Source organism: Phaseolus vulgaris, chromosome 11 (assembly GCF_051622355.1).
Source record: "Phaseolus vulgaris cultivar YP4 chromosome 11, ASM5162235v1, whole genome shotgun sequence".
In the NCBI taxonomy this organism is placed as follows: Eukaryota; Viridiplantae; Streptophyta; class Magnoliopsida; order Fabales; family Fabaceae; genus Phaseolus; species Phaseolus vulgaris.
The window spans coordinates 54137011-54209099 of record NC_143508.1 but is presented as its reverse complement, the minus strand read 5'-3'; the positions used below and the strand labels follow the sequence as shown (position 1 = coordinate 54209099).

General features: G+C 39.4%; 1 protein-coding gene and 1 long non-coding RNA gene across 2 annotated transcripts; one reads left to right on the top strand and one right to left on the bottom strand.

Annotated features, from left to right (window-relative positions):
- The first annotated feature begins 48424 nt into the window (after window positions 1–48424).
- Window positions 48425–57772, top strand: LOC150023408 (uncharacterized). The gene is made up of 15 exons (XM_090297636.1): window positions 48425–48583; window positions 48891–48931; window positions 49042–49123; window positions 50957–51001; window positions 51373–51429; window positions 53124–53183; window positions 53272–53399; window positions 53828–54095; window positions 54187–54253; window positions 54921–54991; window positions 55062–55151; window positions 55780–55888; window positions 56286–56377; window positions 56934–57039; window positions 57502–57772. Exons 4-15 carry the CDS (start codon window positions 50957–50959, stop codon window positions 57612–57614), a joined length of 1206 nt encoding a protein of 401 aa, XP_090153762.1. The 5' UTR covers window positions 48425–48583; window positions 48891–48931; window positions 49042–49123; the 3' UTR covers window positions 57615–57772.
- A 4410-nt stretch (window positions 57773–62182) lies between these two features.
- LOC137817552 (uncharacterized) lies at window positions 62183–66782 on the bottom strand. Its single transcript, XR_016517528.1, has 5 exons — window positions 66573–66782; window positions 66225–66265; window positions 66033–66103; window positions 62614–62658; window positions 62183–62242 (listed from the first exon to the last, which is right to left on the bottom strand). It is a non-coding gene; the product is annotated as an uncharacterized LOC137817552 (long non-coding RNA).
- Between the last annotated feature and the right edge of the window lie 5307 nt (window positions 66783–72089).

Here is a 72089-nt window from a genome sequence, read left to right as displayed (position 1 = left end):
CAGTTTTCCAAAACCATGATTTACGTTTTTCACCAAAATCACCACCAAGCCACAAAATCAAGCCAAAACACCAAAATCATGAACTTTGCTATGCACCAACCATGTCAAGATCAATTTCTTTTGATCCCAAACTTCTCCCACATCACTTTGAAGGCATTTGTGAGGATTGAGTCCAGCCAGTTTTCCAAAACCAACATTTTCGTTTTTCACCAAAATCACCACCAAGTCACAAAATCATGAACTTGGCTATGCACCAACCATGTCAAGATCAATTCCTTTTGATCCCAAACTTCTCCCACATCACTTTGGAGGAATTTGTGAGGATTGAGTCCAGCCAGTTTTCCAAAACCAACATTTTCGTTTTTCACCAAAATCACCACCAAGTCACAAAATCATGAACTTGGCTATGCACCAACCATGTCAAGATCAATTCCTTTTGATCCCAAACTTCTCCCACATCACTTTGAAGGCATTTGTGAGGATTGAGTCCAGCCACTTTTCCAAAACCATGATTTTCGTTTTTCACCAAAATCACCACCAAGCCACAAAATCAAGCCAAAAATCCAAAATCATGAACTTGGCTATGCACCAACCATGTCAAGATCAATTCCTTTTGATCCCAAACTTCTCCCACATCACTTTGGAGGCATTTGTGAGGATTGAGTCCAGCCACTTTTCCAAAACCATGATTTTCGTTTTTCACCAAAATCACCACCAAGCCACAAAATCAAGCCAAAAATCCAAAATCATGGAACTTGGCTATGCACCAACCATGCCAAGATCAATTCCTTTTGATCCCAAACTTCTCCCACATCACTTTGAAGGCATTTGTGAGGATTGAGTCCAGCCACTTTTCCAAAACCATGATTTTCGTTTTTCACCAAAATCACCACCAAGCCACAAAATCAAGCCAAAAATCCAAAATCATGAACTTGGCTATGCACCAACCATGTCAAGATCAATTCCTTTTGATCCCAAACTTCTCCCACATCACTTTGAAGGCATTTGTGAGGATTGAGTCCAGCCACTTTTCCAAAACCATGATTTTCGTTTTTCACCAAAATCACCACCAAGTCACAAAATCAAGCCAAAAATCCAAAATCATGGCACTTGGCTATGCACCAACCATGTCAAGATCAATTCCTTTTGCTCCCAAACTTCTCCCACATCACTTTGAAGGCATTTGTGAGGATTGAGTCCAGCCACTTTTCCAAAACCATGATTTTCGTTTTTCACCAAAATCACCACCAAGCCACAAAATCAAGCCAAAACACCAAAATCATGAACTTGGCTATGCACCAACCATGTCAAGATCAATTCCTTTTGATCCCAAACTTCTCCCACATCACTTTGAAGGCATTTGTGAGGATTGAGTCCAGCCAGTTTTCCAAAACCAACATTTTCGTTTTTCACCAAAATCACCACCAAGTCACAAAATCATGAACTTGGCTATGCACCAACCATGTCAAGATCAATTCCTTTTGATCCCAAACTTCTCCCACATCACTTTGGAGGCATTTGTGAGGATTGAGTCCAGCCAGTTTTCCAAAACCAACATTTTCGTTTTTCACCAAAATCACCACCAAGCCACAAAATCATGAACTTGGCTATGCACCAACCATGTCAAAATCAATTCCTTTTGATCCCAAACTTCTCCCACATCACTTTGAAGGCATTTGTGAGGATTTAGTCCAGCCAGTTTTCCAAAATAGACATTTTCGTTTTTCACCAAAATCACCACCAAGTCACAAAATCATGAACTTGGCTATGCACCAACCATGTCAAGATCAATTCCTTTTGATCCCAAACTTCTCCCACATCACTTTGAAGGCATTTCTGAGGATTTAGTCCAGCCAGTTTTCCAAAACCAACATTTTCGTTTTTCACTAAAATCACCACCAAGTCACAAAATCATGAACTTGGCTATGCACCAACCATGTCAAAATCAATTCCTTTTGATCCCAAACTTCTCCCACATCACTTTGAAGGCATTTGTGAGGATTTAGTCCAGCCAGTTTTCCAAAACCATGATTTTCGTTTTTCACCAAAATCACCACCAAGCCACAAAATCAAGCCAAAACACCAAAATCATGAACTTGGCTATTCACCAACCATGTCAAGATCAATTCCTTTTGCTCCCAAACTTCTCCCACATCACTTTGGAGGAATTTGTGAGGATTGAGTCCAGCCACTTTTCCAAAACCATGATTTTCGTTTTTCACCAAAATCACCACCAAGTCACAAAATCAAGCCAAAAATCCAAAATCATGGAATTTGGCTATGCACCAACCATGTCAAAATCAATTCCTTTTGATCCCAAACTTCTCCCACATCACTTTGAAGGCATTTGTGAGGATTGAGTCCAGCCAGTTTTCCAAAACCATGATTTTCGTTTTTCACCAAAATCACCACCAAGCCACAAAATCAAGCCAAAACACCAAAATCATGAACATGGCTATGCACCAACCATGTCAAGATCAATTCCTTTTGATCCCAAACTTCTCCCACATCACTTTGAAGGCATTTGTGAGGATTGAGTCCAGCCAGTTTTCCAAAACCAACATTTTCGTTTTTCACCAAAATCACCACCAAGTCACAAAATCATGAACTTGGCTATGCACCAACCATGTCAAGATCAATTCCTTTTGATCCCAAACTTCTCCCACATCACTTTGAAGGCATTTTTGAGGATTGAGTCCAGCCACTTTTCCAAAACCATGATTTTCGTTTTTCACCAAAATCACCACCAAGCCACAAAATCAAGCCAAAAATCCAAAATCATGAACTTGGCTATGCACCAACCATGTCAAGATCAATTCCTTTTGATCCCAAACTTCTCCCACATCACTTTGAAGGCATTTGTGAGGATTGAGTCCAGCCAGTTTTCCAAAACCATGATTTTCGTTTTTCACCAAAATCACCACCAAGCCACAAAATCAAGCCAAAACACCAAAATCATGAACTTGGCTATGCACCAACCATGTCAAGATCAATTCCTTTTGATCCCAAACTTCTCCCACATCACTTTGAAGGCATTTGTGAGGATTGAGTCCAGCCAGTTTTCCAAAACCAACATTTTCGTTTTTCACCAAAATCACCACCAAGTCACAAAATCAAGCCAAAAATCCAAAATCATGGAACTTGGCTATGCACCAACCATGTCAAGATCAATTCCTTTTGATCCCAAACTTCTCCCACATCACTTTGGAGGCATTTGTGAGGATTGAGTCCAGCCAGTTTTCCAAAACCAACATTTTCGTTTTTCACCAAAATCACCACCAAGCCACAAAATCATGAACTTGGCTATGCACCAACCATGTCAAAATCAATTCCTTTTGATCCCAAACTTCTCCCACATCACTTTGAAGGCATTTGTGAGGATTGAGTCCAGCCAGTTTTCCAAAACCATGATTTTCGTTTTTCACCAAAATCACCACCAAGTCACAAAATCAAGCCAAAAATCCAAAATCATGGAACTTGGCTATGCACCAACCATGTCAAAATCAATTCCTTTTGATCCCAAACTTCTCCCACATCACTTTGAAGGCATTTGTGAGGATTGAGTCCAGCCAGTTTTCCAAAACCATGATTTACGTTTTTCACCAAAATCACCACCAAGCCACAAAATCAAGCCAAAACACCAAAATCATGAACTTTGCTATGCACCAACCATGTCAAGATCAATTTCTTTTGATCCCAAACTTCTCCCACATCACTTTGAAGGCATTTGTGAGGATTGAGTCCAGCCAGTTTTCCAAAACCAACATTTTCGTTTTTCACCAAAATCACCACCAAGTCACAAAATCATGAACTTGGCTATGCACCAACCATGTCAAGATCAATTCCTTTTGATCCCAAACTTCTCCGACATCACTTTGGAGGAATTTGTGAGGATTGAGTCCAGCCAGTTTTCCAAAACCAACATTTTCGTTTTTCACCAAAATCACCACCAAGTCACAAAATCATGAACTTGGCTATGCACCAACCATGTCAAGATCAATTCCTTTTGATCCCAAACTTCTCCCACATCACTTTGAAGGCATTTGTGAGGATTGAGTCCAGCCACTTTTCCAAAACCATGATTTTCGTTTTTCACCAAAATCACCACCAAGCCACAAAATCAAGCCAAAAATCCAAAATCATGAACTTGGCTATGCACCAACCATGTCAAGATCAATTCCTTTTGATCCCAAACTTCTCCCACATCACTTTGGAGGCATTTGTGAGGATTGAGTCCAGCCACTTTTCCAAAACCATGATTTTCGTTTTTCACCAAAATCACCACCAAGCCACAAAATCAAGCCAAAAATCCAAAATCATGGAACTTGGCTATGCACCAACCATGCCAAGATCAATTCCTTTTGATCCCAAACTTCTCCCACATCACTTTGAAGGCATTTGTGAGGATTGAGTCCAGCCACTTTTCCAAAACCATGATTTTCGTTTTTCACCAAAATCACCACCAAGCCACAAAATCAAGCCAAAAATCCAAAATCATGAACTTGGCTATGCACCAACCATGTCAAGATCAATTCCTTTTGATCCCAAACTTCTCCCACATCACTTTGAAGGCATTTGTGAGGATTGAGTCCAGCCACTTTTCCAAAACCATGATTTTCGTTTTTCACCAAAATCACCACCAAGTCACAAAATCAAGCCAAAAATCCAAAATCATGGCACTTGGCTATGCACCAACCATGTCAAGATCAATTCCTTTTGCTCCCAAACTTCTCCCACATCACTTTGAAGGCATTTGTGAGGATTGAGTCCAGCCACTTTTCCAAAACCATGATTTTCGTTTTTCACCAAAATCACCACCAAGCCACAAAATCAAGCCAAAACACCAAAATCATGAACTTGGCTATGCACCAACCATGTCAAGATCAATTCCTTTTGATCCCAAACTTCTCCCACATCACTTTGAAGGCATTTGTGAGGATTGAGTCCAGCCAGTTTTCCAAAACCAACATTTTCGTTTTTCACCAAAATCACCACCAAGTCACAAAATCATGAACTTGGCTATGCACCAACCATGTCAAGATCAATTCCTTTTGATCCCAAACTTCTCCCACATCACTTTGGAGGCATTTGTGAAGATTGAGTCCAGCCAGTTTTCCAAAACCAACATTTTCGTTTTTCACCAAAATCACCACCAAGCCACAAAATCATGAACTTGGCTATGCACCAACCATGTCAAAATCAATTCCTTTTGATCCCAAACTTCTCCCACATCACTTTGAAGGCATTTGTGAGGATTTAGTCCAGCCAGTTTTCCAAAATAGACATTTTCGTTTTTCACCAAAATCACCACCAAGTCACAAAATCATGAACTTGGCTATGCACCAACCATGTCAAGATCAATTCCTTTTGATCCCAAACTTCTCCCACATCACTTTGAAGGCATTTCTGAGGATTTAGTCCAGCCAGTTTTCCAAAACCAACATTTTCGTTTTTCACTAAAATCACCACCAAGTCACAAAATCATGAACTTGGCTATGCACCAACCATGTCAAAATCAATTCCTTTTGATCCCAAACTTCTCCCACATCACTTTGAAGGCATTTGTGAGGATTTAGTCCAGCCAGTTTTCCAAAACCATGATTTTCGTTTTTCACCAAAATCACCACCAAGCCACAAAATCAAGCCAAAACACCAAAATCATGAACTTGGCTATTCACCAACCATGTCAAGATCAATTCCTTTTGCTCCCAAACTTCTCCCACATCACTTTGGAGGAATTTGTGAGGATTGAGTCCAGCCACTTTTCCAAAACCATGATTTTCGTTTTTCACCAAAATCACCACCAAGTCACAAAATCAAGCCAAAAATCCAAAATCATGGAATTTGGCTATGCACCAACCATGTCAAAATCAATTCCTTTTGATCCCAAACTTCTCCCACATCACTTTGAAGGCATTTGTGAGGATTGAGTCCAGCCAGTTTTCCAAAACCATGATTTTCGTTTTTCACCAAAATCACCACCAAGCCACAAAATCAAGCCAAAACACCAAAATCATGAACATGGCTATGCACCAACCATGTCAAGATCAATTCCTTTTGATCCCAAACTTCTCCCACATCACTTTGAAGGCATTTGTGAGGATTGAGTCCAGCCAGTTTTCCAAAACCAACATTTTCGTTTTTCACCAAAATCACCACCAAGTCACAAAATCATGAACTTGGCTATGCACCAACCATGTCAAGATCAATTCCTTTTGATCCCAAACTTCTCCCACATCACTTTGAAGGCATTTTTGAGGATTGAGTCCAGCCACTTTTCCAAAACCATGATTTTCGTTTTTCACCAAAATCACCACCAAGCCACAAAATCAAGCCAAAAATCCAAAATCATGAACTTGGCTATGCACCAACCATGTCAAGATCAATTCCTTTTGATCCCAAACTTCTCCCACATCACTTTGAAGGCATTTGTGAGGATTGAGTCCAGCCAGTTTTCCAAAACCAACATTTTCGTTTTTCACCAAAATCACCACCAAGTCACAAAATCAAGCCAAAAATCCAAAATCATGGAACTTGGCTATGCACCAACCATGTCAAGATCAATTCCTTTTGATCCCAAACTTCTCCCACATCACTTTGAAGGCATTTGTGAGGATTGAGTCCAGCCACTTTTCCAAAACCATGATTTTCGTTTTTCACCAAAATCACCACCAAGCCACAAAATCAAGCCAAAAATCCAAAATCATGAACTTGGCTATGCACCAACCATGTCAAGATCAATTCCTTTTGATCCCAAACTTCTCCCACATCACTTTGGAGGCATTTGTGAGGATTGAGTCCAGCCAGTTTTCCAAAACCAACATTTTCGTTTTTCACCAAAATCACCACCAAGTCACAAAATCAAGCCAAAAATCCAAAATCATGGAACTTGGCTATGCACCAACCATGTCAAAATCAATTCCTTTTGATCCCAAACTTCTCCCACATCACTTTGAAGGCATTTGTGAGGATTGAGTCCAGCCAGTTTTCCAAAACCATGATTTTCGTTTTTCACCAAAATCACCACCAAGCCACAAAATCAAGCCAAAACACCAAAATCATGAACTTTGCTATGCACCAACCATGTCAAGATCAATTCCTTTTGATCCCAAACTTCTCCCACATCACTTTGAAGGCATTTGTGAGGATTGAGTCCAGCCAGTTTTCCAAAACCAACATTTTCGTTTTTCACCAAAATCACCACCAAGTCACAAAATCATGAACTTGGCTATGCACCAACCATGTCAAGATCAATTCCTTTTGATCCCAAACTTCTCCCACATCACTTTGAAGGCATTTGTGAGGATTGAGTCCAGCCAGTTTTCCAAAACCAACATTTTCGTTTTTCACCAAAATCACCACCAAGTCACAAAATCATGAACTTGGCTATGCACCAACCATGTCAAGATCAATTCCTTTTGATCCCAAACTTCTCCCACATCACTTTGAAGGCATTTGTGAGGATTGAGTCCAGCCACTTTTCCCAAACCATGATTTTTGTTTTTCACCAAAATCACCACCAAGCCACAAAATCAAGCCAAAAATCCAAAATCATGAACTTGGCTATGCACCAACCATGTCAAGATCAATTCCTTTTGATCCCAAACTTCTCCCACATCACTTTGGAGGCATTTGTGAGGATTGAGTCCAGCCACTTTTCCAAAACCAACATTTTCGTTTTTCACCAAAATCACCACCAAGTCACAAAATCAAGCCAAAAATCCAAAATCATGGAACTTGGCTATGCACCAACCATGTCAAGATCAATTCCTTTTGATCCCAAACTTCTCCCACATCACTTTGAAGGCATTTGTGAGGATTGAGTCCAGCCACTTTTCCAAAACCATGATTTTCGTTTTTCACCAAAATCACCACCAAGCCACAAAATCAAGCCAAAAATCCAAAATCATGAACTTGGCTATGCACCAACCATGTCAAGATCAATTCCTTTTGATCCCAAACTTCTCCCACATCACTTTGGAGGCATTTGTGAGGATTGAGTCCAGCCACTTTTCCAAAACCATGATTTTCGTTTTTCACCAAAATCACCACCAAGTCACAAAATCAAGCCAAAAATCCAAAATCATGGAACTTGGCTATGCACCAACCATGTCAAAATCAATTCCTTTTGATCCCAAACTTCTCCCACATCACTTTGAAGGCATTTGTGAGGATTGAGTCCAGCCAGTTTTCCAAAACCATGATTTTCGTTTTTCACCAAAATCACCACCAAGCCACAAAATCAAGCCAAAACACCAAAATCATGAACTTTGCTATGCACCAACCATGTCAAGATCAATTCCTTTTGATCCCAAACTTCTCCCACATCACTTTGAAGGCATTTGTGAGGATTGAGTCCAGCCAGTGTTCCAAAACCAACATTTTCGTTTTTCACCAAAATCACCACCAAGTCACAAAATCATGAACTTGGCTATGCACCAATCATGTCAAGATCAATTCCTTTTGATCCCAACTCACCACACCCTCGCCTCTTCGCAAGACACCACACCACCGGACGGTCCACCCCCCGCTCGCCACAAAAACGAGTGAGCAAATGGAAACATCAAGTGACCCAGTGTCCGCATCGCTAGGTATGGAAAAGAACTTCCGCGTGTCCCGTGCGTGCAACAAACTTCTCTGCCCGTGCCCACCGAGTTCCAGCACGTTTCATCAGTGTTTCTAATCCCCGACACCGCCCGCGAGGACGGTGTTGATGGAGAAGCCACAGGGATGAACCGACGCCTTCGCTTTCCTTAGAAGTGATAGTCGCACGCACCCTCAGTGGTGGTCGTGGTGGTCCCGAGTGGTGGTCTTGGTGTATCCGTGTGTTTGTGGATTTGCGTGGCACAAATCTTCCCCGATCGCACCGGGCCACAGTTCCAACCCGTCTCGTCCGTGCTTCTTCTCCAGCACGACCACCGTGGCGGATCGCCAAGATGCTCGTGAGGGAGAAGCCACGCGGATGAGGCCGTGCCTTCCCTGTGGTGGCCGCACGCTACTGGACCGAGAGTAATAAAGCCCTCATATCAACCACATGACCCTGGGCGTAACCAGCACAAATGTGAGCCCAAGCGGACGCTGACTGATGACATTACTCCCCCCCGCCCGGCAGCAAGCCAGACATGATGGCCCCTTCCCCGCGAACGGTTGGAAGCCATACCCCCTTCGTGATGCTCACAAGTCTTCGAATAAGCCACCCAACGATTTGCGTGGCACAAATCTTCCCCGATCGCACCGGGCCACAGTTCCAACCCGTCTCATCCGTGCTTCTTCTCCAGCACGACCACCATGGCGGATCGCCAAGATGCTCGTGAGGGAGAAGCCACGCGGATGAGGCCGTGCCTTCCCTGTGGTGGCCGCGCGCTACTGGACCGAGAGTAATAAAGCCCTCAATATCAACCACATGACCCTGGGCGTAACCAGCACAAATGTGAGCCCAAGCGGACGCTGACTGATGACATTACCCCCCCGGCCGGCAGCAAGCCAGACATGATGGCCCCTTCCCCGCGAACGGTTGGAAGCCATACCCCCTTCGTGATGCTCACAAGTCTAGAAATGAGCCACACAACGAAAATCCCACCAGCGTGCCACAAAAATCCACATAACAGATTCACATTTTTTCCCACCGGGTCAGTCGGCCGGAACCGACGGCGGCCACCACCATGCCGCCGCCCACAACGGGTGACACCAACCCAAGTTGGTGGATCACCCATGTGTGGGCGTTTTGACTTGCCCCACCACAAAGCAAGCCAAAACAGGGGGGAATGAAGGGACCGCACCAGAATTTTCCATGGTGCAAGAGCTGGCTGCATTGAGGAACACCCCCCCCCCCCCTATAATAGCTAAATATGCAAAAGCCACTTTTGTACAAGTAGATACACTTTTTTTGAGTAGACATAAGTTCTGTTTTGGGACCTAGAGAACGAATTTTCACGAGATTTTTTGCAGGGATCCTCATAAAAATGGTACAACATTGCCTACAAAAAATTAGAATTTTTCGACATGGGGAAGTATTTTTTTTATTTTTCCAAAGACCCGAAATGTGGAAAATCGGGAAAAATGGAAAAACGTATCTAGACACCGTATTTTTGCGTGATTTTTTCCAGTCCATCCCATAATAATATCAAGAAGGTGCCCACCAAGTTTCGTTAGGATTGGCCAGGGTTTCGAATTTTCATGAATTTTTTTCAAAACCCTCTATTTTCCAACATTTCAAAAATTCAAAACCACATCAAGATGGCTTGGTTTTGATACCAAACTTTCTAGACCTCATTCTGCATGCATTTGTGACACTTTCCAACCAACAAAACTCAAAAACCACCACTTTGAAAATTTCATGATTCTTGGCACACCACCAAGTCACAAAATCAAGCCAAAACACCAAAATCTTGGAACTTGGCTATGCACCAACCATGCCAAGATCAATTCCTTTTGATCCCAAACTTCTCCCACATCACTTTGAAGGCATTTGTGAGGATTGAGTCCAGCCACTTTTCCAAAACCATGATTTTCGTTTTTCACCAAAATCACCACCAAGCCACAAAATCAAGCCAAAAATCCAAAATCATGAACTTGGCTATGCACCAACCATGCCAAGATCAATTCCTTTTGATCCCAAACTTCTCCCACATCAATTTGAAGGCATTTGTGAGAATTGAGTCCAGCCACTTTTCCAAAACCATGATTTTCGTTTTTCACCAAAATCACCACCAAGTCACAAAATCAAGCCAAAAATCCAAAATCATGGAACTTGGCTATGCACCAACCATGCCAAGATCAATTCCTTTTGATCCCAAACTTCTCCCACATCACTTTGAAGGCATTTGTGAGAATTGAGTCCAGCCACTTTTCCAAAACCATGATTTTCGTTTTTCACCAAAATCACCACCAATTCACAAAATCAAGCCAAAAATCCAAAATCATGGCACTTGGCTATGCACCAACCATGTCAAGATCAATTCCTTTTGCTCCCAAACTTCTCCCACATCACTTTGAAGGCATTTGTGAGGATTGAGTCCAGCCACTTTTCCAAAACCATGATTTTCGTTTTTCACCAAAATCACCACCAAGCCACAAAATCAAGCCAAAAATCCAAAATCATGAACTTGGCTATTCACCAACCATGCCAAGATCAATTCCTTTTGATCCCAAACTTCTCCCACATCACTTTGAAGGCATTTGTGAGAATTGAGTCCAGCCACTTTTCCAAAACCATGATTTTCGTTTTTCACCAAAATCACCACCAATTCACAAAATCAAGCCAAAAATCCAAAATCATGGCACTTGGCTATGCACCAACCATGTCAAGATCAATTCCTTTTGATCCCAAACTTCTCCCACATCACTTTGAAGGCATTTGTGAGAATTGAGTCCAGCCACTTTTCCAAAACCATGATTTTCGTTTTTCACCAAAATCACCACCAAGTCACAAAATCAAGCCAAAAATCCAAAATCATGGAACTTGGCTATGCACCAACCATGCCAAGATCAATTCCTTTTGATCCCAAACTTCTCCCACATCACTTTGAAGGCATTTGTGAGAATTGAGTCCAGCCACTTTTCCAAAACCATGATTTTCGTTTTTCACCAAAATCACCACCAAGTCACAAAATCAAGCCAAAACACCAAAATCATGAACTTGGCTATGCACCAACCATGCCAAGATCAATTCCTTTTGATCCCAAACTTCTCCCACATCACTTTGAAGGCATTTGTGAGAATTGAGTCCAGCCACTTTTCCAAAACCATGATTTTCGTTTTTCACCAAAATCACCACCAAGTCACAAAATCAAGCCAAAAATCCAAAATCATGAACTTGGCTATGCACCAACCATGTCAAGATCAATTCCTTTTGATCCCAAACTTCTCCCACATCACTTTGAAGGCATTTGTGAGGATTGAGTCCAGCCAGTTTTCCAAAACCATGATTTTCGTTTTTCACCAAAATCACCACCAAGTCACAAAATCAAGCCAAAACACCAAAATCATGAACTTGGCTATGCACCAACCATGCCAAGATCAATTCCTTTTGATCCCAAACTTCTCCCACATCACTTTGAAGGCATTTGTGAGAATTGAGTCCAGCCACTTTTCCAAAACCATGATTTTCGTTTTTCACCAAAATCACCACCAAGTCACAAAATCAAGCCAAAAATCCAAAATCATGGAACTTGGCTATGCACCAACCATGCCAAGATCAATTCCTTTTGATCCCAAACTTCTCCCACATCAATTTGAAGGCATTTGTGAGAATTGAGTCCAGCCACTTTTCCAAAACCATGATTTTCGTTTTTCACCAAAATCACCACCAAGTCACAAAATCAAGCCAAAAATCCAAAATCATGGAACTTGGCTATGCACCAACCATGCCAAGATCAATTCCTTTTGATCCCAAACTTCTCCCACATCACTTTGAAGGCATTTGTGAGGATTGAGTCCAGCCACTTTTCCAAAACCATGATTTTCGTTTTTCACCAAAATCAACACCAAGCCACAAAATCAAGCCAAAAATCCAAAATCATGGAACTTGGCTAAGCACCAACCATGCCAAGATCAATTCCTTTTGATCCCAAACTTCTCCCACATCACTTTGAAGGCATTTGTGAAGATTGAGTCCAGCCACTTTTCCAAAACCATGATTTTCGTTTTTCACCAAAATCACCACCAAGCCACAAAATCAAGCCAAAAATCCAAAATCATGGAACTTGGCTATGCACCAACCATGCCAAGATCAATTCCTTTTGATCCCAAACTTCTCCCACATCACTTTGAAGGCATTTGTGAGGATTGAGTCCAGCCACTTTTCCAAAACCATGATTTTGATTTTTCACCAAAATCACCACCAAGCCACAAAATCAAGCCAAAAATCCAAAATCATGAACTTGGCTATGCACCAACCATGTCAAGATGAATTCCTTTTGATCCCAAACTTCTCCCACATCACTTTGAAGGCATTTGTGAGGATTGAGTCCAGCCAGTTTTCCAAAACCATGATTTTCGTTTTTCACCAAAATCACCACCAAGTCACAAAATCAAGCCAAAACACCAAAATCATGAACTTGGCTATGCACCAACCATGCCAAGATCAATTCCTTTTGATCCCAAACTTCTCCCACATCACTTTGAAGGCATTTGTGAGAATTGAGTCCAGCCACTTTTCCAAAACCATGATTTTCGTTTTTCACCAAAATCACCACCAAGTCACAAAATCAAGCCAAAAATCCAAAATCATGGAACTTGGCTATGCACCAACCATGCCAAGATCAATTCCTTTTGATCCCAAACTTCTCCCACATCACTTTGAAGGCATTTGTGAGGATTGAGTCCAGCCACTTTTCCAAAACCATGATTTTCGTTTTTCACCAAAATCAACACCAAGCCACAAAATCAAGCCAAAAATCCAAAATCATGGAACTTGGCTAAGCACCAACCATGCCAAGATCAATTCCTTTTGATCCCAAACTTCTCCCACATCACTTTGAAGGCATTTGTGAAGATTGAGTCCAGCCACTTTTCCAAAACCATGATTTTCGTTTTTCACCAAAATCACCACCAAGCCACAAAATCAAGCCAAAAATCCAAAATCATGGAACTTGGCTATGCACCAACCATGCCAAGATCAATTCCTTTTGATCCCAAACTTCTCCCACATCACTTTGAAGGCATTTGTGAGGATTGAGTCCAGCCACTTTTCCAAAACCATGATTTTGATTTTTCACCAAAATCACCACCAAGCCACAAAATCAAGCCAAAAATCCAAAATCATGAACTTGGCTATGCACCAACCATGTCAAGATGAATTCCTTTTGATCCCAAACTTCTCCCACATCACTTTGAAGGCATTTGTGAGGATTGAGTCCAGCCAGTTTTCCAAAACCATGATTTTCGTTTTTCACCAAAATCACCACCAAGTCACAAAATCAAGCCAAAACACCAAAATCATGAACTTGGCTATGCACCAACCATGCCAAGATCAATTCCTTTTGATCCCAAACTTCTCCCACATCACTTTGAAGGCATTTGTGAGAATTGAGTCCAGCCACTTTTCCAAAACCATGATTTTCGTTTTTCACCAAAATCACCACCAAGTCACAAAATCAAGCCAAATATCCAAAATCATGGAACTTGGCTATGCACCAACCATGCCAAGATCAATTCCTTTTGATCCCAAACTTCTCCCACATCAATTTGAAGGCATTTGTGAGAATTGAGTCCAGCCACTTTTCCAAAACCATGATTTTCGTTTTTCACCAAAATCACCACCAAGTCACAAAATCAAGCCAAAAATCCAAAATCATGGAACTTGGCTATGCACCAACCATGCCAAGATCAATTCCTTTTGATCCCAAACTTCTCCCACATCACTTTGAAGGCATTTGTGAGGATTGAGTCCAGCCACTTTTCCAAAACCATGATTTTCGTTTTTCACCAAAATCAACACCAAGCCACAAAATCAAGCCAAAAATCCAAAATCATGGAACTTGGCTAAGCACCAACCATGCCAAGATCAATTCCTTTTGATCCCAAACTTCTCCCACATCACTTTGAAGGCATTTGTGAGGATTGAGTCCAGCCACTTTTCCAAAACCATGATTTTCGTTTTTCACCAAAATCACCACCAAGCCACAAAATCAAGCCAAAAATCCAAAATCATGGAACTTGGCTATGCACCAACCATGCCAAGATCAATTCCTTTTGATCCCAAACTTCTCCCACATCACTTTGAAGGAATTTGTGAGGATTGAGTCCAGCCACTTTTCCAAAACCATGATTTTGGTTTTTCACCAAAATCACCACCAAGCCACAAAATCAAGCCAAAAATCCAAAATCATGAACTTGGCTATGCACCAACCATGTCAAGATCAATTCCTTTTGATCCCAAACTTCTCCCACATCACTTTGAAGGCATTTGTGAGGATTGAGTCCAGCCAGTTTTCCAAAACCATGATTTTCGTTTTTCACCAAAATCACCACCAAGTCACAAAATCAAGCCAAAAATCCAAAATCATGGCACTTGGCTATGCACCAACCATGTCAAGATCAATTCCTTTTGCTCCCAAACTTCTCCCACATCACTTTGAAGGCATTTGTGAGGATTGAGTCCAGCCACTTTTCCAAAACCATGATTTTCGTTTTTCACCAAAATCACCACCAAGCCACAAAATCAAGCCAAAACACCAAAATCATGAACTTGGCTATGCACCAACCATGTCAAGATCAATTCCTTTTGATCCCAAACTTCTCCCACATCACTTTGAAGGCATTTGTGAGGATTGAGTCCAGCCAGTTTTCCAAAACCATGATTTTCGTTTTTCACCAAAATCACCACCAAGTCACAAAATCAAGCCAAAAATCCAAAATCATGGCACTTGGCTATGCACCAACCATGTCAAGATCAATTCCTTTTGCTCCCAAACTTCTCCCACATCACTTTGAAGGCATTTGTGAGGATTGAGTCCAGCCACTTTTCCAAAACCATGATTTTCGTTTTTCACCAAAATCACCACCAAGCCACAAAATCAAGCCATAACACCAAAATCATGAACTTGGCTATGCACCAACCATGTCAAGATCAATTCCTTTTGATCCCAAACTTCTCCCACATCACTTTGAAGGCATTTGTGAGGATTGAGTCCAGCCAGTTTTCCAAAACCAACATTTTCGTTTTTCACCAAAATCACCACCAAGTCACAAAATCATGAACTTGGCTATGCACCAACCATGTCAAGATCAATTCCTTTTGATCCCAAACTTCTCCCACATCACTTTGAAGGCATTTGTGAGGATTTAGTCCAGCCAGTTTTCCAAAACCAACATTTTCGTTTTTCACCAAAATCACCACCAAGTCACAAAATCATGAACTTGGCTATGCACCAACCATGTCAAGATCAATTCCTTTTGATCCCAAACTTCTCCCACATCACTTTGGAGGCATTTGTGAGGATTGAGTCCAGCCAGTTTTCCAAAACCAACATTTTCGTTTTTCACCAAAATCACCACCAAGCCACAAAATCATGAACTTGGCTATGCACCAACCATGTCAAAATCAATTCCTTTTGATCCCAAACTTCTCCCACATCACTTTGAAGGCATTTGTGAGGATTTAGTCCTGCCAGTTTTCCAAAACCATGATTTTCGTTTTTCACCAAAATCACCACCAAGCCACAAAATCAAGCCAAAACACCAAAATCATGAACTTGGCTATTCACCAACCATGTCAAGATCAATTCCTTTTGCTCCCAAACTTCTCCCACATCACTTTGGAGGAATTTGTGAGGATTGAGTCCAGCCACTTTTCCAAAACCATGATTTTCGTTTTTCACCAAAATCACCACCAAGTCACAAAATCAAGCCAAAAATCCAAAATCATGGAACTTGGCTATGCACCAACCATGTCAAAATCAATTCCTTTTGATCCCAAACTTCTCCCACATCACTTTGAAGGCATTTGTGAGGATTGAGTCCAGCCAGTTTTCCAAAACCATGATTTTCGTTTTTCACCAAAATCACCACCAAGCCACAAAATCAAGCCAAAACACCAAAATCATGAACATGGCTATGCACCAACCATGTCAAGATCAATTCCTTTTGATCCCAAACTTCTCCCACATCACTTTGAAGGCATTTGTGAGGATTGAGTCCAGCCAGTTTTCCAAAACCAACATTTTCGTTTTTCACCAAAATCACCAACAAGTCACAAAATCATGAACTTGGCTATGCACCAACCATGTCAAGATCAATTCCTTTTGATCCCAAACTTCTCCCACATCACTTTGAAGGCATTTTTGAGGATTGAGTCCAGCCACTTTTCCAAAACCATGATTTTCGTTTTTCACCAAAATCACCACCAAGCCACAAAATCAAGCCAAAAATCCAAAATCATGAACTTGGCTATGCACCAACCATGTCAAGATCAATTCCTTTTGATCCCAAACTTCTCCCACATCACTTTGGAGGCATTTGTGAGGATTGAGTCCAGCCAGTTTTCCAAAACCATGATTTTCGTTTTTCACCAAAATCACCACCAAGTCACAAAATAAAGCCAAAAATCCAAAATCATGGAACTTGGCTATGCACCAACCATGTCAAAATCAATTCCTTTTGATCCCAAACTTCTCCCACATCACTTTGAAGGCATTTGTGAGGATTGAGTCCAGCCAGTTTTCCAAAACCATGATTTTCGTTTTTCACCAAAATCACCACCAAGCCACAAAATCAAGCCAAAACACCAAAATCATGAACTTGGCTATTCACCAACCATGTCAAGATCAATTCCTTTTGCTCCCAAACTTCTCCCACATCACTTTGGAGGAATTTGTGAGGATTGAGTCCAGCCACTTTTCCAAAACCATGATTTTCGTTTTTCACCAAAATCACCACCAAGTCACAAAATCAAGCCAAAAATCCAAAATCATGGAACTTGGCTATGCACCAACCATGTCAAAATCAATTCCTTTTGATCCCAAACTTCTCCCACATCACTTTGAAGGCATTTGTGAGGATTGAGTCCAGCCAGTTTTCCAAAACCATGATTTTCGTTTTTCACCAAAATCACCACCAAGCCACAAAATCAAGCCAAAACACCAAAATCATGAACATGGCTATGCACCAACCATGTCAAGATCAATTCCTTTTGATCCCAAACTTCTCCCACATCACTTTGAAGGCATTTGTGAGGATTGAGTCCAGCCAGTTTTCCAAAACCAACATTTTCGTTTTTCACCAAAATCACCACCAAGTCACAAAATCATGAACTTGGCTATGCACCAACCATGTCAAGATCAATTCCTTTTGATCCCAAACTTCTCCCACATCACTTTGAAGGCATTTTTGAGGATTGAGTCCAGCCACTTTTCCAAAACCATGATTTTCGTTTTTCACCAAAATCACCACCAAGCCACAAAATCAAGCCAAAAATCCAAAATCATGAACTTGGCTATGCACCAACCATGTCAAGATCAATTCCTTTTGATCCCAAACTTCTCCCACATCACTTTGGAGGCATTTGTGAGGATTGAGTCCAGCCAGTTTTCCAAAACCATGATTTTCGTTTTTCACCAAAATCACCACCAAGTCACAAAATCAAGCCAAAAATCCAAAATCATGGAACTTGGCTATGCACCAACCATGTCAAAATCAATTCCTTTTGATCCCAAACTTCTCCCACATCACTTTGAAGGCATTTGTGAGGATTGAGTCCAGCCAGTTTTCCAAAACCATGATTTTCGTTTTTCACCAAAATCACCACCAAGCCACAAAATCAAGCCAAAACACCAAAATCATGAACTTGGCTATTCACCAACCATGTCAAGATCAATTCCTTTTGCTCCCAAACTTCTCCCACATCACTTTGGAGGAATTTGTGAGGATTGAGTCCAGCCACTTTTCCAAAACCATGATTTTCGTTTTTCACCAAAATCACCACCAAGTCACAAAATCAAGCCCAAAATCCAAAATCATGGAACTTGGCTATGCACCAACCATGTCAAAATCAATTCCTTTTGATCCCAAACTTCTCCCACATCACTTTGAAGGCATTTGTGAGGATTGAGTCCAGCCAGTTTTCCAAAACCATGATTTTCGTTTTTCACCAAAATCACCACCAAGCCACAAAATCAAGCCAAAACACCAAAATCATGAACATGGCTATGCACCAACCATGTCAAGATCAATTCCTTTTGATCCCAAACTTCTCCCACATCACTTTGAAGGCATTTGTGAGGATTGAGTCCAGCCAGTTTTCCAAAACCAACATTTTCGTTTTTCACCAAAATCACCACCAAGTCACAAAATCATGAACTTGGCTATGCACCAACCATGTCAAGATCAATTCCTTTTGATCCCAAACTTCTCCCACATCACTTTGAAGGCATTTTTGAGGATTGAGTCCAGCCAGTTTTCCAAAACCATGATTTTCGTTTTTCACCAAAATCACCACCAAGCCACAAAATCAAGCCAAAAATCCAAAATCATGAACTTGGCTATGCACCAACCATGTCAAGATCAATTCCTTTTGATCCCAAACTTCTCCCACATCACTTTGGAGGCATTTGTGAGGATTGAGTCCAGCCAGTTTTCCAAAACCATGATTTTCGTTTTTCACCAAAATCACCACCAAGTCACAAAATAAAGCCAAAAATCCAAAATCATGGAACTTGGCTATGCACCAACCATGTCAAAATCAATTCCTTTTGATCCCAAACTTCTCCCACATCACTTTGAAGGCATTTGTGAGGATTGAGTCCAGCCAGTTTTCCAAAACCATGATTTTCGTTTTTCACCAAAATCACCACCAAGCCACAAAATCAAGCCAAAACACCAAAATCATGAACTTGGCTATTCACCAACCATGTCAAGATCAATTCCTTTTGCTCCCAAACTTCTCCCACATCACTTTGGAGGAATTTGTGAGGATTGAGTCCAGCCACTTTTCCAAAACCATGATTTTCGTTTTTCACCAAAATCACCACCAAGTCACAAAATCAAGCCAAAAATCCAAAATCATGGCACTTGGCTATGCACCAACCATGTCAAGATCAATTCCTTTTGCTCCCAAACTTCTCCCACATCACTTTGAAGGCATTTGTGAGGATTGAGTCCAGCCACTTTTCCAAAACCATGATTTTCGTTTTTCACCAAAATCACCACCAAGCCACAAAATCAAGCCATAACACCAAAATCATGAACTTGGCTATGCACCAACCATGTCAAGATCAATTCCTTTTGATCCCAAACTTCTCCCACATCACTTTGAAGGCATTTGTGAGGATTGAGTCCAGCCAGTTTTCCAAAACCAACATTTTCGTTTTTCACCAAAATCACCACCAAGTCACAAAATCATGAACTTGGCTATGCACCAACCATGTCAAGATCAATTCCTTTTGATCCCAAACTTCTCCCACATCACTTTGAAGGCATTTGTGAGGATTTAGTCCAGCCAGTTTTCCAAAACCAACATTTTCGTTTTTCACCAAAATCACCACCAAGTCACAAAATCATGAACTTGGCTATGCACCAACCATGTCAAGATCAATTCCTTTTGATCCCAAACTTCTCCCACATCACTTTGGAGGCATTTGTGAGGATTGAGTCCAGCCAGTTTTCCAAAACCAACATTTTCGTTTTTCACCAAAATCACCACCAAGCCACAAAATCATGAACTTGGCTATGCACCAACCATGTCAAAATCAATTCCTTTTGATCCCAAACTTCTCCCACATCACTTTGAAGGCATTTGTGAGGATTTAGTCCTGCCAGTTTTCCAAAACCATGATTTTCGTTTTTCACCAAAATCACCACCAAGCCACAAAATCAAGCCAAAACACCAAAATCATGAACTTGGCTATTCACCAACCATGTCAAGATCAATTCCTTTTGCTCCCAAACTTCTCCCACATCACTTTGGAGGAATTTGTGAGGATTGAGTCCAGCCACTTTTCCAAAACCATGATTTTCGTTTTTCACCAAAATCACCACCAAGTCACAAAATCAAGCCAAAAATCCAAAATCATGGAACTTGGCTATGCACCAACCATGTCAAAATCAATTCCTTTTGATCCCAAACTTCTCCCACATCACTTTGAAGGCATTTGTGAGGATTGAGTCCAGCCAGTTTTCCAAAACCATGATTTTCGTTTTTCACCAAAATCACCACCAAGCCACAAAATCAAGCCAAAACACCAAAATCATGAACATGGCTATGCACCAACCATGTCAAGATCAATTCCTTTTGATCCCAAACTTCTCCCACATCACTTTGAAGGCATTTGTGAGGATTGAGTCCAGCCAGTTTTCCAAAACCAACATTTTCGTTTTTCACCAAAATCACCAACAAGTCACAAAATCATGAACTTGGCTATGCACCAACCATGTCAAGATCAATTCCTTTTGATCCCAAACTTCTCCCACATCACTTTGAAGGCATTTTTGAGGATTGAGTCCAGCCACTTTTCCAAAACCATGATTTTCGTTTTTCACCAAAATCACCACCAAGCCACAAAATCAAGCCAAAAATCCAAAATCATGAACTTGGCTATGCACCAACCATGTCAAGATCAATTCCTTTTGATCCCAAACTTCTCCCACATCACTTTGGAGGCATTTGTGAGGATTGAGTCCAGCCAGTTTTCCAAAACCATGATTTTCGTTTTTCACCAAAATCACCACCAAGTCACAAAATAAAGCCAAAAATCCAAAATCATGGAACTTGGCTATGCACCAACCATGTCAAAATCAATTCCTTTTGATCCCAAACTTCTCCCACATCACTTTGAAGGCATTTGTGAGGATTGAGTCCAGCCAGTTTTCCAAAACCATGATTTTCGTTTTTCACCAAAATCACCACCAAGCCACAAAATCAAGCCAAAACACCAAAATCATGAACTTGGCTATTCACCAACCATGTCAAGATCAATTCCTTTTGCTCCCAAACTTCTCCCACATCACTTTGGAGGAATTTGTGAGGATTGAGTCCAGCCACTTTTCCAAAACCATGATTTTCGTTTTTCACCAAAATCACCACCAAGTCACAAAATCAAGCCAAAAATCCAAAATCATGGAACTTGGCTATGCACCAACCATGTCAAAATCAATTCCTTTTGATCCCAAACTTCTCCCACATCACTTTGAAGGCATTTGTGAGGATTGAGTCCAGCCAGTTTTCCAAAACCATGATTTTCGTTTTTCACCAAAATCACCACCAAGCCACAAAATCAAGCCAAAACACCAAAATCATGAACATGGCTATGCACCAACCATGTCAAGATCAATTCCTTTTGATCCCAAACTTCTCCCACATCACTTTGAAGGCATTTGTGAGGATTGAGTCCAGCCAGTTTTCCAAAACCAACATTTTCGTTTTTCACCAAAATCACCACCAAGTCACAAAATCATGAACTTGGCTATGCACCAACCATGTCAAGATCAATTCCTTTTGATCCCAAACTTCTCCCACATCACTTTGAAGGCATTTTTGAGGATTGAGTCCAGCCACTTTTCCAAAACCATGATTTTCGTTTTTCACCAAAATCACCACCAAGCCACAAAATCAAGCCAAAAATCCAAAATCATGAACTTGGCTATGCACCAACCATGTCAAGATCAATTCCTTTTGATCCCAAACTTCTCCCACATCACTTTGGAGGCATTTGTGAGGATTGAGTCCAGCCAGTTTTCCAAAACCATGATTTTCGTTTTTCACCAAAATCACCACCAAGTCACAAAATCAAGCCAAAAATCCAAAATCATGGAACTTGGCTATGCACCAACCATGTCAAAATCAATTCCTTTTGATCCCAAACTTCTCCCACATCACTTTGAAGGCATTTGTGAGGATTGAGTCCAGCCAGTTTTCCAAAACCATGATTTTCGTTTTTCACCAAAATCACCACCAAGCCACAAAATCAAGCCAAAACACCAAAATCATGAACTTGGCTATTCACCAACCATGTCAAGATCAATTCCTTTTGCTCCCAAACTTCTCCCACATCACTTTGGAGGAATTTGTGAGGATTGAGTCCAGCCACTTTTCCAAAACCATGATTTTCGTTTTTCACCAAAATCACCACCAAGTCACAAAATCAAGCCCAAAATCCAAAATCATGGAACTTGGCTATGCACCAACCATGTCAAAATCAATTCCTTTTGATCCCAAACTTCTCCCACATCACTTTGAAGGCATTTGTGAGGATTGAGTCCAGCCAGTTTTCCAAAACCATGATTTTCGTTTTTCACCAAAATCACCACCAAGCCACAAAATCAAGCCAAAACACCAAAATCATGAACATGGCTATGCACCAACCATGTCAAGATCAATTCCTTTTGATCCCAAACTTCTCCCACATCACTTTGAAGGCATTTGTGAGGATTGAGTCCAGCCAGTTTTCCAAAACCAACATTTTCGTTTTTCACCAAAATCACCACCAAGTCACAAAATCATGAACTTGGCTATGCACCAACCATGTCAAGATCAATTCCTTTTGATCCCAAACTTCTCCCACATCACTTTGAAGGCATTTTTGAGGATTGAGTCCAGCCAGTTTTCCAAAACCATGATTTTCGTTTTTCACCAAAATCACCACCAAGCCACAAAATCAAGCCAAAAATCCAAAATCATGAACTTGGCTATGCACCAACCATGTCAAGATCAATTCCTTTTGATCCCAAACTTCTCCCACATCACTTTGGAGGCATTTGTGAGGATTGAGTCCAGCCAGTTTTCCAAAACCATGATTTTCGTTTTTCACCAAAATCACCACCAAGTCACAAAATAAAGCCAAAAATCCAAAATCATGGAACTTGGCTATGCACCAACCATGTCAAAATCAATTCCTTTTGATCCCAAACTTCTCCCACATCACTTTGAAGGCATTTGTGAGGATTGAGTCCAGCCAGTTTTCCAAAACCATGATTTTCGTTTTTCACCAAAATCACCACCAAGCCACAAAATCAAGCCAAAACACCAAAATCATGAACTTGGCTATTCACCAACCATGTCAAGATCAATTCCTTTTGCTCCCAAACTTCTCCCACATCACTTTGGAGGAATTTGTGAGGATTGAGTCCAGCCACTTTTCCAAAACCATGATTTTCGTTTTTCACCAAAATCACCACCAAGTCACAAAATCAAGCCAAAAATCCAAAATCATGGAACTTGGCTATGCACCAACCATGTCAAAATCAATTCCTTTTGATCCCAAACTTCTCCCACATCACTTTGAAGGCATTTGTGAGGATTGAGTCCAGCCAGTTTTCCAAAACCATGATTTTCGTTTTTCACCAAAATCACCACCAAGCCACAAAATCAAGCCAAAACACCAAAATCATGAACATGGCTATGCACCAACCATGTCAAGATCAATTCCTTTTGATCCCAAACTTCTCCCACATCACTTTGAAGGCATTTGTGAGGATTGAGTCCAGCCAGTTTTCCAAAACCAACATTTTCGTTTTTCACCAAAATCACCACCAAGTCACAAAATCATGAACTTGGCTATGCACCAACCATGTCAAGATCAATTCCTTTTGATCCCAAACTTCTCCCACATCACTTTGAAGGCATTTTTGAGGATTGAGTCCAGCCACTTTTCCAAAACCATGATTTTCGTTTTTCACCAAAATCACCACCAAGCCACAAAATCAAGCCAAAAATCCAAAATCATGAACTTGGCTATGCACCAACCATGTCAAGATCAATTCCTTTTCATCCCAAACTTCTCCCACATCACTTTGGAGGCATTTGTGAGGATTGAGTCCAGCCAGTTTTCCAAAACCATGATTTTCGTTTTTCACCAAAATCACCACCAAGTCACAAAATCAAGCCAAAAATCCAAAATCATGGAACTTGGCTATGCACCAACCATGTCAAAATCAATTCCTTTTGATCCCAAACTTCTCCCACATCACTTTGAAGGCATTTGTGAGGATTGAGTCCAGCCAGTTTTCCAAAACCATAATTTTCGTTTTTCACCAAAATCACCACCAAGCCACAAAATCAAGCCAAAACACCAAAATCATGAACTTTGCTATGCACCAACCATGTCAAGATCAATTCCTTTTGATCCCAAACTTCTCCCACATCACTTTGGAGGCATTTGTGAGGATTGAGTCCAGCCACTTTTCCAAAACCATGATTTTCGTTTTTCACCAAAATCACCACCAAGCCACAAAATCAAGCCAAAAATCCAAAATCATGGAACTTGGCTATGCACCAACCATGCCAAGATCAATTCCTTTTGATCCCAAACTTCTCCCACATCACTTTGAAGGCATTTGTGAGGATTGAGTCCAGCCACTTTTCCAAAACCATGATTTTCGTTTTTCACCAAAATCAACACCAAGCCACAAAATCAAGCCAAAAATCCAAAATCATGGAACTTGGCTAAGCACCAACCATGCCAAGATCAATTCCTTTTGATCCCAAACTTCTCCCACATCACTTTGAAGGCATTTTTGAGGATTGAGTCCAGCCAGTTTTCCAAAACCATGATTTTCGTTTTTCACCAAAATCACCACCAAGCCACAAAATCAAGCCAAAAATCCAAAATCATGGAACTTGGCTATGCACCAACCATGCCAAGATCAATTCCTTTTGATCCCAAACTTCTCCCACATCACTTTGAAGGCATTTGTGAGGATTGAGTCCAGCCACTTTTCCAAAACCATGATTTTCGTTTTTCACCAAAATCAACACCAAGCCACAAAATCAAGCCAAAAATCCAAAATCATGGAACTTGGCTAAGCACCAACCATGCCAAGATCAATTCCTTTTGATCCCAAACTTCTCCCACATCACTTTGAAGGCATTTGTGAGGATTGAGTCCAGCCACTTTTCCAAAACCATGATTTTCGTTTTTCACCAAAATCACCACCAAGCCACAAAATCAAGCCAAAAATCCAAAATCATGGAACTTGGCTATGCACCAACCTTGCCAAGATCAATTCCTTTTGATCCCAAACTTCTCCCACATCACTTTGAAGGCATTTGTGAGGATTGAGTCCAGCCACTTTTCCAAAACCATGATTTTCGTTTTTCACCAAAATCACCACCAAGCCACAAAATCAAGCCAAATATCCAAAATCATGAACCTTGCTATGCACCAACCATGTCAAGATCAATTCCTTTTGATCCCAAACTTCTCCCACATCACTTTGAAGGCATTTGTGAGGATTGAGTCCAGCCAGTTTTCCAAAACCATGATTTTCGTTTTTCACCAAAATCACCACCAAGTCACAAAATCAAGCCAAAAATCCAAAATCATGGCACTTGGCTATGCACCAACCATGTCAAGATCAATTCCTTTTGCTCCCAAACTTCTCCCACATCACTTTGAAGGCATTTGTGAGGATTGAGTCCAGCCACTTTTCCAAAACCATGATTTTCGTTTTTCACCAAAATCACCACCAAGCCACAAAATCAAGCCAAAACACCAAAATCATGAACTTGGCTATGCACCAACCATGTCAAGATCAATTCCTTTTGATCCCAAACTTCTCCCACATCACTTTGAAGGCATTTGTGAGGATTGAGTCCAGCCAGTTTTTCAAAACCATGATTTTCGTTTTTCACCAAAATCACCACCAAGTCACAAAATCAAGACAAAAATCCAAAATCATGGCACTTGGCTATGCACCAACCATGTCAAGATCATATCCTTTTGCTCCCAAACTTCTCCCACATCACTTTGAAGGCATTTGTGAGGATTGAGTCCAGCCACTTTTCCAAAACCATGATTTTCGTTTTAAACCAAAATCACCACCAAGCCACAAAATCAAGCCAAAACACCAAAATCATGAACTTGGCTATGCACCAACCATGTCAAGATCAATTCCTTTTGATCCCAAACTTCTCCCACATCACTTTGAAGGCATTTGTGAGGATTGAGTCCAGCCAGTTTTCCAAAACCAACAGTTTTGTTTTTCACCAAAATCACCACCAAGTCACAAAATCATGAACTTGGCTATGCACCAACCATGTCAAGATCAATTCCTTTTGATCCCAAACTTCTCCCACATCACTTTGGAGGCATTTGTGAGGATTGAGTCCAGCCAGTTTTCCAAAACCAACATTTTCGTTTTTCACCAAAATCACCACCAAGCCACAAAATCATGAACTTGGCTATGCACCAACCATGTCAAAATCAATTCCTTTTGATCCCAAACTTCTCCCACATCACTTTGAAGGCATTTGTGAGGATTTAGTCCAGCCAGTTTTCCAAAACCAACATTTTCGTTTTTCACCAAAATCACCACCAAGTCACAAAATCATGAACTTGGCTATGCACCAACCATGTCAAGATCAATTCCTTTTGATCCCAAACTTCTCCCACATCACTTTGGAGGCATTTGTGAGGATTGAGTCCAGCCAGTTTTCCAAAACCAACATTTTCGTTTTTCACCAAAATTACCACCAAGCCACAAAATCATGAACTTGGCTATGCACCAACCATGTCAAAATCAATTCCTTTTGATCCCAAACTTCTCCCACATCACTTTGAAGGCCTTTGTGAGGATTTAGTCCAGCCAGTTTTCCAAAACCATGATTTTCGTTTTTCACCAAAATCACCACCAAGCCACAAAATCAAGCCAAAACACCAAAATCATGAACTTGGCTATTCACCAACCATGTCAAGATCAATTCCTTTTGCTCCCAAACTTCTCCCACATCACTTTGGAGGAATTTGTGAGGATTGAGTCCAGCCACTTTTCCAAAACCATGATTTTCGTTTTTCACCAAAATCACCACCAAGTCACAAAATCAAGCCAAAAATCCAAAATCATGGAACTTGGCTATGCACCAACCATGTCAAAATCAATTCCTTTTGATCCCAAACTTCTCCCACATCACTTTGAAGGCATTTGTGAGGATTGAGTCCAGCCAGTTTTCCAAAACCATGATTTTCGTTTTTCACCAAAATCACCACCAAGCCACAAAATCAAGCCAAAACACCAAAATCATGAACATGGCTATTCACCAACCATGTCAAGATCAATTCCTTTTGATCCCAAACTTCTCCCACATCACTTTGAAGGCATTTGTGAGGATTGAGTCCAGCCAGTTTTCCAAAACCAACATTTTCGTTTTTCACCAAAATCACCACCAAGTCACAAAATCATGAACTTGGCTATGCACCAACCATGTCAAGATCAATTCCTTTTGATCCCAAACTTCTCCCACATCACTTTGAAGGCATTTTTGAGGATTGAGTCCAGCCACTTTTCCAAAACCATGATTTTCGTTTTTCACCAAAATCACCACCAAGCCACAAAATCAAGCCAAAAATCCAAAATCATGAACTTGGCTATGCACCAACCATGTCAAGATCAATTCCTTTTGATCCCAAACTTCTCCCACATCACTTTGGAGGCATTTGTGAGGATTGAGTCCAGCCAGTTTTCCAAAACCATGATTTTCGTTTTTCACCAAAATCACCACCAAGTCACAAAATCAAGCCAAAAATCCAAAATCATGGAACTTGGCTATGCACCAACCATGTCAAAATCAATTCCTTTTGATCCCAAACTTCTCCCACATCACTTTGAAGGCATTTGTGAGGATTGAGTCCAGCCAGTTTTCCAAAACCATGATTTTCGTTTTTCACCAAAATCACCACCAAGCCACAAAATCAAGCCAAAACACCAAAATCATGAACTTGGCTATTAACCAACCATGTCAAGATCAATTCCTTTTGCTCCCAAACTTCTCCCACATCACTTTGGAGGAATTTGTGAGGATTGAGTCCAGCCACTTTTCCAAAACCATGATTTTCGTTTTTCACCAAAATCACCACCAAGTCACAAAATCAAGCCAAAAATCCAAAATCATGGAACTTGGCTATGCACCAACCATGTCAAAATCAATTCCTTTTGATCCCAAACTTCTCCCACATCACTTTGAAGGCATTTGTGAGGATTGAGTCCAGCCAGTTTTCCAAAACCATGATTTTCGTTTTTCACCAAAATCACCACCAAGCCACAAAATCAAGCCAAAACACCAAAATCATGAACATGGCTATGCACCAACCATGTCAAGATCAATTCCTTTTGATCCCAAACTTCTCCCACATCACTTTGAAGGCATTTGTGAGGATTGAGTCCAGCCAGTTTTCCAAAACCAACATTTTCGTTTTTCACCAAAATCACCACCAAGTCACAAAATCATGAACTTGGCTATGCACCAACCATGTCAAGATCAATTCCTTTTGATCCCAAACTTCTCCCACATCACTTTGAAGGCATTTTTGAGGATTGAGTCCATCCACTTTTCCAAAACCATGATTTTCGTTTTTCACCAAAATCACCACCAAGCCACAAAATCAAGCCAAAAATCCAAAATCATGAACTTGGCTATGCACCAACCATGTCAAGATCAATTCCTTTTGATCCCAAACTTCTCCCACATCACTTTGGAGGCATTTGTGAGGATTGAGTCCAGCCAGTTTTCCAAAACCATGATTTTCGTTTTTCACCAAAATCACCACCAAGTCACAAAATCAAGCCAAAAATCCAAAATCATGGAACTTGGCTATGCACCAACCATGTCAAAATCAATTCCTTTTGATCCCAAACTTCTCCCACATCACTTTGAAGGCATTTGTGAGGATTGAGTCCAGCCAGTTTTCCAAAACCATGATTTTCGTTTTTCACCAAAATCACCACCAAGCCACAAAATCAAGCCAAAACACCAAAATCATGAACTTGGCTATTAACCAACCATGTCAAGATCAATTCCTTTTGCTCCCAAACTTCTCCCACATCACTTTGGAGGAATTTGTGAGGATTGAGTCCAGCCACTTTTCCAAAACCATGATTTTCGTTTTTCACCAAAATCACCACCAAGTCACAAAATCAAGCCAAAAATCCAAAATCATGGAACTTGGCTATGCACCAACCATGTCAAAATCAATTCCTTTTGATCCCAAACTTCTCCCACATCACTTTGAAGGCATTTGTGAGGATTGAGTCCAGCCAGTTTTCCAAAACCATGATTTTCGTTTTTCACCAAAATCACCACCAAGCCACAAAATCAAGCCAAAACACCAAAATCATGAACATGGCTATGCACCAACCATGTCAAGATCAATTCCTTTTGATCCCAAACTTCTCCCACATCACTTTGAAGGCATTTGTGAGGATTGAGTCCAGCCAGTTTTCCAAAACCAACATTTTCGTTTTTCACCAAAATCACCACCAAGTCACAAAATCATGAACTTGGCTATGCACCAACCATGTCAAGATCAATTCCTTTTGATCCCAAACTTCTCCCACATCACTTTGAAGGCATTTTTGAGGATTGAGTCCATCCACTTTTCCAAAACCATGATTTTCGTTTTTCACCAAAATCACCACCAAGCCACAAAATCAAGCCAAAAATCCAAAATCATGAACTTGGCTATGCACCAACCATGTCAAGATCAATTCCTTTTGATCCCAAACTTCTCCCACATCACTTTGGAGGCATTTGTGAGGATTGAGTCCAGCCAGTTTTCCAAAACCATGATTTTCGTTTTTCACCAAAATCACCACCAAGTCACAAAATCAAGCCAAAAATCCAAAATCATGGAACTTGGCTATGCACCAACCATGTCAAAATCAATTCCTTTTGATCCCAAACTTCTCCCACATCACTTTGAAGGCATTTGTGAGGATTTAGTCCAGCCAGTTTTCCAAAACCATGATTTTCGTTTTTCACCAAAATCACCACCAAGTCACAAAATCAAGCCAAAACACCAAAATCATGAACTTTGCTATGCACCAACCATGTCAAGATCAATTCCTTTTGATCCCAAACTTCTCCCACATCACTTTGAAGGCATTTGTGAGGATTGAGTCCAGCCACTTTTCCAAAACCATGATTTTCGTTTTTCACCAAAATCACCACCAAGCCACAAAATCAAGCCAAAACACCAAAATCATGAACATGGCTATTCACCAACCATGTCAAGATCAATTCCTTTTGATCCCAAACTTCTCCCACATCACTTTGAAGGCATTTGTGAGGATTGAGTCCAGCCAGTTTTCCAAAACCATGATTTTCGTTTTTCACCAAAATCACCACCAAGCCACAAATCAAGCCAAAACACCAAAATCATGAACTTGGCTATTAACCAACCATGTCAAGATCAATTCCTTTTGCTCCCAAACTTCTCCCACATCACTTTGGAGGAATTTGTGAGGATTGAGTCCAGCCACCTTTCCAAAACCATGATTTTCGTTTTTCACCAAAATCACCACCAAGTCACAAAATCAAGCCAAAAATCCAAAATCATGGAACTTGGCTATGCACCAACCATGACAAAATCAATTCCTTTTGATCCCAAACTTCTCCCACATCACTTTGAAGGCATTTGTGAGGATTGAGTCCAGCCAGTTTTCCAAAACCATGATTTTCGTTTTTCACCAAAATCACCACCAAGCCACAAAATCAAGCCAAAACACCAAAATCATGAACATGGCTATGCACCAACCATGTCAAGATCAATTCCTTTTGATCCCAAACTTCTCCCACATCACTTTGGAGGCATTTGTGAGGATTGAGTCCAGCCAGTTTTCCAAAACCATGATTTTCGTTTTTCACCAAAATCACCACCAAGCCACAAAATCAAGCCAAAACACCAAAATCATGAACTTGGCTATTAACCAACCATGTCAAGATCAATTCCTTTTGCTCCCAAACTTCTCCCACATCACTTTGGAGGAATTTGTGAGGATTGAGTCCAGCCACTTTTCCAAAACCATGATTTTCGTTTTTCACCAAAATCACCACCAAGTCACAAAATCAAGCCAAAAATCCAAAATCATGGAACTTGGCTATGCACCAACCATGTCAAAATCAATTCCTTTTGATCCCAAACTTCTCCCACATCACTTTGAAGGCATTTGTGAGGATTGAGTCCAGCCAGTTTTCCAAAACCATGATTTTCGTTTTTCACCAAAATCACCACCAAGCCACAAAATCAAGCCAAAACACCAAAATCATGAACATGGCTATGCACCAACCATGTCAAGATCAATTCCTTTTGATCCCAAACTTCTCCCACATCACTTTGGAGGCATTTGTGAGGATTGAGTCCAGCCAGTTTTCCAAAACCATGATTTTCGTTTTTCACCAAAATCACCACCAAGTCACAAAATCAAGCCAAAAATCCAAAATCATGGAACTTGGCTATGCACCAACCATGTCAAGATCAATTCCAGAACCATGATTTTCGTTTTTCACCAAAATCACCACCAAGCCACAAAATCAAGCCAAAAATCCAAAATCATGAACTTGGCTATGCACCAACCATGTCAAGATCAATTCCTTTTGATCCCAAACTTCTCCCACATCACTTTGGAGGCATTTGTGAGGATTGAGTCCAGCCAGTTTTCCAAAACCATGATTTTCGTTTTTCACCAAAATCACCACCAAGTCACAAAATCAAGCCAAAAATCCAAAATCATGGAACTTGGCTATGCACCAACCATGTCAAAATCAATTCCTTTTGATCCCAAACTTCTCCCACATCACTTTGAAGGCATTTGTGAGGATTGAGTTCAGCCACTTTTCCAAAACCATGATTTTCGTTTTTCACCAAAATCACCACCAAGTCACAAAATCAAGCCAAAAATCCAAAATCATGGAACTTGGCTATGCACCAACCATGTCAAAATCAATTCCTTTTGATCCCAAACTTCTCCCACATCACTTTGAAGGCATTTGTGAGGATTGAGTTCAGCCACTTTTCCAAAACCATGATTTTCGTTTTTCACCAAAATCACCACCAAGCCACAAAATCAAGCCAAAACACCAAAATCATGAACTTGGTTATGCACCAACCAAGTCAAGATCAATTCCTTTTGATCCCAAACTTCTCCCACATCACTTTGAAGGCATTTGTGAGGATTGAGTCCAGCCACTTTTCCAAAACCAACATTTTCGTTTTTCACCAAAATCACCACCAAGTCACAAAATCATGAACTTGGCTATGCACCAACCATGTCAAGATCAATTCCTTTTGATCCCAAACTTCTCCCACATCACTTTGAAGGCATTTGTGAGGATTGAGTCCAGCCACTTTTCCAAAACCATGATTTTCGTTTTTCACCAAAATCACCACCAAGCCACAAAATCAAGCCAAAAATCCAAAATCATGAACTTGGCTATGCACCAACCATGTCAAGATCAATTCCTTTTGATCCCAAACTTCTCCCACATCACTTTGGAGGCATTTGTGAGGATTGAGTCCAGCCAGTTTTCCAAAACCATGATTTTCGTTTTTCACCAATATCACCACCAAGTCACAAAATCAAGCCAAAAATCCAAAATCATGGAACTTGGCTATGCACCAACCATGTCAAAATCAATTCCTTTTGATCCCAAACTTCTCCCACATCACTTTGAAGGCATTTGTGAGGATTGAGTCCAGCCAGTTTTCCAAAACCAACATTTTCGTTTTTCACCAAAATCACCACCAAGTCACAAAATCATGAACTTGGCTATGCACCAACCATGTCAAGATCAATTCCTTTTGATCCCAAACTTCTCCCACATCACTTTGAAGGCATTTGTGAGGATTGAGTCCAGCCACTTTTCCAAAACCATGATTTTCGTTTTTCACCAAAATCACCACCAAGCCACAAAATCAAGCCAAAAATCCAAAATCATGAACTTGGCTATGCACCAACCATGTCAAGATCAATTCCTTTTGATCCCAAACTTCTCCCACATCACTTTGGAGGCATTTGTGAGGATTGAGTCCAGCCAGTTTTCCAAAACCATGATTTTCGTTTTTCACCAAAATCACCACCAAGTCACAAAATCAAGCCAAAAATCCAAAATCATGGAACTTGGCTATGCACCAACCATGTCAAAATCAATTCCTTTTGATCCCAAACTTCTCCCACATCACTTTGAAGGCATTTGTGAGGATTGAGTCCAGCCACTTTTCCAAAACCATGATTTTCGTTTTTCACCAAAATCACCACCAAGTCACAAAATCAAGCCAAAAATCCAAAATCATGGAACTTGGCTATGCACCAACCATGTCAAAATCAATTCCTTTTTATCCCAAACTTCTCCCACATCACTTTGAAGGCATTTGTGAGGATTGAGTCCAGCCACTTTTCCAAAACCATGATTTTCGTTTTTCACCAAAATCACCACCAAGCCACAAAATCAAGCCAAAAATCCAAAATCATGAACTTGGCTATGCACCAACCATGTCAAGATCAATTCCTTTTGATCCCAAACTTCTCCCACATCTCTTTGAAGGCATTTGTGAGGATTGAGTCCAGCCAGTTTTCAAAAACCATGATTTTCGTTTTTCACCAAAATCACCACCAAGCCACAAAATCAAGCCAAAACACCAAAATCATGAACTTGGCTATGCACCAACCATGTCAAGATCAATTCCTTTTGATCCCAAACTTCTCCCACATCACTTTGGAGGCATTTGTGAGGATTGAGTCCAGCCAGTTTTCCAAAACCATGATTTTCGTTTTTCACCAAAATCACCACCAAGCCACAAAATCAAGCCAAAACACCAAAATCATGAACTTGGCTATGCACCAACCATGTCAAGATCAATTCCTTTTGATCCCAAACTTCTCCCACATCACTTTGAAGGAATTTGTGAGGATTGAGTCCAGCCAGTTTTCCAAAACCATGATTTTCGTTTTTCACCAAAATCACCACCAAGCCACAAAATCAAGCCAAAACACCAAAATCATGAACTTGGCTATGCACCAACCATGTCAAGATCAATTCCTTTTGATCCCAAACTTCTCCCACATCACTTTGAAGGCATTTGTGAGGATTGAGTCCAGCCAGTTTTCCAAAACCAACATTTTCGTTTTTCACCAAAATCACCACCAAGTCACAAAATCATGAACTTGGCTATGCACCAACCATGCCAAGATCAATTCCTTTTGATCCCAAACTTCTCCCACATCACTTTGGAGGCATTTGTGAGGATTGAGTCCAGCCAGTTTTCCATAACCATGATTTTCGTTTTTCACCAAAATCACCACCAAGCCACAAAATCAAGCCAAAACACCAAAATCATGAACTTGGCTATGCACCAACCATGTCAAGATGAATTCCTTTTGCTCCCAAACTTCTCCCACATCACTTTGAAGGCATTTTTGAGGATTGAGTCCAGCCAGTTTTCCAAAACCATGATTTTCGTTTTTCACCAAAATCACCACCAAGCCACAAAATCAAGCAAAACACCAAAATCATGAACTTGGCTATGCACCAACCATGTCAAGATCAATTCCTTTTGATCCCAAACTTCTCCCACATCACTTTGAAGGCATTTGTGAGGATTGAGTCCAGCCAGTTTTCAAAAACCATGATTTTCGTTTTTCACCAAAATCACTACCAAGCCACAAAATCAAGCCAAAACACCAAAATCATGAACTTGGCTATGCACCAACCATGTCAAGATCAATTCCTTTTGATCCCAAACTTCTCCCACATCACTTTGAAGGCATTTGTGAGGATTGAGTCCAGCCAGTTTTCCAAAATCATGATTTTCGTTTTTCACCAAAATCACCACCAAGCCACAAAATCAAGCCAAAACACCAAAATCATGAACTTGGCTATGCACCAACCATGTCAAGATCAATTCCTTTTGATCCCAAACATCTCCCACATCACTTTGAAGGCATTTGTGAGGATTGAGTCCAGCCAGTTTTCCAAAACCAACATTTTCGTTTTTCACCAAAATCACCACCAAGTCACAAAATCATGAACTTGGCTATGCACCAACCATGTCAAGATCAATTCCTTTTGATCCCAAACTTCTCCCACATCACTTTGGAGGCATTTGTGAGGATTGAGTCCAGCCAGTTTTCCAAAACCATGATTTTAGTTTTTCACCAAAATCACCACCAAGCCACAAAATCAAGCCAAAACACCAAAATCATGAACTTGGCTATGCACCAACCATGTCAAGATCAATTCCTTTTGCTTCCAAACTTCTCCCACATCACTTTGAAGGCATTTGTGAGGATTGAGTCCAGCCAGTTTTCCAAAACCATGATTTTCGTTTTTCACCAAAATCACCACCAAGCCACAAAATCAAGCCAAAACACCAAAATCATGAACTTGGCTATGCACCAACCATATCAAGATCAATTCCTTTTGATCCCAAACTTCTCCCACATCACTTTGAAGGAATTTGTGAGGATTGAGTCCAGCCAGTTTTCCAAAACCATGATTTTCGTTTTTCACCAAAATCACCACCAAGCCACAAAATCAAGCCAAAACACCAAAATCATGAACTTGGCTATGCACCAACCATGTCAAGATCAATTCCTTTTGATCCCAAACTTCTCCCACATCACTTTGAAGGCATTTGTGATGATTGAGTCCAGCCAGTTTTCCAAAACCAACATTTTCGTTTTTCACCAAAATCACCACCAAGTCACAAAATCATGAACTTGGCTATGCACCAACCATGTAAAGATCAATTCCTTTTGATCCCAAACTTCTCCCACATCACTTTGGAGGCATTTTTGAGGATTGAGTCCAGCCAGTTTTCCAAAACCATGATTTTCGTTTTTCACCAAAATCACCACCAAGCCACAAAATCAAGCCAAAACACCAAAATCATGAACTTGGCTATGCACCAACCATGTCAAGATCAATTCCTTTTGCTCCCAAACTTCTCCCACATCACTTTGGAGGAATTTGTGAGGATTGAGTCCAGCCAGTTTTCCAAAACCATGATTTTCGTTTTTCACCCAAATCACCACCAAGCCACAAAATCAAGCCAAAACACCAAAATTATGGAACTTGGCTATGCACCAACCATGCCAAGATCAATTCCTTTTGATCCCAAACTTCTCCCACATCACTTTGAAGGCATTTGTGAGGATTGAGTCCAGCCTGTTTTCCAAAACCATGATTTTCGTTTTTCACCAAAATCACCACCAAGTCACAAAATCAAGCCAAAACACCAAAATCATGGAACTTGGCTATGCACCAACCATGCCAAGATCAATTCCTTTTGATCCCAAACTTCTCCCACATCACTTTGAAGGAATTTGTGAGGATTGAGTCCAGCCAGTTTTCCAAAACCATGATTTTCGTTTTTCACCAATATCACCACCAAGCCACAAAATCAAGCCAAAACACCAAAATCATGAACTTGGCTATGCACCAACCATGTCAAGATCAATTCCTTTTGATCCCAAACTTCTCCCACCTCACTTTGGAGGCATTTTTGAGGATTGAGTCCAGCCAGTTTTCCAAAACCATGATTTTCGTTTTTCACCAAAATCACCACCAAGCCACAAAATCAAGCCAAAACACCAAAATCATGAACTTGGCTATGCACCAATCATGTCAAGATCAATTCCTTTTGCTCCCAAACTTCTCCCACATCACTTTGGAGGCATTTGTGAGGATTGAGTCCAGCCAGTTTTCCAAAACCATGATTTTCGTTTTTCACCAAAATCACCACCAAGCCACAAAATCAAGCCAAAACACCAAAATCATGGGACTTGGCTATGCACCAACCATGCCAAGATCAATTCCTTTTGATCCCAAACTTCTCCCACATCACTTTGAAGGCATTTGTGAGGATTGAGTCCAGCCTGTTTTCCAAAACCATGATTTTCGTTTTTCACCAAAATCACCACCAAGTCACAAAATCAAGCCAAAACACCAAAATCATGGAACTTGGCTATGCACCAACCATGCCAAGATCAATTCCTTTTGATCCCAAACTTCTCCCACATCACTTTGAAGGCATTTGTGAGGATTGAGTCCAGCCAGTTTTCCAAAACCATGATTTTCGTTTTTCACCAAAATCACCGCCAAGCCACAAAATCAAGCCAAAACACCAAAATCATGAACTTGGCTATGCACCAACCATGTCAAGATCAATTCCTTTTGATCCCAAACTTCTCCCACATCACTTTGAAGGCATTTGTGAGGATTGAGTCCAGCCAGTTTTCCAAAACCAACATTTTCGTTTTTCACCAAAATCACCACCAAGTCACAAAATCATGAACTTGGCTATGCACCAACCATGTCAAGATCAATTCCTTTTGATTCCAAACTTCTCCCACATCACTTTGGAGGCATTTTTGAGGATTGAGTCCAGCCAGTTTTCCAAAACCATGATTTTCGTTTTTCACCAAAATCACCACCAAGCCACAAAATCAAGCCAAAACACCAAAATCATGAACTTGGCTATGCACCAACCATGTCAAGATCAATTCCTTTTGATCCCAAACTTCTCCCACATCACTTTGAAGGCATTTGTGAGGATTGAGTCCAGCCAGTTTTCCAAAACCAACATTTTCGTTTTTCACCAAAATCACCACCAAGTCACAAAATCATGAACTTGGCTATGCACCAACCATGCCAAGATCAATTCCTTTTGATCCCAAACTTCTCCCACATCACTTTGAAGGCATTTGTGAGGATTGAGTCCAGCCAGTTTTCCAAAACCAACATTTTCGTTTTTCACCAAAATCACCACCAAGTCACAAAATCATGAACTTGGCTATGCACCAACCATGTCAAGATCAATTCCTTTTGATTCCAAACTTCTCCCACATCACTTTGGAGGCATTTTTGAGGATTGAGTCCAGCCAGTTTTCCAAAACCATGATTTTCGTTTTTCACCAATATCACCACCAAGCCACAAAATCAAGCCAAAACACCAAAATCATGAACTTGGCTATGCACCAACCATGTCAAGATCAATTCCTTTTGATCCCAAACTTCTCCCACCTCACTTTGGAGGCATTTTTGAGGATTGAGTCCAGCCAGTTTTCCAAAACCATGATTTTCGTTTTTCACCAAAATCACCACCAAGCCACAAAATCAAGCCAAAACACCAAAATCATGAACTTGGCTATGCACCAATCATGTCAAGATCAATTCCTTTTGCTCCCAAACTTCTCCCACATCACTTTGGAGGCATTTGTGAGGATTGAGTCCAGCCAGTTTTCCAAAACCATGATTTTCGTTTTTCACCAAAATCACCACCAAGCCACAAAATCAAGCCAAAACACCAAAATCATGAACTTGGCTATGCACCAACCATGTCAAGATCAATTCCTTTTGATCCCAAACTTCTCCCACATCACTTTGAAGGCATTTGTGAGGATTGAGTCCAGCCAGTTTTCCAAAACCATGATTTTCGTTTTTCACCAAAATCACCACCAAGCCACAAAATCAAGCCAAAACACCAAAATCATGAACTTGGCTATGCACCAACCATATCAAGATCAATTCCTTTTGATCCCAAACTTCTCCCACATCACTTTGAAGGAATTTGTGAGGATTGAGTCCAGCCAGTTTTCCAAAACCATGATTTTCGTTTTTCACCAAAATCACCACCAAGCCACAAAATCAAGCCAAAACACCAAAATCATGAACTTGGCTATGCACCAACCATGTCAAGATCAATTCCTTTTGATCCCAAACTTCTCCCACATCACTTTGAAGGCATTTGTGATGATTGAGTCCAGCCAGTTTTCCAAAACCAACATTTTCGTTTTTCACCAAAATCACCACCAAGTCACAAAATCATGAACTTGGCTATGCACCAACCATGTAAAGATCAATTCCTTTTGATCCCAAACTTCTCCCACATCACTTTGGAGGCATTTTTGAGGATTGAGTCCAGCCAGTTTTCCAAAACCATGATTTTCGTTTTTCACCAAAATCACCACCAAGCCACAAAATCAAGCCAAAACACCAAAATCATGAACTTGGCTATGCACCAACCATGTCAAGATCAATTCCTTTTGCTCCCAAACTTCTCCCACATCACTTTGGAGGAATTTGTGAGGATTGAGTCCAGCCAGTTTTCCAAAACCATGATTTTCGTTTTTCACCCAAATCACCACCAAGCCACAAAATCAAGCCAAAACACCAAAATTATGGAACTTGGCTATGCACCAACCATGCCAAGATCAATTCCTTTTGATCCCAAACTTCTCCCACATCACTTTGAAGGCATTTGTGAGGATTGAGTCCAGCCTGTTTTCCAAAACCATGATTTTCGTTTTTCACCAAAATCACCACCAAGTCACAAAATCAAGCCAAAACACCAAAATCATGGAACTTGGCTATGCACCAACCATGCCAAGATCAATTCCTTTTGATCCCAAACTTCTCCCACATCACTTTGAAGGAATTTGTGAGGATTGAGTCCAGCCAGTTTTCCAAAACCATGATTTTCGTTTTTCACCAATATCACCACCAAGCCACAAAATCAAGCCAAAACACCAAAATCATGAACTTGGCTATGCACCAACCATGTCAAGATCAATTCCTTTTGATCCCAAACTTCTCCCACCTCACTTTGGAGGCATTTTTGAGGATTGAGTCCAGCCAGTTTTCCAAAACCATGATTTTCGTTTTTCACCAAAATCACCACCAAGCCACAAAATCAAGCCAAAACACCAAAATCATGAACTTGGCTATGCACCAATCATGTCAAGATCAATTCCTTTTGCTCCCAAACTTCTCCCACATCACTTTGGAGGCATTTGTGAGGATTGAGTCCAGCCAGTTTTCCAAAACCATGATTTTCGTTTTTCACCAAAATCACCACCAAGCCACAAAATCAAGCCAAAACACCAAAATCATGGGACTTGGCTATGCACCAACCATGCCAAGATCAATTCCTTTTGATCCCAAACTTCTCCCACATCACTTTGAAGGCATTTGTGAGGATTGAGTCCAGCCTGTTTTCCAAAACCATGATTTTCGTTTTTCACCAAAATCACCACCAAGTCACAAAATCAAGCCAAAACACCAAAATCATGGAACTTGGCTATGCACCAACCATGCCAAGATCAATTCCTTTTGATCCCAAACTTCTCCCACATCACTTTGAAGGCATTTGTGAGGATTGAGTCCAGCCAGTTTTCCAAAACCATGATTTTCGTTTTTCACCAAAATCACCGCCAAGCCACAAAATCAAGCCAAAACACCAAAATCATGAACTTGGCTATGCACCAACCATGTCAAGATCAATTCCTTTTGATCCCAAACTTCTCCCACATCACTTTGAAGGCATTTGTGAGGATTGAGTCCAGCCAGTTTTCCAAAACCAACATTTTCGTTTTTCACCAAAATCACCACCAAGTCACAAAATCATGAACTTGGCTATGCACCAACCATGTCAAGATCAATTCCTTTTGATTCCAAACTTCTCCCACATCACTTTGGAGGCATTTTTGAGGATTGAGTCCAGCCAGTTTTCCAAAACCATGATTTTCGTTTTTCACCAAAATCACCACCAAGCCACAAAATCAAGCCAAAACACCAAAATCATGAACTTGGCTATGCACCAACCATGTCAAGATCAATTCCTTTTGATCCCAAACTTCTCCCACATCACTTTGAAGGCATTTGTGAGGATTGAGTCCAGCCAGTTTTCCAAAACCAACATTTTCGTTTTTCACCAAAATCACCACCAAGTCACAAAATCATGAACTTGGCTATGCACCAACCATGTAAAGATCAATTCCTTTTGATCCCAAACTTCTCCCACATCACTTTGGAGGCATTTTTGAGGATTGAGTCCAGCCAGTTTTCCAAAACCATGATTTTCGTTTTTCACCAAAATCACCACCAAGCCACAAAATCAAGCCAAAACACCAAAATCATGAACTTGGCTATGCACCAACCATGTCAAGATCAATTCCTTTTGATCCCAAACTTCTCCCACATCACTTTGAAGGCATTTGTGAGGATTGAGTCCAGCCAGTTTTCCAAAACCAACATTTTCGTTTTTCACCAAAATCACCACCAAGTCACAAAATCATGAACTTGGCTATGCACCAACCATGTCAAGATCAATTCCTTTTGCTCCCAAACATCACCCACATCACTTTCTAGGCATTTGTGAGGATTGAGTCCAGCCAGATTTCCAAAACCAAGATTTTCGTTTTTCACCCCACACACCACCAAGTCACAAAATCAAGCCAAAAAACCAAAATCATGGAACTTGCCCATGGACCAACTATGTCAAGATCAATTCCTTTTGCTCCCAAACTTCTCCCACATCACTTTCTAAGCATTTGTGAGGATTGAGTGCAGCCAGTTTTCCAAAACCAAGATTTTCGTTTTTCACCCCACACACCACCAAGTCACAAAATCAAGCCAAAAAACCAAAATCGTGGAACTTGCCCAAGGACCAACTATGTCAAGCTCAATTCCTTTTGCTCCCAAACTTCACCCACATCACTTTCTAAGCATTTGTGACCATTGAGTGCAGCCAGATTTCGAAAACCAAGATTTTCGTTTTTCACCCAACACACCACCAAGTCACAAAATCAAGCCAAAAAACCAAAATCTTGGAACTTGGCCATGGACCAACTATGTCAAGATCAATTCCTTTTGCTCCCAAACTTCACCCACATCACTTTCTAAACATTTGTGAGCATTGAGTCCAGCCAGATTTCCAAAACCAAGATTTTCTTTTTTCACCCAACACACCACCAAGTCACAAAATCAAGCCAAAAAACCAAAATCATGGAACTTGCCCATGGACCAACAATGTCAAGATCAATTCCTTTTGCTCCCAAACTTCACCCACATCACTTTCTAAGCATTTGTGAGCATTGAGTCCAGCCATTTTTCCAAAACCAAGATTTTCGTTTTTCACCCCACACACCACCAAGTCACAAAATCATGGAACTTACCCATGGACCAACTATGTCAAGATCAATTCCTTTTGCTCCCAAACTTCACCCACATCACTTTCTAAGCATTTGTGAGCATTGAGTGCAGCCACCTTTGCAAAACCATGATTTTCGTTTTTCACCCCACACACCACCAAGTCACAAAATCAAGCCAAAAAACCAAAATCATGGAACTTGCCCATGGACCAACCATGTCAAGATCAATTCCTTTTGCTCCCAAACTTCTCCCACATCACTTTCTAGGCATTTGTGAGCATTGTGTCCAGCCAGTTTTCCAAAACCATGATTTTCGTTTTTCACCCCACCACCACCAAGTCACAAAATCAAGCCAAAAAACCAAAATCATAGAACTTGCCCATGGACCAACTATGTCAAGATCAATTCCTTTTGCTCCCAAACTTCTCCCACATCACTTTCTAAGCATTTGTGAGCATTGAGTGCAGCCAGTTTTCCAAAACCATGATTTTCGTTTTTCACCCCACACACCACCAAGTCACAAAATCAAGCCAAAAAACCAAAATCATGGAACTTGGCCATGGACCAACTATGTCAAGATCAATTCCTTTTGCTCCCAAACTTCACCCACATCACTTTCTAAGCATTTGTGAGCATTGGGTCCAGCCAGATTTGCAAAACCATGATTTTCGTTTTTCACCCCACACACCACCAAGTCACAAAATCAAGCCAAAAAACCAAAATCGTGGAACATGCCCATGGACCAACTATGTCAAGATCAATTCCTTTTGCTCCCAAACATCACCCACATCACTTTCTAGGCATTTGTGAGGATTGAGTCCAGCCAGATTTCTAAAACCAAGATTTTCGTTTTTCACCCCACACACCACCAAGTCACAAAATCAAGCCAAAAAACCAAAATCATGGAACATGGCCATGGACCAACTATGTGAAGATCAATTCCTTTTGCTCCCAAACTTCACCCACATCACTTTCTAGGCATTTGTGAACATTGAGTCCAGCCAGATTTCCAAAACCAACATTTTCGTTTTTCACCCAACACACCACCAAGTCACAAAATCAAGCCAAAAAACCAAAATCATGGAACTTGCCCATGGACCAACTATGTCAAGATCAATTCCTTTTGCTCCCAAACATCACCCACATCACTTTCTAGGCATTTGTGAGGATTGAGTCCAGCCAGATTTCTAAAACCAAGATTTTCGTTTTTCACCCCACACACCACCAAGTCACAAAATCAAGCCAAAAAACCAAAATCGTGGAACATGGCCATGGACCAACTATGTGAAGATCAATTCCTTTTGCTCCCAAACTTCACCCACATCACTTTCTAAGCATTTGGGAGCATTGAGTGCAGCCAGATTTCCAAAACCGACATTTTCGTTTTTCACCCAACACACCACCAAGTCACAAAATCAAGCCAAAAAACCAAAATCATGGAACTTGCCCATGGACCAACTATGTCAAGATCAATTCCTTTTGCTCCCAAACATCACCCACATCACTTTCTAGGCATTTGTGAGGATTGAGTCCAGCCAGATTTCCAAAACCAAGATTTTCGTTTTTCACCCCACACACCACCAACTCACAAAATCAAGCCAAAAAACCAAAATCATGGAACTTGGCCATGGACCAACTATGTCAAGATCAATTCCTTTTGCTCCAAAACTTCACCCACATCACTTTCTAAGCATTTGTGAGCATTGAGTCCAGCCAGATTTCCAAAACCATGATTTTCGGTTTTCACCCCACACACCATCAAGTCACAAAATCAAGCCAAAAAACCAAAATCGTGGAACTTGCCCATGGACCAACTATGTCAAGATCAATTCCTTTTGCTCCCAAACTTCACCCACATCACTTTCTAATCATTTGTCAGCATTGAGTGCAGCCAAATTTCGAAAACCAAGATTTTCGTTTTTCACCCAACACACCACCAAGTCAAAAAATCAAGCCAAAAAACCAAAATCATGGAACTTGCCCATGGACCAACTATGTCAAGATCAATTCCTTTTGCTCCCAAACTTCTCCCACATCACTTTCTAAGCATTTGTGAGGATTGAGTGCAGCCAGTTTTCCAAAACCAAGATTTTCGTTTTTCACCCCACACACCACCAAGTCACAAAATCAAGCCAAAAAACCAAAATCGTGGAACTTGCCCAAGGACCAACTATGTCAAGCTCAATTCCTTTTGCTCCCAAACTTCACCCACATCACTTTCTAAGCATTTGTGACCATTGAGTGCAGCCAGATTTCGAAAACCAAGATTTTCGTTTTTCACCCAACACACCACCAAGTCACAAAATCAAGCCAAAAAACCAAAATCTTGGAACTTGGCCATGGACCAACTATGTCAAGATCAATTCCTTTTGCTCCCAAACTTCACCCACATCACTTTCTAAGCATTTGTGAGCATTGAGTGCAGCCAGATTTCCAAAACCAAGATTTTCGTTTTTCACCCAACACACCACCAAGTCACAAAATCAAGCCAAAAAACCAAAATCATGGAACTTGCCCATGGACCAACAATGTCAAGATCAATTCCTTTTGCTCCCAAACTTCACCCACATCACTTTCTAAGCATTTGTGAGCATTGAGTCCAGCCATTTTTCCAAAACCAAGATTTTCGTTTTTCACCCCACACACCACCAAGTCACAAAATCATGGAACTTACCCATGGACCAACTATGTCAAGATCAATTCCTTTTGCTCCCAAACTTCACCCACATCACTTTCTAAGCATTTGTGAGCATTGAGTGCAGCCACCTTTGCCAAACCATGATTTTCGTTTTTCACCCCACACACCACCAAGTCACAAAATCAAGCCAAAAAACCAAAATCATGGAACTTGCCCATGGACCAACCATGTCAAGATCAATTCCTTTTGCTCCCAAACTTCTCCCACATCACTTTCTAGGCATTTGTGAGCATTGTGTCCAGCCAGTTTTCCAAAACCATCATTTTCGTTTTTCACCCCACCACCACCAAGTCACAAAATCAAGCCAAAAAACCAAAATCATAGAACTTGCCCATGGACCAACTATGTCAAGATCAATTCCTTTTGCTCCCAAACTTCTCCCACATCACTTTCTAAGCATTTGTGAGCATTGAGTGCAGCCAGTTTTCCAAAACCATGATTTTCGTTTTTCACCCAACACACCACCAAGTCACAAAATCAAGCCAAAAAACCAAAATCATGGAACTTGGCCATGGACCAACTATGTCAAGATCAATTCCTTTTGCTCCCAAACTTCACCCACATCACTTTCTAAGCATTTGTGAGCATTGGGTCCAGCCAGATTTGCAAAACCATGATTTTCGTTTTTCACCCCACACACCACCAAGTCACAAAATCATGGAACTTGCCCAAGGACCAACTATGTCAAGCTCAATTCCTTTTGCTCCCAAACTTCACCCACATCACTTTCTAAGCATTTGTGAGCATTGAGTGCAGCCACCTTTGCAAAACCATGATTTTCGTTTTTCACCCCACACACCACCAAGTCACAAAATCAAGCCAAAAAACCAAAATCATGGAACTTGCCCATGGACCAACCATGTCAAGATCAATTCCTTTTGCTCCCAAACTTCTCCCACATCACTTTCTAGGCATTTGTGAGCATTGTGTCCAGCCAGTTTTCCAAAACCATGATTTTCGTTTTTCACCCCACCACCACCAAGTCACAAAATCAAGCCAAAAAACCAAAATCATAGAACTTGCCCATGGACCAACTATGTCAAGATCAATTCCTTTTGCTCCCAAACTTCTCCCACATCACTTTCTAAGCATTTGTGAGCATTGAGTGCAGCCAGTTTTCCAAAACCATGATTTTCGTTTTTCACCCCACACACCACCAAGTCACAAAATCAAGCCAAAAAACCAAAATCATGGAACTTGGCCATGGACCAACTATGTCAAGATCAATTCCTTTTGCTCCCAAACTTCACCCACATCACTTTCTAAGCATTTGTGAGCATTGGGTCCAGCCAGATTTGCAAAACCATGATTTTCGTTTTTCACCCCACACACCACCAAGTCACAAAATCAAGCCAAAAAACCAAAATCGTGGAACATGCCCATGGACCAACTATGTCAAGATCAATTCCTTTTGCTCCCAAACATCACCCACATCACTTTCTAGGCATTTGTGAGGATTGAGTCCAGCCAGATTTCTAAAACCAAGATTTTCGTTTTTCACCCCACACACCACCAAGTCACAAAATCAAGCCAAAAAACCAAAATCATGGAACATGGCCATGGACCAACTATGTGAAGATCAATTCCTTTTGCTCCCAAACTTCACCCACATCACTTTCTAGGCATTTGTGAGCATTGAGTCCAGCCAGATTTCCAAAACCAACATTTTCGTTTTTCACCCAACACACCACCAAGTCACAAAATCAAGCCAAAAAACCAAAATCATGGAACTTGCCCATGGACCAACTATGTCAAGATCAATTCCTTTTGCTCCCAAACATCACCCACATCACTTTCTAGGCATTTGTGAGGATTGAGTCCAGCCAGATTTCTAAAACCAAGATTTTCGTTTTTCACCCCACACACCACCAAGTCACAAAATCAAGCCAAAAAACCAAAATCGTGGAACATGGCCATGGACCAACTATGTGAAGATCAATTCCTTTTGCTCCCAAACTTCACCCACATCACTTTCTAAGCATTTGGGAGCATTGAGTGCAGCCAGATTTCCAAAACCAACATTTTCGTTTTTCACCCAACACACCACCAAGTCACAAAATCAAGCCAAAAAACCAAAATCATGGAACTTGCCCATGGACCAACTATGTCAAGATCAATTCCTTTTGCTCCCAAACATCACCCACATCACTTTCTAGGCATTTGTGAGGATTGAGTCCAGCCAGATTTCCAAAACCAAGATTTTCGTTTTTCACCCCACACACCACCAACTCACGAAATCAAGCCAAAAAACCAAAATCATGGAACTTGCCCATGGACCAACTATGTCAAGATCAATTCCTTTTGCTCCAAAACTTCACCCACATCACTTTCTAAGCATTTGTGAGCATTGAGTCCAGCCAGATTTCCAAAACCATGATTTTCGGTTTTCACCCCACACACCACCAAGTCACAAAATCAAGCCAAAAAACCAAAATCGTGGAACTTGCCCATGGACCAACTATGTCAAGATCAATTCCTTTTGCTCCCAAACTTCACCCACATCACTTTCTAATCATTTGTCAGCATTGAGTGCAGCCAGATTTCGAAAACCAAGATTTTCGTTTTTCACCCAACACACCACCAAGTCAAAAAATCAAGCCAAAAAACCAAAATCATGGAACTTGCCCATGGACCAACTATGTCAAGATCAATTCCTTTTGCTCCCAAACTTCACCCACATCACTTTCTAAGCATTTGTGAGCATTGAGTGCAGCCAGATTTCCAAAACCAAGATTTTCGTTTTTCACCCAACACACCACCAAGTCACAAAATCAAGCCAAAAAACCAAAATCATGGAACTTGCCCATGGACCAACTATGTCAAGATCAATTCCTTTTGCTCCCAAACTTCACCCACATCACTTTCAAAGCATTTGTGAGGATTGAGTCCAGCCAGTTTTCCAAAACCATGATTTTCGTTTTTCACCCCACACACCACCAAGTCACAAAATCAAGCCAAAAAACCAAAATCATGGAACTTGCCCATGGACCAACTATGTCAAGATCAATTCCTTTTGCTCCCAAACATCACCCACATCACTTTCTAGGCATTTGTGAGGATTGAGTCCAGCCAGATTTCCAAAACCAAGATTTTCGTTTTTCACCCCACACACCACCAAGTCACAAAATCAAGCCAAAAAACCAAAATCATGGAACATGGCCATGGACCAACTATGTGAAGATCAATTCCTTTTGCTCCCAAACTTCACCCACATCACTTTCTAGGCATTTGTGAGGATTGAGTCCAGCCAGATTTCCAAAACCAAGATTTTCGTTTTTCACCCCACACACCACCAAGTCACAAAATCAAGCCAAAAAACCAAAATCATGGAACTTGGCCATGGACCAACTATGTCAAGATCAATTCCTTTTGCTCCCAAACTTCTCCCACATCACTTTCTAAGCATTTGTGAGCATTGAGTGCAGCCAGTTTTCCAAAACCATGATTTTCGTTTTTCACCCCACACACCACCAAGTCACAAAATCAAGCCAAAAAACCAAAATCATGGAACTTGCCCATGGACCAACTATGTCAAGATGTGTTTCGTCTTTTGTGTTGTTCTATCCAGGGCCATGTTAAAAATCAAGGAAACAATTATTTATCGCTCAACAAATGAGTCAAATTCACCCTAAGTCTTAATATTGTATCTTCATCCAAAATATTTAAATTTTATCATCTGACTTGAATTTCTGTCATGTTTGTCAGGGGATTACAAGATTTTTATTGACTTTAATTCCCCACTTCAGAAAGGTATGTCTTGTCTATTGCTCCATTTGCTCTTGTGATTGGCAAGTGGTTACTGTTAGTAGGTATTGGGATATATCATATATGTAGTTAAATTTCATCTTTATTTCTGTCTTTCCTTATGTTTAGGCCTCATTCACTTTTCTCCCTGATGTTATTTGTTACATATTTCAATTAAATGAATTAGCATTATTGATTCACAAATTACATAATGGATCGTAATACATATTATTTTTATCTGCTGTTTCTTTTGTTTTGTCTGTCCATTAGTTTTCTGAAATATAACTCATTGTCACATTTACCTTTCCTGCAGATTTTGTTATCAGCTTTTGAATGTCCACATTGTGGTGAGAGGTAAACGGCCCTTTAGTCTATGCCCTCTCCGTGTGCGTTGAACATAATTAGTTCCTTTGATCTTCCTCTTAATTTTTCTTTCTTTTATAATTATTGATTTTATCTGTTAGGAACAATGAAGTACAGTTTGCTGGTGAAATTCAACCACGTGGTTGTTGTTACACTTTGAAGATTCCATCAGGCGAGCAAAAGGTTGGTTTGTTCAAATTTCAATTCCCCATCCCCAAATGATTATTTTATATAACATAAGAAAACATATATGGCGCCTAGGTACTCCAATGCCTCTATTAGCTATCTTCTTCCCATTCAGTTAACATCCATGCTGAGGTTCTTGACACTAGTGACTGACTGTTAGGCAGGAAAATAAAGACAGCACTTGGAGGGTGTATCATAGAAGGAAATTTAAAAATAAGGGTTAAGCGGGTTAGTTAGTTGTTGGGTTAGTTAGTTGTGGTGAGGGGGTCTTTAAATAAAGACCAACCTGCTGTGGGGGAGGGGATATCTGAATTGTTGTAAGAAGTTGACAGGATTAAACCTGTGTGAAAGGAGCTATTCTCCTTTGTAACCCTTTTGGGTGTTCTGTTCTGCATTGTAATAAAACAGAGTTTTCTTTCTTCTTGCTGTGTTTGGGAGGGAATTCTGGTTTTTCTGTCTAGGAACCTAACAATGACCTAGTTTGAAGGATGGTTTTTCATACTTTTGCATCCATGTTTAGCTAGAAGACCATTGTTGTTGAAATCAATATTTACCATGTAGGATCATACTATGCTATGAGTTGAACACACCCTGGAAAATCCCTTTCTTCTTATTTATGAAGCCCTTCCCAATCCATTCGTGATCTTCTCCATCTTGGACTGTTCAACCTTTTCTTTGTCATTCCATTGTTGCCTTAGAGTATTGCCACCTATAACTTTTATTATTGCACCTTCCTTTGTCTGTAGCAACATTTTCAGTTTAGTAATCCTTACCATAGAAGTTAATTTTGTGGGATTGAGCTTGACCCTATGCTCAAACTCTATGATGGTAACAAAGGCAATCCTAAATCAATTGTTGGGTCACCTACATTGACCAATTCCAGACTTATAGTCCTTGGCATAGGGGGTGTTGGTTCAAATGCATATTAATTAAGGACAATCCTTGCCCACCATAATTTGCAGCCACGTGCACCTTCATTATGGTAGGTGAGTGGGTAAGTATAAATCCCGCATAAAACTTGGAAAATTGTGTGGTTAGGTTAAATCCTAAACCTAAATACTAAGATAGTTCAACAACATAATTTTCTAGTCAACTAATAAACAAATAGAATTAAGAATTTCTTTCTCACATTTCTGATTATACTATTTGGATACCTGACTTACTATAGTTATAACTTTTAAATCTAATTTTGTTTTAATGTAGTGATTTTGGAGGTTATTTTCTTTGTTTATGATATTCTTATGCATATGCACTATATATGTATAGTTTTGCATTTTATGTAAAACCATAGGATCTTACCATCCAAGTTAAGATCCCCAATTTACGAGTTTTTAATCTCCTTATCCTAGGTAGAATATTGAGTTTAGCATTGTAAAGGACATCTATCATGTAATGATATAAAACTATTTGAAGCAAAATGCATGCAATCAAGATTGTAAAACTTGAGAGTTCATAGAAACTTGTGAAGGCTTTTGTAAACTTGACTCAAACTTGTAAGAGTTTACTTACCATAAAAAATATTAACAATAAATAACATAGTAATTATACATTTGAACTCCATAATAAAACAATTGTTAAAACAAAAACTTGGCAATAAAACAATACAGTCAACTACAAAAGTAAAGCATCTCGGGTTGTCAATAATACATTTCTACTAAATAAGTTTAAACTACATCAAATAATTAAGAAATAAAATATTATCTCTAATACTTGTTATGGTGAATGTATGATTATTTGGGATTATCTTATTTTGATTTGTAAACTTGTCTTTGTGGTTTGCCGTTATGATGATTTGTTTATACAAGTGTCTAACAAGTTTAATGAATGTAGATGCTAAATCGTCAAGTGGTTAAATCAGAATCTGCTACCATTAAGGTACTCAAATTTGTTTTGTTTATTTTCTTCATATTTATATAAACTTGTGTACCCTATTTCCTATTTAGATTGTAATCTTCAAAATTCTTTAGTTCATTAACACCTTGGTTCTTGTCTCTTTGAAGTCTAGGGCTAAGCCACATAGTCTTAGTTGAGCTGATATTATCTACCTACATACCTACATACCTATTTATCTGTATGTCTATTTGTTTACATAGATAGTTAGAAAGATAGATATTTTTATGAAAGAAGTAATTTAAGATGTTGCTTATAAATTTTAATGACTAATCTGCTTCTATTATTAAAAATTTATAGTCTGCTTTGTAATAAATTTATTCAAAAGGCAACCTTATATGTATATGATTGTGCAGATACCTGAACTGGATTTTGAGATTCCACCAGAGGCTCAACGTGGTAGTTTGTCAACGGTACTTCTAATACATATTTCAATTTACTTTGTTGTTTCCCATTCCTGGCAATGACAAGTTTGCTTGTTCAATTTTTTTTTCTGGGTAGGGCAGGGGGTTACCCATTATTTCATTTGTCAGTGAAAATCTCGAGTCTCAACATTGTATTTCTATTTAAGATGGCTAAATTTACTCCGCATGTGTATAATCATCTACTAATAAAACCTTAATTATTCAAATAAAATTTGAATGTGTTGCGGCTACATGAGCTGTTAAACCTAATTAAGAGTTCAAAACCTACCTAAAATTAGTTTTTTTTGGGCCCATTTTTGACCCATTTAAAACATTATACTTATTGCAATCCACAATACATTTTTTTTATCTCCGCCACAACACCTTCCGCCATAACCCGTTATGGTTTCTGTTATAACTTTATAAAGGATTTATGGGGTCTCCGATATGATCCGTTATTCAATATCGATAACATTGATGAGTGGTTAGTGGGGCAAGTAGATGATGATGATGATAATGATAATGAAGAGGGGGGAAATGAGTTGGTTTTTGATGATGATTCCACTCTAAATTAGGCAACTGCTTATGAAGCTTTAGATGTTGGAGAACTAATAATTTACACAAGACAAGTAACCAGTAAAAGAAAGCAACCATCAAGTGGTTGTGGTATTGTCATTGGATCTTCTCATGCTTCTAAGAAAGGTCTAGCTGCAACTCCATCCCCAACAAGGAGGGGCAAAGGGAAGATTCAAATCGGGGTTGGGAATGAATTGCATGATAGCTTTGATTTTGAGTTTGAATAATTACTTAACTTTGACTAGAGTTTCTCTGAAGGGGAAGACGGGGGATATGCCCCATTGGATAATATTGAAGAAGAGTCGGATAGTTAGAAACATAAGATAAATATTACCATGTCCAACTATTGGGATACGAGTCCCATTGGCAAGAGTAATGTAATTACCAGGAAAAGAAACACATGACATTAAAAGAGATGAGTGAGGTGTCATATGGTCTGTCGCACCAAAGTCTAGAACTCAAGAGTCCTTGCATAAATTTTAAGAAACATCAAAAGAGGAATTAGAGTTCTTACCAGTCATGGTTACGAAGCAAGTACCACAAGGTGGCTTACTGATAGACTCCATGAGAGATTTTAAACGTTCAATTTCAGCATGTAATGCAGGCATTCCATTGTCAATTGAAGAGGATGAAGGAAGATCATCATTATTTAGTAGAGTTGCCGTGATAAGATAAATAGTAAGAATTTCTTAGTCTCCCTTGTAAGTATAATGAAACATTAACACAAAAAACTTCAGTGACAGTGAAAGGTCGTAGAAATAGGCCCCAACATTGTGAGCTCTAATACTAACTTAAATGAAATAATATGAATGAAAGAAGATTTTTATTCAATTATATTAATTGAAACAAGACATCAACCTTTATATATAGAAAACTTTAACCCTAGAGTAATTATTACAAAGAGATATCTAGAATCTTCTACAACTTCTAACAACTTCTAGTAGTACATTAATATCCTACTAACATGAAGCTTCTACTAGTACATTTAATATCCTACTAACAACAAGGAATGTAAATCGTGGGCATCAGAGAACTCTTAACTTTCTTTTGTGAAAATTCATGAACATTGAACAGTTGAAAATTTGTAATCAAATGATTCAACAATATCTTTTGTTGTGTAATTATAGGTGGAAGGGATACTTATGAGAGCAACTGATGAACTTCAAGCCCTTCAAGAGGAACGCAAAGTACTATTTGTTTCTGCGCTATATTTTTATTTGATGCATGCATTCTTCTTTAAATAACTTAATTAATGTTATGCTTTCTACCCTCTAGAAAGTGGCTCCGGAGACAGCTGGAGCAATTGATCAGTTCTTGGTGAAACTGCGAGCCTGTGCAACAGGAGAATCATGCATCACATTTATTCTTGATGATCCTGTCGGAAACAGCTTTATTGAAAACCCGTAAGAGATTATACCTTGTAGAAGTATTTTTTTTAAATGAGTAAAAGTATTTTTATTAGAGAAGAGATTATAACAATAGAGGCTAAGGTATCCTCACATACAAGTAAATGACAAAAGGTATTCAGTGATAGCATATGAATTAGCAACCTCCTGGATTTGTTGCTCAAGAGTGGAGTGTGGTTTAGTATGTAAAGTGCTGATCTCTGTATGGGCTAAAATTTAGTCACATTGTGCTTGTGCTTGACTTTGGATTGGATACATTCTTTTATGAATCACACCATATTGTACCTTTTAACTTATTTTAAATTGGTCAAGACAAACATGTATTTGTTGGTGAGGCAAACTTGTACCTTCATTTGGTACTTGGTAATATTAGTCCAATGTTTTAGCTAGTACTATTTTAAGTAAATGCAGAACACATTGAATAGGTTTGCACCATCATCTGATCCATCGTTGACGATCAAGTTTTATGAGAGAACTCCTGAGCAGCAAGCATCATTGGGATACCTTGTTGATTCTGCACAGGCTGAAGGAACTCATGTTGATGCCCCGGGAGGCGGAGAAGCTGTGACTACTGATCAAGTGAGGAGAGAACCACATGGATCAGTAGGGGCAACAGCTGGCCATCGTGCCATTGCACAGAGTAACAGTGCAGAAATTGCTGAAGCCTTGTTTCGATATACTGCACCAGAAGAGGTACAATTGCTGAACTATATAGTTCTGTGTACTGAGCTTTGGCCTTATGTGTTTGTTTATTCAATGTCAAGTTGCTGCCTTTTTTTGACAGGTGATGACTTTCCCTTCTACTTGTGGTGCCTGTGCTGCTAGTTGTGAGACTCGAATGTTTGTCACCAGTATCCTCTTAGCACTTTTCATACTTCCCTTGGGATATTGTTTGATTATGTTACATTTCTTTAGAAGGATTCTGTCATTTTAAGCTCGATGTAAAATTTATTGGGTTAAAGAAGATTTATATTGTGTATGCAAGAGTACATAGCTTTGTGGGGTAAAATAAAATTATATAAACTATTGGGGCTTATTTTTTTTTATTCCATGTTTGTATTTCAGTTGAAATTTGGAGCTTTAGCACCTTTTTGATCTGCAAAAAGTGAAATTACATAAAATAGGGGATAGTTTTTCTTTATTTCAACTTCCGTTGTGATTCTATGTTTCATGTATTTCAGTTGAAACTTGAAGCTTAGTGTCATCTACTTGGTGCTGAATAGTTTTTGGATAACCATGTGTTCTATTAAAAATCCTGAACATGATCTACTTTCAAATTTCAGAAACTTGACTATGGATTTATGCTAGCTACACAACATTAATTTCAAATGAAACATCTGTCTACAGTGTTGCATGTATTCTGATTGCTGATAGGGTAAAAACTAGATAATATTTATTTGCTTGCTTGATAACGGTCATACTCTTCAAAATATGCCATGTGCCAATTTTATATTCTATATTATTGCTTAGCAATTTCCGGCATTTCTTCCACAAGCTGTTGATCTTAACAATGGACAGATATTCCTTACTTCCAAGAAGTAATTGTTATGGCATCCACATGTGATGCTTGTGGCTACCGCAACTCTGAGGTATGCTGATTTCTTGAGTGTAGCTCTGTCTTTTTAGGGCTGGAATAAACATTAATTTTCCATCTTGCAGTTGAAACCTGGTGGACGAATTCCTGAAAAAGGAAAAATAATTACTCTTTCTGTGAAAAATGTCAATGACCTGAGCCGTGATGTAATAAAGGTCTGTAATTCTTTGTGATCTTAACTAATTTCAACCCATCAGTTTCTTAATTTGTATATGTTTAGTGATGAATCATGGATCTTGTAGTTTATCCTTGCATTTAGAGAGCATATATTTTTTCTTGTTTCTAGTATGTAATTACTACAAATTGGGATCAGTAAAAGAAATCTCATTAGAAAAGAAGGTAGTTTGGACTTTGGTTATTGAGCTACTCAAATGTAGGGAAAAATGTAAGCTTCCAAACCTGTTTTGCAGAAAGTGTAAAGTAACTAAGGATAAAAACTAATCATGAGTACTCTTTCAGTGCCACTTTAAAGTTTTGCAATTTATTTTGACATCTCCCTTGCATGAAGCTATAGCATTTTAAGGAATCAAATTCGCATTTTGGGGTTTTTAGAAGCCTGAAATGATTTTTTCATCAAGAGATAACCTAGAAACGTTAACACCAACATGTACTGTTTTCAATGATATATCAAAAGTTGTAATGATACACACACAGTCTTGCTAAGTTAACCTGTGAAATATGTCCTGATGGTACCCATATAGGCCTGACCATTTAAACATTATTTTATGCAATCTGAGATCTATACATTTTATATCTATTGACTGAGTAGTTTGGTTTGATTAGTCTGATACTGCAAGTGTAAAAGTTCCGGAAGTTGACTTGGAGCTGGCAAGCGGAACCCTTGGAGGAATAGTTACAACTGTTGAAGGTTTAATTACAAGAATTAGTGAAAGTAAGTATCCTTCTATCAGTCACACAAACTATATAGGCAGCATCCTAATGAGACAGGAGGAAGGAAAGGACATCGTAGTACCCATACACTTTGTTCAGCTTCAATTGTAACAAAATGATGAAAACATTTTTCTTTTCAATAGATCTTTCAATTTTCAACCACTTGAGCATCATTATTTATTTCTTTCATTCCAAATAATCTATCTCAAATATGTTTTAAAAGTCTTCTAAATGCCAAATTTGTATCTGTTTTGGATGGGTGGAGTTTAAACTGTTCTCTTTTGTCATGTTTATGATGTTCCTGATCCCGTGGTGTGATTTAATTTTTAATATAATCTATTTATTTTTGCTAGAATGTATCAATGTAGAATATAATTTTATGTGATTTGTATGTACAGGCCTTGAGAGGGTCCATGGCTTTACTTTTGGAGACAGTCTTGATGAAAATAGTAGAAGCAAGTGGATAGACTTTAAAGCAAGGCTAAACAAGGTAATACGTGACTATTTTATGAGAGTTGGTTTAAATTTCTCCATATATGTTTACTATATAATTCTATTTATCAGGTTATTATTGCAATTTTTTATATTTATTCTTTACACAATGTTTTGTGGCTGACTGGGAAAAGAGGGAATAGGAGCAATACATAACTTCAGGCATTGTATATTCTTTTGTATTTCTAAAATAATCTTGTCTTTATTTCTTGTTCTCTTTTAGGAGGATATGTTGTCCCGTTTTGTACCTCTTTCGACACCTCACTTTGAAAAATTTAGTAAAAAAGAAATGGACGACAAAGAGAATAGGGTTCACGGAATTTTAACCAAATGCATTGTAACAAGAAGGGTCACTTTGAGCAACAAAGACCTGTGGTCATATTCCATGCTACTTTTGGGCTACATTATGCCTCTTTAATACCAGCAACTAATAGACTGCATCGGTCTTTGTGTCTTTGAATTTGAAGGCTTTGATTTGACTTAACCTATTTAAACTTATTGGTTCAAGGTCTTGGATCCCACTTTTTTTATCTGCATTCTTTCATTGTATGCAGCTTCTTAGCTTGGAAGAACCTTGGACTCTAATTCTTGATGATGCATTAGCCAATTCTTTTGTAGCACCTGCAACTGATGATCTGAAAGAGGACAATCAATTAGCTTGTAAGATTTCCAACTCAGACATCAAGCTATACTTTGAGCAGATAAAGTTCACATTTTCTGAGTTGAAATTCTGAATTCCATTTCCATGATGCCAATTCTTTTTCTATACATATGGAAAGTTGAAACATCAATTTTTTGTTCCTTAAAATATCTTATTCGATTCAACTATCGGAGTTGCTGGGGATCCCGAGTCCAGTATAGACCATCATGTAAATAAACAAACAAACAGAAGTAGGTTTATTTCAGACATTTCCCCTTGTTGGGACTCGTGTTTCAACCTTTTGCTTTACAGTGTGCCCTGAGTAGCCTGCATAATTGGATTTGTGATGAATCGGTCTAATGTGCTGTATGTGTAAATATGATTCTGATTGTTTAATGCTGTGTTTAAATATGGTGCATAGTTTTTCATGTAAATATATTCATGTTTTGTGGTTTTCTGTTTTGCAATTGGTATTTCTCCAGTTGAGGACTACGAGAGGTCATGGGAACAAAATGAAGAATTAGGTCTGAATGATATGGACACCTCTTCTGCCGAAGTTGGTGATGCACCAACCAATACTTCTAAAACTGAGTGAAGATCATGTAATTTCCTCTCCTCACATCCCAACCAAAACAAATGGAAGTATTTTTGTGATAGTTTGATATCATCGAGAGAATGGAAAAGTCTGTTGTCTTGAGCCTCATTTCATTGGCTTATTGATATATTTTAATGTAAGCCCATTAACTTGTATCATCCGTTAGAATAGTTGTCTTAAAAATGTAACTTCGTGAGTTAGTAAGTTAATTGCTTTTTATTTTTATTTTTCTGGTTTTGTGGCCATCTGATTTTATTTCTTAGAGCAATTTTTTTCTTCTTTCCCCTTTTTAGCACAGCGGCGATAATTATCAAAGGTTGTTATCAGTGAATGTGAATATTAGTATCAACAAAGTATTTCGATTAAGGATTGGTAGGATATTGAAAATATTCATGGTTAGTAATAAGAAAAGGAAGATAAGGAAAAACAGTAAATTAATTATCAACGAGTATTCTCAAAGGTGATGAAAGAGACTTGGTTTATTAATTTTAAAGAACCTGGCACAAATATTTTATTGAGAACATGGAACAAATGACTCACCTATTATTTGTTTGCAACCTTCACGAGCATAAAATATTTTGAATTTTTAGATGATAATTTATTTTGAATGAAACGGGTACCTTATCTTCATAAAAAAGATCAAAATATTTTATGATAAAATGTTATTTAGACAGAAATAGTTGAAAGATTAAAATTTTAAAAATTATAGAAGTAATTTTTTTACTTAAAATTATATTACTTTAAATTATACCTAAAAAGCTCTCATGGTTTATTTAATTAATTTTTAAGTTTGTATAAGTTAATCTTAAATTAAGAAGTTGATTTCATTTTTGTATCTATATTTTTCTTTCTTAAATTTTGTATGAAAATAAATTTATTATTTTGTTATAAAAATTATGGATTCAAATTTTATCTATAACTTTCGTTTGCTCTTAAGTAGTAGAGGAAAATTACCATAAAAGATAAATAATAATTTCCCTAAGGTATTTAATTTATTTATTTTTTCCTGCAAAAGTTTTTTTTCTCTCTTTTCACTCATACCTATCTACTCATGATTGGTGGAAAATTAATGTTCTAATTTTTTTAATACTTTTAATGAAAAGTGATTTAAACCAAATATAATGTTTTTCACGTAGGAATAAAAAGATTTCCATTATTTAAATCTATAATTATAACTTTTGTTTTGTAATAATTGTCATTCAAAATGTATTAGTTGTCATTTGGTATTGTGAGAAAAATAACGACAAAAAACTAATCCATAAATTCCAGCTCTGTAAGAAAATTATCCAGTACTCGTAAAAGAGGAGTAGTTATAAACATTATAACCATGCTAATATATAAGTCCAGTCTTAGCAAGGTTATGCAGAGCGTGGAATGTATGGTATCTCGATTTAGTCTTTTACCAGCAAATTCTTGACGCCCCACATTATCAATGCATGTATATGGAGCTTAATGGTCTTCTCCTTCCAGTTGCTGATAGTTTGTACAAAATCAACACACTGAATTACAATGAAACGTTTTAAAATTACTTCCCAATTTCAGTATAAAAAAAGAAGAAAATGCCCTTAAATAAAATGGAATACATTCCTTTTGTAGAATATGTTTTCCGAACTCCTTCTGCAGAATATGTTCAGTTTTTTTTAGAAACATTTTTTTGTATTGTGAGTTTTTTGGATTTTTCTTTCCGAAACACAATAGTATCTGCTGGAAAAGTTTTTTATGACCTCGTCCGCCTGGTTGGATCCGCCCGGCCTGGAGGGTCTCGGCCATTCCTGACGAAACGGCGGAGATGCCCAGCCTGGATAAGTTCCTCGATCTTATCCTTAAGGGCCTGACACTCGTCGGTTGAGTGTCCGGTGTTTTGGTGGTACCGACATTGCTTCCTCCGGTCGGCGTTATTTGTGCTGGCCACCTTCCTTGGGGGAGGGATTAGCTCAGCGTTGAGGGCTTCGTCCAGAATCCTCCCCCGATCGGTCGTCAGGGGTGTATACCTTGAGAACCGGATCGGTCGTTCCTTTGACCTGGCCGCCCCTGACGATCCTTCTCTTCCTTGTTTTTCTCCCCACCGGCCTCGGCACGGGCCTGGTTACGAAATTCTCCTAGCTCTTCCAGCTGCATGTACTTAGCAGCTCTCTTTCTCAGCTCGTCCAGGCTGTCGGCCGGCTTCATGCACAGGTTGTCGGCAGAGGGCTCCGGACGCAGGGCCGTCAGCATGTGCTGGGGTTTCTGTTTTGTTTTTAAAAAAGTTACGTTGTTAGAAAGACCGGATGGGTTGTTACAAAGACTGGATTAGGTTGGATAAATAAAAATACAGAAACGTTGTGATAGATTTTTTTTTAAGTTGTCGATGAATTTGTCCAATCTAACTTATTTACCTTCTTAATAATTTTTTTTATTAAATACTATTAACAAAATTAAATATTTTTTCACCTAAAACAATTAAAACTAATGCTAAAACATAACTTGTTTTTTTTTTATTAAATAAAATTAAACATTCATCGTAGTAACCTGCAAGGTAAAATGCAATTTATTTTAAACACATTAGATTGAATAAAACTCATCCAACAGTTTAAATGTCAACCGCGTAAATTCGATTTTTTGAATCCAACAAGTACTTGGGCAATGGACCCATACAATGACCCGACCGGAATAACTTTACCCGATGACGTGTACATTATTTTAACGTAATCAGAATTATTTATGCCTCGTTCGGCATCAGAGTTATCTTATTACTTTAACGTAATCAGAATTTATTATGCCTCGTTCGGCATCAGAATTATCTTATTACTTTAATGTAATCAGAATTATTTATGCCTCGTTCGGCATCAGAATTATTCTGAATTATTTATGCCTCGTTCGGCATCAAAATTATCTTATTACTTTAATGTAATCAGAATTATTTATGCCTCGTTCGGCATCAGAATTATCTTATTACTTTAATGTAATCAGAATTATCTATGCCTCGTTCGGCACCTTAATTATCTTTCGGCATCAGAATTATCTTATTACTTTAATGTAATCAGAATTATTTATGCCTCGTTCGGCATCAGAATTACCTTTTTACTAATGTAATCAGAATTATTTATGTCTCGTTCGGCATGAGAATTATCTTATTACTTTAATGTAATCAGAATTATTTATGCCTCGTCCGGCATCAGAATTATCTTAGTACTTTAACGTAATCGAAATTATTAATGCCTCGTTCGGCATCAGAATTATTCTGAATTATTTATGCCTCGTTCGGCATCAAAATTATCTTATTACTTTAATGTAATCAGAATTATTTATGCCTCGTTCGGCATCAGAATTATCTTATTACTTTAATGTAATCAGAATTATCTATGCCTCGTTCGGCACCTTAATTATTTTATTACTTTAACGTAATCAGAATTATTTATTCCTCGTTCGGCATCAGAATTATCTTATTACTATAATGTAATCAGAATTATTTATGCCTCGTTCGGCATCAGAATTATCTTATTACTTTAATGTAATCAGAATTATTTATGCCTCGTTCAACATCAGAATTATCTTATTACTTTAATGTAATCAGAATTATTTATGCCTCGTCCGGCATCAGAATTATCTTAGTACTTTAACGTAATCGAAATTATTAATGCCTCGTTCGGCATCAGAATTATTCTGAATTATTTATGCCTCGTTCGGCATCAAAATTATCTTATTACTTTAATGTAATCAGAATTATTTATGCCTCGTTCGGCATCAGAATTATCTTATTACTTTAATGTAATCAGAATTATCTATGCCTCGTTCGGCACCTTAATTATCTTTCGGCATCAGAATTATCTTATTACTTTAATGTAATCAGAATTATTTATGCCTCGTTCGGCATCAGAATTACCTTTTTACTAATGTAATCAGAATTATTTATGTCTCGTTCGGCATGAGAATTATCTTATTACTTTAATGTAATCAGAATTATTTATGCCTCGTCCGGCATCAGAATTATCTTAGTACTTTAACGTAATCGAAATTATTAATGCCTCGTTCGGCATCAGAATTATTCTGAATTATTTATGCCTCGTTCGGCATCAAAATTATCTTATTACTTTATTGTAATCAGAATTATTTATGCCTCGTTCGGCATCAGAATTACCTTATTACTTTAATGTAATCAGAATTATCTATGCCTCGTTCGGCACCTTAATTATCTTATTACTTTAACGTAATCAGAATTATTTATTCCTCGTTCGGCATCAGAATTATCTTATTACTATAATGTAATCAGAATTATTTATGCCTCGTTCGGCATCAGAATTATCTTATTACTTTAATGTAATCAGAATTATTTATGCCTCGTTCAACATCAGAATTATCTTATTACTTTAATGTAATCAGAATTATTTATGCCTCGTCCGGCATCAGAATTATCTTAGTACTTTAACGTAATCGAAATTATTAATGCCTCGTTCGGCATCAGAATGATTCTGAATTATTTATGCCTCGTTCGGCATCAAAATTATCTTATTACTTTAATGTAATCAGAATTATTTATGCCTCGTTCGGCATCAGAATTATCTTATTACTTTAATGTAATCAGAATTATGTACCGTTGACAAACTACCACGTTGAGCCTCTGGTGGAATCTCAAAATCCAGTTCAGGTATCTGCACAATCATATACATATAAGGTTGCCTTTTGAATAAATTTATTACAAAGCAGACTATAAATTTTGAATAATAGAACCAGATTAGTCATTAAAATTTATAAGCAACATCTTAAATTACTTCTTTCATAAAAATATCTATCTTTCTAACTATCTATGTAAACAAATAGACATTGAGATAAATAGGTATGTAGGTATGTAGGTAGATAATATCAGCTCAACTAAGACTATGTGGCTTAGCCCTAGACTTCAAAGAGACAAGAACCAAGGTGTTAATGAACTAAAGAATTTTGAAGATTACAATCTAAATAGGAAATAGGGTACACAGGTTTATATAAATATGAAGAAAATAAACAAAACAAATTTGAGTACCTTAATGGTAGCAGATTCTGATTTAACCACTTGACGATTTAGCATCTACATTCATTAAACTTGTTAGACACTTGTATAAACAAATCATCATAACGGCAAACCACAAAGACAAGTTTACAAATCAAAATAAGATAATCCCAAATAATCATACATTCACCATAACAAGTATTAGAGATAATATTTTATTTCTTAATTATTTGATGTAGTTTAAACTTATTTAGTAGAAATGTATTATTGACAACCCGAGATGCTTTACTTTTGTAGTTGACTGTATTGTTTTATTGCCAAGTTTTTGTTTTAACAATTGTTTTATTATGGAGTTCAAATGTATAATTACTATGTTATTTATTGTTAATATTTTTTATGGTAAGTAAACTCTTACAAGTTTGAGTCAAGTTTACAAAAGCCTTCACAAGTTTCTATGAACTCTCAAGTTTTACAATCTTGATTGCATGCATTTTGCTTCAAATAGTTTTATATCATTACATGATAGATGTCCTTTACAATGCTAAACTCAATATTCTACCTAGGATAAGGAGATTAAAAACTCGTAAATTGGGGATCTTAACTTGGATGGTAAGATCCTATGGTTTTACATAAAATGCAAAACTATACATATATAATGCATATGCATAAGAATATCATAAACAAAGAAAATAACCTCCAAAATCACTACATTAAAACAAAATTAGATTTAAAAGTTATAACTATAGTAAGTCAGGTATCCAAATAGTATAATCAGAAATGTGAGAAAGAAATTCTTAATTCTATTTGTTTATTAGTTGACTAGAAAATTATGTTGTTGAACTATCTTAGTATTTAGGTTTAGGATTTAAGCTAACCACACAATTTTCCAAGTTTTATGCGGGATTTATACTTACCCACTCACCTACCATAATGAAGGTGCACGTGGCTGCAAATTATGGTGGGCAAGGATTGTCCTTAATTAATATGCATTTGAACCAACACCCCCTATGCCAAGGACTATAAGTCTGGAATTGGTCAATGTAGGTGACCCAACAATTGATTTAGGATTGCCTTTGTTACCATCATAGAGTTTGAGCATAGGGTCAAGCTCAATCCCACAAAATTAACTTCTATGGTAAGGATTACTAAACTGAAAATGTTGCTACAGCCAAAGGAAGGTGCAATAATAAAAGTTATAGGTGGCAATACTCTAAGGCAACAATGGAATGACAAAGAAAAGGTTGAACAGTCCAAGATGGAGAAGATCACGAATGGATTGGGAAGGGCTTCATAAATAAGAAGAAAGGGATTTTCCAGGGTGTGTTCAACTCATAGCATAGTATGATCCTACATGGTAAATATTGATTTCAACAACAATGGTCTTCTAGCTAAACATGGATGCAAAAGTATGAAAAACCATCCTTCAAACTAGGTCATTGTTAGGTTCCTAGATAGAAAAACTAGAATTCCCTCCCAAACACAGCAAGAAGAAAGAAAACTCTGTTTTATTACAATGCAGAACAGAACACCCAAAAGGGTTACAAAGGAGAATAGCTCCTTTCACACAGGTTTAATCCTGTCAACTTCTTACAACAATTCAGATATCCCCTCCCCCACAGCAGGTTGGTCTTTATTTAAAGACTCCCTCACCCCAACTAACTAACCCAACAACTAACTAACCCGCTTAACCCTTATTTTTAAATTTCCTTCTATGATACACCCTCCAAGTGCTGTCTTTATTTTCCTGCCTAACATTACTCATTTCTGACAAAACAACCTTGTCCTCAAGGTTGAAATCAGGTCACTGCTCCTTGATGTTCTTTTTCCAAATCTTCCTCAATCTGTCCCCACCCAGAATGATTCACCTCTGTAGGGTCTCCCTCATCTTCTGCAAAAATGATAACCCTCAAATTCTTTTCAGGGCAGCGATGTCCGGGACCGTACGCCCCTCCACAATGGAAACATCTTCCCTCTTCCCTTCTTCTCACATATTCGGGATAGGGAAGGGTCCTGGACCCCCTGTTTCTGGATCCTTCTCCTGGCCGAAACTCTCTATTGGAAGAAGAAGACTCATTCCTTGCTGTGCTAGTCAAACTAGACGAGACTGGCCCACTATTCCCCTTATGCAAATTTGTGTGGCATGTTATCCCGGTGCTTCCTTGATAATGCAGAAAAGACGCATTATTCCTATGCCCAAAACTGCTAATTTTTTCTTCCCTGAAGGACTCCTCAACATCCAGCGCAATCTCCATGGCTCTCATCAATTCTTTGGGGTCATGCGGTCTGATTTGATTACGAATCTTGGACTGTAATCCAGCAAAAAAATACCCCAGCAGCTGTTCCTCCCCTGTCTGTGGTGCTTGTGACACTAACAGCTCAAAATCTTGAATGTATTCATGAATTCTTCCATTCTGTTTGATCTTCGCCAGCTTCTCAAAAACAGAACTTCTCTCCTTTCCCCCAAACCTCCTATTCAGCGCCATGGAAAACTCTTCCCAAGAAGGATTCTTGGAGTTCTTTCTCCAAAAACTGAACCAAGGACTGGCGCTTCCCTCCATACTGATGAAGGCCAGTTTTAATCTTTCCCCTGCTATCACATTCTGCACCTCAAAGAATTTTTCAGCTCTGGCCAGCCAACCCATTGGGTCCTCGCCCTCAAACCCCGGTAACTCCACTCTCCTACCCCACGACTTCATCTCTCCTTCCTTCATCTTTTCCCATTGGCTATCCTGCCTTGATGGTTCCTCCACTCTTTCCTCACCATTCATCGAACACTCTCCCCCTTCCGACCTTCTATCTCCTTTCTTGAGATCCCGCAACATTTCTTTGATTTCTTTTAACTCCAGCATGCCTTCTTTCAACCCCAGAATTTCTGCTCTTATTTCAGAATTCCATTTCAATTGTTCGCTGGTAAATTTCTCTACTGCTGCCATCCTCTGTTCCATCTTTTCTTCCTCACTCTCTGTTTTTTCAGATCCGGCAGGTCGGACCAACTGTTAGGTTCCTAGACAGAAAAACCAGAATTCCCTCCCAAACACAGCAAGAAGAAAGAAAACTCTGTTTTATTACAATGCAGAACAGAACACCCAAAAGGGTTACAAAGGAGAATAGCTCCTTTCACACAGGTTTAATCCTGTCAACTTCTTACAACAATTCAGATATCCCCTCCCCCACAGCAGGTTGGTCTTTATTTAAAGACCCCCTCACCACAACTAACTAACCCGCTTAACCCTTATTTTTATATTTCCTTCTATGATACACCCTCCAAGTGCTGTCTTTATTTTCCTGCCTAACAGTCAGTCACTAGTGAAAAGAACCTCAGCATGGATGTTAACTGAATGGGAAGAAGATAGCTAATAGAGGCATTGGAGTACCTAGGCGCCATATATGTTTTCTTATGTTATATAAAATAATCATTTGGGGATGGGGAATTGAAATTTGAACAAACCAACCTTTTGCTCGCCTGATGGAATCTTCAAAGTGTAACAACAACCACGTGGTTGAATTTCACCAGCAAACTGTACTTCAATGTTCCTAACAGATAAAATCAATAATTATAAAAGAAAGAAAAATTAAGAGGAAGATCAAAGGAACTAATTATGTTCAACGCACACGGAGAGGGCATAGACTAAAGGGCCGTTTACCTCTCACCACAATGTGGACATTCAAAAGCTGATAACAAAATCTGCAGGAAAGGTAAATGTGACAATGAGTTATATTTCAGAAAACTAATGGACAGACAAAACAAAAGAAACAGCAGATAAAAATAATATGTATTACGATCCATTATGTAATTTGTGAATCAATAATGCTAATTCATTTAATTGAAATATGTAACAAATAACATCAGGGAGAAAAGTGAATGAGGCCTAAACATAAGGAAAGACAGAAATAAAGATGAAATTTAACTACATATATGATATATCCCAATACCTACTAACAGTAACCACTTGCCAATCACAAGAGCAAATGGAGCAATAGACAAGACATACCTTTCTGAAGTGGGGAATTAAAGTCAATAAAAATCTTGTAATCCCCTGACAAACATGACAGAAATTCAAGTCAGATGATAAAATTTAAATATTTTGGATGAAGATACAATATTAAGACTTAGGGTGAATTTGACTCATTTGTTGAGCGATAAATAATTGTTTCCTTGATTTTTAACATGGCCCTGGATAGAACAACACAAAAGACGAAACACACAAAAAATGTAAATATTCATTACTCAATTACTCGGGTAATAATGTTGCTTGTAAATAAATTAGTACCATGACATTATTGCTTGATCCTGCCGGCAACTCGAGCGTGATGGAATGGCCTCGCTGCGCTCCTGATCCGTCTGCGCAGCTGTGTTCTCTACGCGAGCACCTTCAGAACCTCCTCTGCAAGCTCCGAACGTGACCTGCAAAACACACAGACGGCGCCTCTAGCGGCCGTTTGTGCTCCGACGCTCAAGTTAGTCCACAGAACCACCAAAAGAAAGCAACTGGAGAGCGTGATAACTCTCTTGAGAAAAGATGCTCTCTGTCTCTATGCGTAACCTCCTCTCTTTCAGACTCTGTGTCCCTCGGAAAAACCAAAAGTCCCTTTTTTGTCTCACCCTCACTCCCTTTTATCTTTCTCTTTGGTGACGTGATCAACAGGGCTCTGCTGCGCCTCTGGCGTGTGTCAGAACCCTGTTGTGCTTTCCTATCACCACCTACCCTCAGAGTTAGTGAGACTTGGGTGTCTGTGCCCGCCTGCGGGAGTCTGCGCTGGCTGTGCTAGGTTGCGCGAGACTGTTCCCTTTAGCGTGCGGAATACACTTTCGTCTGGGCCGCGCCATTCTCAAATGATGATACGTGGAAGCATGCTACTCACATCTAACCACACACGCGTCACCATTTGCAGGGCTCTGGTGCTTCTCTTTGCGGATCTAAGTTATTCCCTTGCGGAATGACTCAGACCCTTCTTCTATCTGGATAACTCGCGCGCTCGCAGGAGAGTGCCAGGTGTGGCTGGTCTAGGCACACTCACCAAACACTGCTCCCCGCGTAAGCGGCTTACCTTTCGTGGCGTCATGCATGTAATGGGTTGAGGGAGTAACCGATCACTGATCGGTGTACTGGCTCCCTCAGGCCATCCTCGTGCACGATTCCCTGAGGTATACTCATGCGGGGTTCATGCGTAACGCTCTCGCTGGGAACCTTGGTCCCAGTTTAACTGCGTGTAACACGAGACCCCGATGACAATGCACCCGATGACTGATCGGCGCCCTATTGCTCATGCGGGGTTCATGCGTAACGCTCTCGCTGGGAACCTTGGTCCCAGTTTAACTGCGTGTAACACGAGACCCCGATGACAATGCACCCGATGACTGATCGGTGCTCTATTGCTTCTCGCATTTCTCCACTTGATCTGTCGGTGGTCACTTGGTACTGACCACCGATCACCTTCGTGGTTCCTACGCCACCTGATCTATCTGTCACCTTGACCACGTGTCACCCTGCGATTGGTCCACGCGGTCGTCTTCTGCTAACGTTATCGAACACCGATGACCGATCGGATCATTGCTCCTTTATCCTAACTATTCGATTAGTACTCTAACAAAAAATAAATTATTATTTCTTCAAAAAAAAAGTTGAACTAAACGCAGGCAACTTCTACTTCCATGCACAAGACCACCCAAAGTCAGATATACCCTTCAACTAGATCTCATTAATACCGATAAAGAATAACCATCAACGCCTGCTCACCTCCAAAATGCTTGTGCAGCGCATCAACCCTGGTGCTAAGTGCTAACTATTCTACATGTGCAGTGCACCAACCGAATACAAAGACAATAAGTGCTACCAATTCAACATGTGCAGTGCATTGGCCATATACAATAAACAAACAAAAAAATTTGATTGTGCCCTGTACAAACCTAATGTAAAAGTGCAGCGCATCAACCTGATGAATAGACAAAAACAAAATTTTTGCTTGTGCCAACTGCAAACCAATTCTGCAGATGGAGTCTGTCGACCTGATACAATAGACAAAACAAAAAAGTTTTGCCTGCACTAATACGAACCAATACTACATGTGTAGTGCATCAAACCGATGCAATAGACAAAACCAAAACGTTTTGTTTGTGCCGACTGTAAACCTATTCTACATGTGCAATGCATTGATCCAACACAATAGAGAAAGCAAAATGTTTAGGTAGTGAGTGCTAACGTATTCTAGGAGTGCAGTGCATCATCTAATTGTAACAGACAACAGTTTTGTTAGTGCCAAGTGCTAGCCTATTCCACTTGTGCAGTGTACCGACCCTGATACAATAGACAAAACAAAAAGATTTCCTTGTGACTTGGTTGCTTGGGCAAAGTGCTAACTATTCGTTTTGTCCAATCCTTCAATATGAACAAAACGTATCCTTAGTTCCCAACTCATACACGCAAACAATTTAATTAAGAGCTTAATTAAGTTCCCATTACATGAAACTTAACATCATAAATTTGATTATTATAATAAACTAGAAAATGGCTTATATTGATAAATTTCTCCTAAAAACTTATGCAAAACAAATAGTACTATTACAAGTCACTTTCACAAACTTGAGCGAAATAAAAACTATATGACCTGAGTTCAAGGAGTTGTGAGTTCAAGGAGTTGTGAGTTCAAGGAGTTGTGAGTTCAAAGAGTTGTGAGTTCAAAGAGTTGTGAGTTCAAAGCGGTGTTCATTACCACCCCCACAATCCCCAAACCCCAACTAAACGCATTGATGGATAAAGTAAACACACCACCGGCTCATAAATTAAACGCATCGAAGCAGGAGGAGGCAAAAACAAGGTGCGTTGTTTAGAACATGACAAAGTTCACCAACTAATTCAGAGAGAAGGGAAAAGGGCAAAAAAATGGTGTATTGAATACAAATTAAACGCAGTGAAGCGGGGAAAGAAAAAAAAAACAAGGTGCATTGTTTAAACTTCGCCAACGTTCACCGATTAAATACGAGGGAAGAGAAAAAAAAATTAAAAGAAATCGAGCATTGTTCATAGACTATTAAAAGCAATGACGCAGAGAAGAAGAAAAAACACATGAGCATGGCATAAACATCTAACGTTCACCCGATAAATTACGAGGGACGGAAAAGAAGGAGTAAAAGTAATCGAGTATTGAATACAAGTTGAACGCATTGATGCAGCGGAAGAAGAAAACAAAGCGCTAACTTCGCAACGTCCACCGAAAGAAGAATAAAATAGTAAAAGAATGGAGAATTGAATCCCTGAATTAACCACGCCAAAGGTGCGCGAAAAAGTAGAAAGTGAATTCATTGAAAAGCCAAAGGAAAAGGAAAAGGTGGCGGAGAATGGGGAGAAGCTTACGTTTTCACCACATCGCATGCAAAGACTTTCGAGGCTGTAGAGAGGAGCATCACCGTCATCGGCTGAAACGGCCTCCACTACCGATCCTACATCCACGATTTGGTCGCTTTTCGCATTCCCTTCCATTACTCAATTCAACAAGTTTTACTGTGAGAACCTTCAATTTCAACCAGAGTGACTACAGTTCCTGAACCGATGCAAAAGAAGTAGAATGCTGATTTCTATTAGCCTGTTTTGTGTTGGGGAAGACGCTGGAAGAAACTAGGGTACACGTCATCGGGTAAAGTTATTCTGGTCGGGTCATTGTATGGGTCCATTGCCCAAGTACTTGTTGGATTCAAAAAATCGAATTTACGCGGTTGACATTTAAACTGTTGGTCGAGACGACCGAGGGGCGGAGACCTCAGAAGACTTGGCCGAGAGGCCGAGACTTTGAACAGTACAAACTCATGGTTGGTGATCGATTCTCTACTGCCGATTCCGATGGCATGAATTCTTGTCTCAACGAGATCAAAGTTTTGGGTATTTTGGCCTTCAACTAGTGTCTCATTGAAACTTTTCAGGTTATTTGCAACTTGTTTGCGTTCAATCACAAGTTGCCTCAGAATTCTTCTAGGTTAAATTTTAATCCGTCTAATCATAGGGTATTTGTTCTCTCTGTGAGTTCAGTGCATTTCTGAGTTTACTGGTTATAGTAACTAGTGTATGTTACAGTTACAAGTTTCTTCCGTGAGAGAAGTGTCCTGGGAAAATATGTAAATTTGCGCCTTTGTAAAATAATACTAGATAGATTATTTCTGGTTATAGGAGACATAATTTGCGCCACCAAGTCTCAATGCTTGGCCGACTTCTCGGCCGACCGATTGCCCGCTTGCTCGATTAACATCGCCCGTTCTTGTTCGATTAAAATCACAATTAAAAGGCCGACCGCCCCAATCCAACTTATTTGATCTCCCCCAGGGGCACGTCACACCTCGAGAAATGGAATAACCGCACGATCAAGTGAAACCGACCGACACCCATCATTAAAGACTCACCGGACACATCTGCCCTTGAGCCTGGGGGGCAAGTGTACCGGTATGGCCGAGACCTTACACGAGTTGGCCGAGACGACCGAGGGGCGGAGACCTCAGAAGACTTGGCCGAGAGGCCGAGACTTTGAACAGTACAAACTCATGGTTGGTGATCGATTCTCTACTGCCGATTCCGATGGCATGAATTCTTGTCTCAACGAGATCAAAGTTTTGGGTATTTTGGCCTTCAACTAGTGTCTCATTGAAACTTTTCAGGTTATTTGCAACTTGTTTGCGTTCAATCACAAGTTGCCTCAGAATTCTTCTAGGTTAAATTTTAATCCGTCTAATCATAGGGTATTTGTTCTCTCTGTGAGTTCAGTGCATTTCTGAGTTTACTGGTTATAGTAACTAGTGTATGTTACAGTTACAAGTTTCTTCCGTGAGAGAAGTGTCCTGGGAAAATATGTAAATTTGCGCCTTTGTAAAATAATACTAGATAGATTATTTCTGGTTATAGGAGACATAATTTGCGCCACCAAGTCTCAATGCTTGGCCGACTTCTCGGCCGACCGATTGCCCGCTTGCTCGATTAACATCGCCCGTTCTTGTTCGATTAAAATCACAATTAAAAGGCCGACCGCCCCAATCCAACTTATTTAATCTCCCCCAGGGGCACGTCACACCTCGAGAAATGGAATAACCGTGCTTTTGTGAATTTTTTTCAGCGCAGTACGGACCCAGAATGAAATTGCAGAAATTAGGCCGGAATTTCACAAGTTTCGGTAGAGAATAGCCGTGGTTTGCACAAAATTTCCGACAAATTCTCACGAAATAGTTTTTTCTTGAAATCTCACGTAAGAATCTCCATTGAATTTGGGACAAAACGCGACAAATTTCAGGTCAAACGGATGAGTATTCGCCCGCAAAAAAAATCAAACAGCTTCGCACGCAAACGAACCTTCCTTTCAGCCCTGGCAGTGATCAATAAAAAATTTATTGGTAATCTTGTGGGACGAATCTGGGCCTCAAACCTAAGCCAAAACTCAATAGACACAGTAACGAACGTCTGGTAAAAATTTCTGACCAAAACACCCAGGGAGTAAGGCGTAGTAAGTCCCAGTCCGAGAGTGAACAAAACTGG

Excerpts from the sequence above, each read along its gene's own strand:
- LOC150023408 (XM_090297636.1), top strand. The coding sequence starts at position 50,957 with ATGCTAAATCGTCAAGTGGTTAAATCAGAATCTGCTACCATTAAG. Across the intron at positions 55,152-55,779 it reads TGAGCCGTGATGTAATAAAG|TCTGATACTGCAAGTGTAAA; the intron begins GTCTGTAATTCT and ends TGGTTTGATTAG. Across the intron at positions 56,378-56,933 it reads TTAAAGCAAGGCTAAACAAG|CTTCTTAGCTTGGAAGAACC; the intron begins GTAATACGTGAC and ends CATTGTATGCAG.